Genomic DNA, 72,089 nt, shown 5'->3' with positions numbered 1-72,089 from the left:
CTAACCTGCACATCTTTGGACTGTGGGAGGAAACCGGAGCACCCGGAGGAAACCCACGCACACACGGGGAGGATGTGCAGACTCCGCACAGACAATGACCCAAGCCGGAATCGAACCTGGGACCCTGGAGCTGTGAAGCAATTGTGCTATCCACAATGATATTGAAGATATCGAGGTACAGGGGGGATAGTGTGGGAAATTAGTGCTGAGGTAAATCAAACAATGATCCCATTGAATGGTTGAGCGGGCTCAATCGGCCGAATGGCCGACTGCAGCTCCTATTTGTTATGGTCTCTGTGTCCTGGACAGGAAGCAGTGAGCATGGATCTGTCAATCAGCCTGAATCAGCACCTTCAGGAGAATTGGGAGGGTGAATATTAGATACAGCAGAGTGAGAATGGAGGGAGAGTGCGGGATGGAGATTTACAGCTTTTGGGGAATGAATGGAAAGAATGTTCCAGAGAAACTAGAATTGTCTGTTCTGAATTTCTATCCTGTACTGACTGTCTTTTGTCAATTGTTTTTACAGGATATTAGAAGAGGAGGAATTACAGACAGAAATCTCAAATTAAACGTCTCGAGCTGACTGAGTCACTCGATTCATCAGGGCCTGAATATCATCGGACTTTGAATCGAGAAGGAGAAATGTTTACCTGATCGGTCTATTTCAAAAGATTTTAAACATCAGTGTGACTGGAAAAGCACCGAGACACACACACCCGAGTGAGAGTGTTCCAGAGCACTGACTGTGGAAAGAGCTTTAACAGTTACACAGACTGAAAAAACACACCATTCACAGCGGGGAGAGACCATACATGTGTTCTGTGTATGGACGAGGCTTCAACTAATCGTCCAACCTGGAGAGACACGAGGAGACCCAAAACATGGAGAAACCGTGGAAATGTGGAGACCGTGGGAAGGGATTTAGATTCCCATCAGAGCTGGAAATCCATCGACGCAGTCACACTAGGGAGAGGTCATTCAACTGCTCTCAGTGTGGGATGGGATTCAGACATCCCTCTACCCTGACGTCACACCAGCAAGTTCACACCGGGAAGAAACCGTTCACCTGCTCTCAGTGTGGAAAGGGATTCAGTAATTCTTACAACCGGAAGACACACAGCGATTTCACACTGGGGAGAAGCTATTCGGGGAAGTGTTCAGTGACCATTGATTTGTTGGGTGTTCTGGATCCGTGGAACACATACAGGTCACCAACACTTGAAATAGTGCAACACTATTTTATTGAATCATTAACTGTTTAAACATACTCAGACTGTGGGTAAATACGATACCAGCTTTATCTAAAGACCTTTGCCTTGTCCTAACCAGTTGATGCACTCAGCACATGGTGAATGTCTGTGTTACAGGCTGTGAGCTCTGTCCTCCTAGCTAGCTGCAACTCGAATGAGCGGGAACTCTGATGTCCCCTGTCTTTATAGTGCGTGTGCTCTAACTGGTGATTGGCTGCGGTGTTGTGTGTGTTGATTGGTCCCACTGTGTGTCCATCAGTGTGTGTCTGCACCATGATATACTGGTGTATATTATGACAACCATCACACCTGCAGAGACATCGGTTGTCCACACTGGAGAGAGGCCATCATCTGCTCTCAATGTGGGAAGGGATATTGTGTTTCATCTCACCTGCTGAGACACCAACAAGTTCACAAGTGGTTACAGGGCTTGCATTTTGCTGTTATTGTTTCTGCTTCAATTACACCCAGGATGGCATTTTGTTCATTCTGACACTTGGTGAAGTGGGAGGGTTGGAGGTTTTCTTTCTGCTGGACTGGCCGGTCTCACGGATTTGCCTCCAGTGGGCTGATGTGAATACTTGCTTTCAAATTTCACAAGGATCACAGAGTGAAAGATGTTTGGAAGTTAAAAGATATTTACTTCCCATTTATGGTTTGAACTCCCAAAGCATGTAACGTTGCCTTAAAAATGGGCTCTGTTGGTTGCATGGTTCTTTTGTTTAATTAATCTGCGTGTTTCTCACAGATGTAAATGCGAGGTATGAGGGGCAGTGTGGGAAGGGGTTCAGTTATGTCGGTGGTAGATTGGGAACTTACAATAAAAGGTGTGGTGATGGGCAATCGCTAGCATTTGAGGAATTATTACATATTTACAAAAAGGTAGATTATTTTGCAAAACAAAAATCCAACAGGAAAAGTGACGAAACGGTAGCTAACAAGACAAGTTAAAGATTCCATTAGATCATTGGAGAGGCTCATAAAGTTGCCAAAATAGTAGTAAGCCTGAGGATTGGGAACTTGTTTTAGAATTCAGCAAAGGAGGATCAAGAAACTGATAAAGAGAAAATAGAATATGAGAGCAAACTGGGGAGAAACATAAAAACCGACTGGAAAAGCTCCTATAGGAATGTGAAGGCAGGAGAGTTTATAACAGGGAATAAGGAAATGGCAGAGAAACTAAACAATGTGTCTTTCTTCATGGAGGAAGATACAGAAATCATCCCAAAACCACTAGAGAACCGAGGGACCAGTGAGCACGAGGGAATGAAAGAGATTAGTATCAGTGAAAAAGTAGCACTGGAGAAATTAATGTGGTTGAAAGTTAATAAATCCCCAAAAGCTGATGTACTACATCCCAGAGTGTTGAAAGAGGTGGCCACAGAGATAGTGACAGAAAGCGAGGTGGGAATGTGTGTGTCCATGTTGTCCAGCTTGCTCCACCATTCAGTACGATCATGGCTGATCATCCACTTCAATGCATTTTTCCCCACACTATCCCCATATCCCTTTGTGTTATTGGGATTTAGAAATCTGTCAGTCTCTGCTTTAAACACACTCAGTGACTGAGCTCCCACAGCCCTCTGAGGTAGAGAATTCCAAAGATTCACAACTCTCTGAGTAAAGAAATGTCTCCTCCGAGACCGGTCCTAAGTGGCTTCCCCCTTATTTTGAATTTGTGTCCCCTGGTTCCAGACTCCACAACCAGGGGAAACATCTCACCTGCACCTAGCCTGTCTATTCCTTTAAGTATGTTGTAGGAGGGCAGCACGATGACGCAGTGGTTTAGCACTGCTCTCTCACGGCGCCGAGGTCCCAGGTTCGATCCCGGCTCTGGGTCACTGTCCATGTGGAGTTTGCACATTCTCCCCGTGTTTCCGTGGGTTTCGCCCCCACAACCCAAAGATGTGCAGGGTAGGTGGATTGGCCACACTAAATTGCCCCATAATTGGAAAAAATGAATTGGGTACTCTAAATTTAAAAAACAGAAAAAAGAACTATGTTGTAAGTTTCAATGAGATCATCTTTTGTATTCAAAATTCTAGAGAACACAGGCCCAGTTTCCCCAATCTCCTCTTCATAGGACAGTCCTGCCATCCCCGGTTCAAGTCTGGTGAACCTTCATTGCCCTCGCTCTGTGGCAATAATATCTTCCCTATGGTAAGGGGAATAAAACTGCACACAGTACTCCGGCTGTGGTCTAACCAAGGTTCCATACTATTGAAGCAAATCTTCACTACTCCTGTACTCAAATCCTCTTGTGATAAAGGCCAACATCCCATCAGCCTTCCTAATAACTTGCTGCACCTGTATGTTAGCCTTCGGTGACTTATTGATGAGGACACCCAGGTCCCTTTGTACATCTACACTTTCTAATCTCTGACCATTTCAGAAATACTCTGCTCATCGGTTCCTCCTTCAAAGTAATAATCTTACATTTTTCCACATTATATTCCACCTGCCATGTCCTTGCCCACACTCTAGTCTGTCCAAATCCTCCTGTAGCCATTTTACATCTTCCTCACAACACACATACCCACCCAGCTTTGTGTCATCAGTGAACTTGGAAATATTCCATTTGGTCCCCACATCCAAATCATTGTATAAACTGTGAACAGCTGGGGTCCAAGTACTGAACCTTGCAGTAACCCACTCGTCCCAACCTGCCAACGTGAGAATGACCCATTTATTCCTCCTCTCTGTATTCTGCTGTTAGCCAATCCTCAATCCATGCCAGTATATTACCTCCCATCCCGTGTGTTTTCATTTTGCTGACTAACCTCCTGTGGGGTGTTTATCATAAACCTTCTGAAAATCCAAGTGTGCCACATCCACAGACTCCCCTTTATCAATTCTGTTAATAACATCCTCAAAAACTCAAAAAGGTTCGTCAAACATGATTCCCTATTCCTAAATCCATGTTAATTATTCTTATCCAGGTGTCCATTTATCACATCCTTTATAACAGATTCTAGTATTTTCCCAATACTGATGTCAGGCTAACAGGTCTGTCGTTCACCATTTTCTCTCTCCCTCCCTTCCTGAACAGTGGGGTGACATTTGTTACCTTCCAATCTGCAGAAGCCATTCCAGAATCTATAGAATTGTGAAAGATGATCACCAATGAATCCGCCAATGTATCTCTATAGCAACCTCTCCCAACACTCTGGTATGTAGAATGCCAGGATTTGGGAACTTGCCAACCTTCAGCCCCATTAATTTCTCCAATACAGCCTCTCTTACTGGTACTAATGTCCATCTGTTCCTCATTTTCTCTAGTCCCTTGGATCTCTAATTCTGGGAGATTTCTTGTATCTTCCTCAGTGAAGACAGACACAAAGTGATCATTTAGATTCTCTGCCATTTCTCTATTCCACATTATAAATTCTCCTGTCTCTCCCTGTAATGGACCCACTTTTGTCTCAGCCAAATGTTTCCTTTTTATGTACCTATAGAACCTTTCACAGTCCATTTTTATGGATTTTGCTAGTTTACATTCACATTCTATTCTCCTTTTTAAAAAAAAACAGTGTCCTGGTCCTCCTTTGCTGTCTTTTAAAATCCTCCCAATCCTCAGATTTACAACTATTTCTGGTAACTTGATGGGCCTTTTCTTTCGACCTCAGGTATTCAAGGAAAAGGTAACAGAGAAACTGAAGAGAAACCATTTGGGTACTGAACATTGTGAACATCTTTTTACTCTGCTTGCTATTTATCCTCAAGTAATTTTCTGTTCGTTTTTTTAACCATGTTGTTTCATTAATAAACAATTAACAGTAAAAATATTTGATTTTGCTGGATTTTTCATGATTGGATTGATGCACTTTAGGGAAAGTGGGTGAGAGGGGTTGACAGGCTCTTTAACAGAAAGTGAGTCCCTCTGAGGTAATTGGCAAAGGAGCCAGAGGGGGAGATGAGATTTGATTTTTCTTTGGACACACAGATGTTTGAAAATGGGGTTCAGGAAGTAAATTGGTTTTTTAAAAATAAATTTAGAGTACCCAATTATTTTTTTCCCAATTCAGAGGCAACTTTAGTGTGGCCAATCCACCCAACCTGCAAATCTTTGGGTTGTGGGGGTGAAATCCATGCAGACACGGGGAGAATGTGCAAACTCCACACGGACAGTGACCCAGGGCCAGGATTGATCCTGGATCCCCAGCGCAGTAGGCAGCAGAGGTAACTACTGTGCCACCGTGCTGCCTACTGTAAATTGTGATTGAGTACTTTATCAACGTTCTTTGAGGAAGTAACATGGGATGTCAATGAAGGGGAACCTGTAGATGTGGTTCATTTCAAATTCCATTAGGTAGTTCCCAAGGTGCCACATCAAAGGTTTTTACACAATAAGAGCTCATGGTGTCGAGGACAACAGTTCAGCAGGGATAGAGGATTGGTTAGCTCACAGGAAGCCGAGAGTAGGTATAAATGGGTAATTTCTGGGTTGGTAAGATGTGACAAGTGGAATGTCACAAGGATTAGTGCTGGGCCCTCAACTATTTACAATCTATATGAATGAGTTGGATAATGGGATTGAATGTATGGCAGCTAAATTTGCTGATGACACAAAGATAGTTCGGAAAGTAATTTGTGAAGTGGACTTGAGAATGCAAAGGTGAAGTGAGTGGGAACAAATTGACAGATGGGATCATAACTTGGGAAAATGTGAACCTGTCCACTTTAGCAGGAAGGATTAAATAAAATATTATTTAAATGGAGAGCGATTACAGAACTCTTGAGGTACAGAGGGATGTGGGTGTCCTGGTACTGTAGCCATCTGGGATGGCCAGGTCCCGATTACAAAATGGACAATTGCACAGAATGCAGGGAAAATTGGACAATACCGAAAAAGGAAGCAGGTGCAAGGTCTGTGTTGAATCGAGCTGTGGCTCTCAGACAGGACCGGTACTGCAGAACCATCTACATACTAATGAGCCATCCCCGGGAACAAAAGGCAACAGTTGGGTAAACAATGCTAAGACAGACATCCCGGCGCCAGAGGAGACTAAAACAAAGCAGACCAATGGCCACCTAGGACTCGGCCAGCAACCAGGGAACTCACCCCTCTATTGGAGGAAAATCGATAAGGACAATTGGGAAACAGCCCAATTAATTGGGGCCAAGTTCAAGGCCCTCCCAAAAGCGCGCGAAGCCCTTTTGGGTATAAAAGGATTCCCCAAGAGAGATTCTCCGTTGGCTGATGCGGAAATCGTGAAATGCGATTGAGTGGAGAATAGGTTCCGACTCTAAAATAGCGGTGGGCGCTGATTCAACGCCAAATCGCAATTCTCCGTCACCTCAACAGTGGCGTCAATGCAGTCTGGAACACACGTATGGTAAACAGCATTTGCATGTCATTAACGGGCCCGATCCGGTATTCTGTGGGGCATCCGCGATGGTTTGCCTCCGATGGGCCGAGTTCCCGACGACCCGTTTCACTCGTGCTTTTACAAATAGTGAAACCGGAGTGGCGGCTGCTGAGGGAGAGAGAGGGGGTACGGAAAGTGTCCAACATCGCCATAGTTTGCTGACATTTGTGCTGCTGGCTGGGGGGGGGGGCTTCTGCCATGGCCGGGGGAATAGTGGGGGGTGGCCAGGAGGTGGGCTGTGGGGTCGGAGTGGACGGGCACAGAACACCATTGCCAATCACGGACCCGACGAATCCCGCTCTGTTTCTCATTGGAACCGATTGTGTGCCACATGGCACTGATGCTAGCCCCTCCACAGTCGTTGAATCGACCCAGGTTCAGCACCAGTTTTGCTGTCGGAAAGTCCACAAATTCTACGCCGGTGTCAACACTTAGTAGTCTCAGAAACGGAGGCTCCTGCGCTCTTTTGTCTTCGGCACTTGGCTGCCCAATAATCAGTCACCATGGTTGCAAATGTAAGCATGATTACTGTTTATTTTTAACAAGAGCAATAATGAAATATGCAGCAAATACAACTGGTTAACTGTAAGTCAATTCCTAATTTCCCACTTTAACCCGCCCCCAGCCTCTATACACACACACAAGACAGAGAAACACAGAGGGGTGGAAAGGGATAAAATCATAAGTGAAAGAAATTCTTTTTTTCAGATGATGGTTTTTCGCACACTTTTCTTCACAGCAAGCTTGCAGATTAAAGTCTTTAGTTTACAGCCTGTAGTGATCTTCTCTGTAGATTAATTTGTTCAGGTTCTCTGGAGTTTAGAAATGCAGTACTCACACTTTTCTGGAGAGGCACCTCATCTCTGTTCAAACTTTTCTTTCAGTTTGTGGTTTGTATTTGGGTCTCCATGGTTTCAGGAATACAGCACCCACAGGCTATCTGGGAAGAGAGATAGCACTCACAGCTGCCTTCTGGAGAGAGAGTTAGTCAGTTCTGCCTCTTGTGCTGCTAGAATCAATCTGAAAGCTTGGGACTCTGAAAAACATCCCAGTGGGATAGGATCCAATCACCGCCTGTTACCTCGGAGCACAGCCTTTTGAGACAATTCATTGGCCACCAGCGAATCAATCAAACCGAGTCCCAACCCCAATTCTCACACTGGTGCCTAAAGATCTGCAGCTCCAGTTTAAACCGGCACAGATGCCTGGATTCTTCTGCTTGAATTAAAGATACAGGCTGCTTGCCTTAAAGTGACATGTCCATTAATCATCCATGGACCAAAAACGTAACGGCAGAAATAAAAGAAAGGGAATAAGGGAATGAAAAGGAAGGGCCCTTCCAGCCGGTACAGCAAGTGATTAGGAAGGTGAATGGAATATTGTTGTTTATTGCAAAGGGACTGGAATATAAAAGTCGGGATGTTTTGCTGCAGTTGTACAGGGCCTTGTTGAGACCATATAATAATTCTAATTATAAACATTATAATCTTTATTAGTGTCACAAGTAGGCTTACATCAACACTGCAATGAAGTTACTGTGAAAATCCCCTAGTCACCACATTCCGGTACCTGTTCGGGTCACAGAGGGAGAATTCAGAATGTTTAATTCACCTAACAAGCACATCTTTCGGGACATGTGGGAGGAAACCGGAGCGCCCGGAGAAAACCCATGCAGAGACAGGGAGAACGTGCAGACTCCACATGGTCAGTGACCCAAGCCAGTATCGAACCTGGGACCCTGGAGCTGTGAAGCAACAGTGCTAACCACTGTCCATGTACAATTTGAGTCTCCTTATTTCAGAAATGAGATAATTGCATTATAAGCAGTTCAGAAAAGATTGGCTTCACGGATTCTGGAATGAGGGGGTTATCCCCTGAAGGAAGGTTTGACAGGTTGGGCCTGTGTCCATTGCAGTTGAGAAGAATGAGAGATGATCTCAACAGATCTGTAAAAGATGCTCCAACTCTCTCTTCACGCCGATCAACTTGTGGACAGTTCTTACTCAGTATTATTCCTCCCAAGTCCTTCATTGTCCCATTATCACTTTAATTTCACTCCCACTTTGACCATGTCCAGTGTGTTTAATTCTATCCGGATTGTTTTAAAGTCAGTTTCACTCTGGAGTGTGTGTCAATATCTTGATGATGTCACAATGGTGTCTCAATCCCCCGGCCACATTAACCATTTCATCTCCTGCTGTGTCTCCAGTAGCTGTGTGTGTTTGGGACCCGGTCTTCAGTCCATTTCACCATGAATGAACAGTAGCCCTCACCCGCTCACAAATGTCCTCATCTGCTAATAATCCCACAGCGCTGCCCAACAATCACCCCCCCCCCCCCCCCCCCCCCCCCCCCCCCCACCACCACCGATCCACCTGCAAGTCCACCCAATGCGGCGCGTGGTCCGTGACCACAATCGCAGGATACTCCGAGCCGACCACCCTCGCCAACAAAGTCCTGTCCATCACAAGGTAGTCGATCCTGGAGTACACCCTATGTACATGGGAGAAGAATGAAAATTCCTTCGCCCTCGGCCTTCCAAACCTGCATACGCTCCATAAACCCTTACAATTCCCTCGCCATCGCCAATACCCTCCCCGACCGCAGACTCGGCCGATTCAATTTCGGCTCAAAAAATCCCCCCCCATTATCAGCCGGTGCGAGTCCAGGTCCGGGATCTTCCCCAGCCCCCACCTCATGAATTCACCATCGTCCTAATTTGGGGCATAAATATTCACCAGGACCACTGGCATTCCCTCCAATTTCCCACTCACCATTATGAACCTTCCCCCTGAATCTGCTACTACATTCCCCAGCTCAAATGCTACCTGCGTATTTATTAGGACCGGCACCCCCTGCGTCTTCATATCTAACCCTGAGTGGAAGATCTGACCTACCCACCCTTTCCTTAGCCTGGTCTGAACCCCGATCTTCAGGTGTGTTTCCTGAGTAAAAAAAGGTTCTTCTCCGACTCCCCCCTGCCACAGAGAAACAGGAAAGTAACAACAAGTACCTCAAATGCGTGAACACACAGGACCTCTTAACCGGCCCGTTCAGCCCTCTCACATTCCATGTGATCAGCAGGGTCGAGGGACAATCCCTATCCCCCCACCGATCAACCATCTTGGCCCAGCCCCTGGCCGCGTCACGCAAGCCTCCAGGCCCGCCCTATCATACTTCAACAGCCCCACCCGTCAGCAATACCCCCCCCGAACACAACAACAATCCCAACCCCCAATAACACACCAATCACACGCTCACCCTCCACTGCGCTCCCGTGAACTAGCTCGGCCAGCTAGCCTGGCAGCCCCCGCCCATGGTGCCTAACATCCTACCCCCCGCAGATTCCCTTCTGCCCCCCCCCCTCACACTCTCATCAGATAACCCAGAGTTAAAAAAAGGTTCTCCTCCGACTCCCCCCTGCCCACAGAGAAACAGGAAAGTAACAACAATAACAGTAAACAAAAAGAAAACCCCAAACACACTAGCAAGAGGGGCAGAGAGAACCGACCTCCCCAAACCCCTCCTCCAAAGCTCAATGTCCTCCTTCTCCTGCTAGTCCATTGTCTCTCATAAACTCCATCGCCTCCTCCAGTGTACCAAAATAATACTCGCGACCATTGTGGGACACCCAGAGACGGGCCCGGTACAACATCCCAAACACCACCCCCTTCTTAAAGAGGGTAGACTTAACTCGATTGAAACCCGCTCTCCTCTTGGCCAGTTCCGCACCCAGGTCCTGGTATACCCGGAGCTCGTTACCCTCCCAGGTACATCTCATCTGCCTGGCCCACCTCAAGATCCTTTCCTTATCCAGGAATCGGGGAAACCTCACCACCATCGCCCTCAGCGGCTCGTTCGTCTGCAGCTTCCTCATCAGCGCCTGATGCGCCCGATCCACCTCCGGGAGCCGGTCGAAGACCCCCTCCCCCAGCAGCTTCTCCAGCATTTTGGCTCCATAAGAGCCAGCGTCCGCTCCCTCGGTGCCCTCTGGCAACCCCACAATCCTCAAATTCTGTCTCCGGGAGCGGTTCTCCAGATCCTCCACTTTCCCCTTGACCCCCTTCTGGGTATACCTTAACTTCCCGATTTCAACCGCGAACGAAGAAAGCTGCTCCTCATGTTCCCCCGCCGTCTCCTCCAACATCTGGATCGCCCAACATTGGGTCTCCAACCGCCGCTCTACACAATCGATCCCTGCTTCAACGGGTCTGCCATCTTCGCCAGGTCCTCCAGAGCTTCCCTTCTCTGCTGGCTGAACCTTTCATTCAAAAAGTCCACCTGCTGCTCCATCGGCCATTGAGATGATAGGGCCGGCCCCTTGCTCCCCGCCATCTTTCCCTGTGTCGCAGGAAGAGTTTCTTGCTCTAGCAGCTCCTTTCTTCCAGACCCACTTCTGGTCCACGAATCCATTTGCCGGGGGTAGTATGGTCTTCCTCCACCACTCCTGCACCTTTTTCCGTTAAAACATCTGCCCGTTAATCGAGGAGAAAGCCCAACAGAACCGCCTCAACCATTCACACCATGGCTGCCACCGGAAGTCCGAACAAAGGAAGTTAAGGATTGTATAAGAGTGAAAGAAAAGGCCCATATAGTTCCCAGAAATAGTAGTAAACCTGAGGATTGAGAGGGTTTTATAATTCAGCAAAGGAGGACCAAGACACTGGTAAAGAAAGGGAGAATAGAATATGAATGTCAACCAGCAAAATCCATAAAAATGGACTGTAAAAGCTTCTATAGGTAGGTAAAAAGGAAATATTTGGCTAAGACAAACGTGGGTCCATTACAGGGAGAGACAGGAGAATTTATAATGTGGAATAGAGAAAAGGCAGGGAATCTAAATGATCACTTTGTGTTGGTCTTCACTGAGGAAGATACAAGAAATCTCCCAGAATTAGAGACCCAAGGGACTCGGGAGAATGAGAGGCTCTTTTGGAGAAATTAATGGGGCTGAAGGTTGACAAGTCCCCCGGACCTGATATTTTATATCCCAGAAGAGGAAGAGGTTGCTATAGAGATAGCGGATACGTTGGTGATCATCTTCCACAATTCTATAGATTCTGGAATGGCTCCTGCAGATTGAAGGCAGCAAATGTAAAGATGTAAAGATGAGACATGAAGGTTCAGTAAGGACGCTCGAGAGTTACAAGTTAGCTAGGAAGGACCTAGAGAGCTAAGAATAGCCAGGAGGGGACATGAGAAGTCTTTGGCAGGTAGGATCAAGGATAACCAGCTTTCTTTTTTTTTTAAATAATATTTTATTGAAAATTTTTGGTCAACCAACACAGTACATTGTGCATCCTTTACACAACATTGTAACAATACAGATAATAATGACCTTTTTAAATTTAAACAAAAACAACAACAAATAAATAAATATTAAATAACAAAAAATAAAAACTAGCCCTAATTGGCAACTGCCTTGTCTCAGGCCACACCCCCCCCCCCCATCCCCCCCCATCCCTCCCCCCCCCCCCCCCCCCAAGTCCTGGGCCGCTGCTGCTGCCTTCTTTGTTCTCCCCCATCTATCTTTCCGCAAGATATTCGACGAACGGTTGCCACCGCCTAGTAAACCCTTGAGCCGACCCCCTTAGGACGAACTTAATCCGCTCTAACTTTATGAACCCCGCCATATCATTTATCCAGGTCTCCACCCCCGGGGGCTTGGCTTCTTTCCACATTAGCAGTATTCTGCGCCGGGCTACTAGGGACGCAAAGGCCAAAACATCGGCCTCTTTCGCCTCCTGCACTCCCGGCTCTTGTGCAACCCCAAATATAGCCAACCCCCAGCTTGGTTCGACCCGGACTCCTACTACTTTCGAAAGCACCTTTGTCACCCCCATCCAAAACCCCTGTAGTGCCGGGCATGACCAAAAATATGGGTATGATTCGCTGGGCTTCTCGAGCACCTCGCACACCTATCCTCCACCCCAAAAAATGCACTGAGCCGTGTTCCAGTCATATGTGCCCTGTGTAATACCTTAAACTGAATCAGGCTTAGCCTAGCGCACGAGGACGACGAGTTTACCCTGTTTAGGGCATCTGCCCACATCCCCTCCTCAATCTCCTCCCCTAGCTCTTCTTCCCATTTCCCTTTTAGTTCGTCCATCATAGTCTCCCCTTCGTCTCTCAATTCCCTATATATATCCGACACCTTACCGTCCCCCACCCATTTCTTTGAGATGACTCTGTCCTGCACCTCTTGTGTCGGGAGCTGCGGGAGTTCCCTCACCTGTTGCCTCGCAAAAGCCCTCAATTGCATGTACCTGAATGCATTCCCTTGGGGCAACCCATATTTCTCGGTCAGCGCTCCCAGACTCGCAAACTTCCCATCCACAAATAGATCTTTCAATTGCGTTATACCTGCTCTTTGCCACATTCCATATCCCCCATCCATTCCCCCCGGGGCAAACCTATGGTTGTTTCTTATCGGGGACCCCCCCAGTGCTCCGGTCTTTCCCCTATGTCGTCTCCACTGTCCCCAAATCTTCAGTGTAGCTACCACCACCGGACTCGTGGTATAGTTCCTTGGTGAGAACGGCAATGGGGCTGTTACCATAGCCTGCAGGCTGGTCCCCCTACAGGACGCCCTCTCTAATCTCTTCCACGCCGCTCCTTCCTCCTCTCCCATCCACTTACTCACCATTGAAATATTAGCGGCCCAATAATACTCACTTAGGCTCGGTAGTGCCAGCCCCCCCCTATCCCTACTACGCTGTAAGAATCCCTTCCTCACTCTCGGAGTCTTCCCGGCCCAAACAAAACCCATGATACTCTTTTCTATCCTTTTGAAAAAAGCCTTCGTGATCACCACCGGGAGACACTGAAACACAAAGAGGAATCTCGGGAGGACCACCATCTTAACCGCCTGCACCCTCCCTGCCATTGACAATGCTACCATATCCCATCTCTTGAAATCTTCCTCCATCTGTTCCACCAACCGCGTCAAATTTAGCCTGTGCAATGTGCCCCAATTCTTAGCTATCTGGATCCCCAGGTAACGAAAGTCTCTTGTTACCTTCCTCAACGGTAGGTCTTCTATTTCTCTACTCTGCTCCCCTGGATGCACCACAAACAGCTCACTCTTCCCCATGTTCAATTTATACCCTGAAAAATCCCCAAACTCCCCAAGTATCCGCATTATTTCTGGCATCCCCTCCGCTGGATCCGCCACATATAGTAGCAGATCATCCGCATATAAAGATACCCGGTGTTCTTCTCCTCCCCTAAGTATTCCCCTCCATCCCTTGGAACCTCTCAGCGCTATCGCCAGGGGCTCAATCGCCAGTGCAAACAGTAATGGGGACAGAGGACATCCCTGCCTTGTCCCTCTATGGAGCCGAAAATATGCCGATCCCCGTCCATTCGTGACCACACTCGCCACTGGGGCCCTATACAACAGCTGCACCCATCTAACATACCCCTCTCCGAACCCAAATCTCCTCAACACCTCCCACAGATAATCCCACTCCACTCTATCAAATGCTTTCTCGGCATCCATCGCCACTAATATCTCCGTTTCACCCTCTGGTGGGGCCATCATCATTACCCCTAACAACCTCCGTATGTTCGTGTTCAGCTGTCTCCCCTTCACAAACCCAGTTTGGTCCTCATGAACCACCCCCGGGACACATTCCTGTATTCTCATTGCCATTACCTTGGCCAAGACCTTGGCATCTACATTGAGGAGGGAGATTGGTCTGTAGGACCCGCATTGTAGCGGATCCTTTTCCTTCTTTAAAAGAAGCGATATCGTTGCTTCTGACATAGTCGGGGGCAGTTGTCCCCTTTCCTTTGCCTCGTTGAAGGTCCTCGTCAGTAGCGGGGCGAGCAAGTCCAAATATTTTCTGTAAAATTCAACTGGGAATCCGTCCGGTCCCGGGGCCTTTCCCGTCTGCATGTTCCTAATTCCTTTCACCACTTCCTCTACCGTGATCTGTGCTCCCAATCCCATCCTATCCTGCTCTTCCACCTTGGGAATTTCCAGCCGATCCAAAAACTCCATCATTCTCTCCCTCCCATCCGGGGGTTGAGCTTCATACAATTTTTTATAAAATGTCTTAAACACTTCATTCACTCTCTCCGCTCCCCGCTCCGTCTCTCCATCTTCGTCTCTCACCCCCCCTATTTCCCTCGCTGCTCCCCTTTTCCTCAATTGGTGTGCCAGCAATCTGCTCGCCTTCTCTCCATATTCATACTGTACACCCTGCGCCTTCCTCCATTGTGCCTCTGCAGTGCCTGTGGTCAGCAAGTCAAATTCCACATGCAGCCTTTGCCTTTCCCTATACAGTCCCTCCTCCGGTGCTTCCGCATACTGTCTGTCCACCCTCAAAAGTTCTTGCAACAACCGCTCCCGTTCCTTACTCTCCTGCTTCCCTTTATGTGTCCTTATTGATATCAGCTCCCCCCTAACCACCGCCTTCAACGCCTCCCAGACCACTCCCACCTGAACCTCCCCATTGTCATTGAGTTCCAAGTACTTTTCAATGCATCCCCTCACCCTTAAGCACACCCCCTCATCCGCCATTAGTCCCATGTCCATTCTCCAGGGTGGACGCCCTCTTGTTTCCTCCCCTATCTCCAAGTCTACCCAGTGTGGGGCATGATCTGAAATGGCTATAGCCGTATATTCCGTTCCCCTCACCCTCGGGATCAATGCCCTACCCAACACAAAAAAGTCTATGCGTGAATAGACTTTATGGACATAGGAGAAAAACGAGAACTCCTTACTCCTAGGTCTACTGAATCTCCACGGGTCCACCCCTCCCATCTGCTCCATAAAATCCTTGAGCACCTTGGCTGCTGCCGGCCTCCTACCAGTCCTGGACTTCGACCTATCCAGCCTTGGTTCCAACACCGTGTTAAAGTCTCCCCCCATTATCAGCTTTCCGGTCTCTAGGTCTGGGATGCGTCCTAGCATTCGCCTCATAAAATTGGCATCGTCCCAATTCGGGGCATACACGTTTACCAACACCACCATCTCTCCCTGTAATTTGCCACTCACCATCACGTATCTGCCCCCGTTATCCGCCACTATAGTCTTTGCCTCGAACATTACCCGCTTCCCCACTAATATAGCCACCCCCCTGTTTTTCGCATCCAGCCCCGAATGGAACACCTGCCCTACCCATCCTTTGCGCAACCTAACCTGATCTATCAGTTTCAGGTGCGTTTCCTGTAACATGACCACATCTGCTTTAAGTTTCTTAAGGTGTGCGAGTACTCGTGCCCTCTTTATCGGCCCGTTAAGCCCCCTCACGCTCCACGTGATCAGCCGAGTTGGGGGGCTTCCCACCACCCCCCCTTGCCGGTTAGCCATCATCTTTTTCCAGCTTCTCGCCCAGTTCCCACGCGGCTGTATTTCTCCCAGACGGTGCCCCCCCGCCCATCCTTTCCCGTACCCACTCCCCCCTTTCCCCAGCAGCAGCAACCCAGTAATTCCCCCCTCCCCCCCCCCCCCCCCCGCTAGACCCCCCGCTAGCGTAATTATTCCCCCCATGTTGCTCCCAGAAGTCAGCAAACTCTGGCTGACCTCGGCTTCCCCCCGTGATCACGGCTCGCCCCGTGCGGCGCCCCCTCCTTCCTGCTTCTCTATTCCCGCCATAATTATCATAGCGCGGGAACCAAGCCCGCGCCTCTCCCTCGGCCCCGCCTCCCATGGCCAACGCCCCATCTCCTCTCCCTCCCCACCTCCCCCCATCACCACCTGTGGGAGAAAGAAAAGTTACCATACCGCAGGATTAATCATACAATCCCTCTTCGCCCCCCCCCCCCCCCCCCACTCGTCGCACCACTTTGTCCAAACGTTCATTTTCGTAGTCCAATCATTCCAATTTTTCTTCCACAATAAAAGTCCACGCTTCATCCGCCGTCTCAAAGTAGTGGTGCCTCCCTTGATATGTGACCCACAGTCTTGCCGGTTGCAGCATTCCAAACTTTATCTTTTTTTTGTGAAGTACCGCTTTGGCCCGATTAAAGCTCGCCCTCCTTCTCGCCACCTCCGCACTCCAATCTTGATAGACGCGGATCACCGCGTTCTCCCATTTACTACACCGAGTTTTCTTCGCCCATCTAAGGACCATTTCTCTATCCTTAAAACGGAGAAATCTCACCACTATGGCTCTGGGAGCTTCTCCTGTTCTCGATCCTCGCACCATAACTCGGTATGCTCCCTCCACCTCCAACGGACCCGTCGGGGCCTCCACTCCCATTAACGAGTGCAGCATCGTGCTCACATATGCCCCGACGTCCGCCCCCTCCACACCTTCAGGAAGGCCAAGAATCCTCAAGTTGTTCCTCCTTGCGTTATTTTCCAGTGCCTCCAACCTCTCCACAGATCGTTTCTGGTGTACCTCCTGTATCTCCGACTTCACCGCCAGGCCCTGTATGTCGTTTTCATTCTCTGCTGCTTTCGCCTTCACGACCCGAAGCTCCTGCTCCTGGGTCTTTTGTTCCTCTTTCAGCCCTTCAATCGCCTGTAATATCGGGGCCAACAACTCTTTCTTCATTTCCTTTTTTATCTCCTCCACGCAGCGTTTCAAAAACTCTTGTTGTTCAGGGCCCCATATGAAACTGCCACCTTCCGACGCCATCTTGGTTTCTGCTTGCCTTCCTTGCCGTTGTTCCAAAGGATCCGCTGCAATCCGGCCACTTTCCTCTCCTTTTTCCATCCGTGTCCAGGGGGAACACCCTTCTGGTTTACCGCACGGTGTTTTCAGCCGTTAAAATTGCCGTTGGGGCTCCTATCAAGAGCCCAAAAGTCCGTTTCACAGGGAGCTGCCGAAACGTGCGACTCAGCTGGTCATCGCCGCACCCGGAAGTCGATAACCAGCTTTCTATAGATATGTCAGGAATAAAAGAATGACTAGGGTAAGAGTAGGGGCAGTCAAGGACAGTAGTGGGAAGTTGTGCGTGCGAGGAGATAGGAGAGGTGCTAAATGAATATTTTTCGTCAGTATTCACACAGGAAAAAGACAATGTTGTCGAGGAGAATACTGAGATTCCGGCTGCTAGACTAGAAGGGCTTGAGGTTCATAAGGAGGAGGTGTTAACAATTCTGGAAAGGGTGAAAATAGATAAGTCCCCTGGGCCGGATGGGATTTATCCTAGGATTCTCTGGGAAGCTAGGGAGGAGATTGCTGAGCCTTTGGCTTTGATCTTTAAGTCATCTTTGTCAACAGGAATAGTGCAAGAAGACTGGAGGATAGCAAATGTCCCCTTGTTCAAGAAGGGGAGTAGAGACAACCCCGGTAACTATAGACCAGTGAGCCTTACTTCTATTGTGGGCAAAATCTTGGAAAGGTTTATAAGAGATAGGGTGTATAATCATCTGGAAAGGAATAATTTGATTAGACATAGTCAACACGGTTTCGTGAAGGGTAGGTCGTGCCTCACAAACCTTATTGAGTTCTTTGAGAAGGTGACCAAACAGGTGGATAAGGGTAAAGCAGTTGATGTGGCGTATATGGATTTCAGTAAAGCGTTTGATAAGGTTCCCCACGGTAGGGTACTGCAGAAAATATGGAAGCATGGGATTCAGGGAGATTTAGCAGTTTGGATCAGAAATTGGCTAGCTGGAAGAAGACAAAAGGTGGTGGTTGATGGGAAGTGTTTAGACTGGAGTCCAGGAACTAGTGGTGTACCACAAGGATCTGTTTTGGGGCCACTGCTGTTTGTCATTTTTATAAATGACCTGGAGGGCGTAGAAGGGTGGGTGAGTAAATTTGCAGATGACACTAAAGTCGGTGGAGTTGTGGACAGTGCGGAAGGATGTTACAAGTTACAGAGGGACATCGATAAGCTGCAGTACTGGGCTGAGAGGTGGCAAATGGAGTTTAATGCAGAAAAGTGTGAGGTGATTCATTTTGGAAGGAATAACAGGAAGACAGAGTACTGGGCTAATGGTAAGATTCTTGGCAGTGTGGATGAGCAGAGAGATCTCGGTGTCCATGTACATAGATCCCTGAAAGTTGCCACTCAGGTTGAGAGGGTTGTTAAGAAGGCGTATGGTGTGTTAGCTTTTATTAGTAGAGGGATTGAGTTTCGGAGCCATGAGGTCATGATGCAGCTGTACAAAACTCTGGTGCGGCCGCATTTGGAGTATTGCGTGTAATTCTGGTCGCCGCATTATAGGAAGGATGTGGAAGCATTGGAAAGGGTGCAGAGGAGATTTACCAGAATGTTGCCTGGTATGGAGGGAAGATCTTATGAGGAAAGGCTGAGGGACTTGAGGCTGTTTTCGTTAGCGAGAAAAAGGTTAAGAGGTGACTTAATTGAGGCATACAAGATGATCAGAGGATTGGATAGGGTGGACAGTGAGAGCCTTTTTCCTCGGATGGTGATGTCTAGCACGAGGGGACATAGCTTTAAATTGAGGGGTGACAGATATAAGACAGATGTCAGAGGTAGGTTCTTTACTCAGAGAGTAGTAAGGGTGTGGAATGCCCTGCCTGCAACAGTAGTGGACTCGCCAACACTAAGGGTATTCAAATGGTCATTGGATAGACATATGGACGATAAGGGAATCGTGTAGATGGGCTTTAGAGTGGTTTCACAGGTCGGCGCAACATCGAGGGTCGAAGGGCCTGTACTGCGCTGTAATGTTATATGTTCCATGTTCTAAATGTCACCCCACTTTTCAGGAAGGGAGGGAGAGAGAAAATGGTGAACTACAGACCTGTTAGCCTGACATCAGTGTTGGGAAAATACCAGAATCTATTATGAAGGATGTGATAAATGGACACCTGGATGATAATAGTCAACATGGATTTAGGAATAGGAAACAATGTTTGACGAACATTTTGGAGTTTATGAGGATGTTATTAACAGAATTGATAAAGGGGAGTCTGTGGATGTGGCACCCTTGGATTTTCAGAAGGTTTATGATAAACACCCCACAGGAGGTTACTCAGCAAAATGAAATCACATGGGATAGGAGGTAATATACTGGCATGGATTGAGGATTGGCTAACAGGCAGAAAACAGAGAGGAGGAATAAATGGGTCATTCTCACCTTAGCAGTTGGGACTAGTGGGGTATCACAAGGTTCAGTACTTGGATCCCAGCTATTCATAGTTTATACAATGATTTGGATGTGGGGACCAAATGCAATATTTCCAAGTTCACAGGTGGGACATATGGACGACATATGACAAAGCTGGGTGGGAATGTGTTGTGAGGAAGATGAAAAACGGCTACAGGAGGATTTGGACAGACTTAGTGAGTGAGCAAGGACATGGCAGATGGAATATAATGTGGAAAGATGTGAGGTTATCACTTTGGTAGGAGGAACCGATGAGCAGAGTATTTCTGAACTGGTCAGAGATTAGAAAGTGTAGATGTATAAAGGGACCTGGGTGTCCTGGTCAATAAGTCACTGAAGGTTAACATACAGGCGCAGCAAGTTATTAGGGAGGTTGATGAGATGCTGGCCTTTATCACAAGAGGATTTGAGCACAGGAGTAGTGAAGACTTGCTTCAATTGTATAAAACCTTGGTTAGACCACAGCTGGAGCACTGTGTGCAGTTTTACTCCCCTTACCTTAGGAAAGGTATTATTGACACAGAGGGAGGGCAATGAAGGTTCACCAGACTTGTTCCGGGGATGGCAGGACTGTCCTATAAAGAGCTATTGGGGAACATGGGCCTGTATTCTCTAGATTATCGAATAATGAGGGGTGACCTCAGTGAAATCTACAAAATCCATAAAGGAATGGACAGGGTGGGTGCAGGTGAGATGTTTCCCCTGGTTGGAGAGTCTAGAACCAGGGGACATAATTTCAAAATAAGGGGGAAGCCACTTAGGACTGGTCTCGGAGGAGACATTTCTTTACTCAGAGGGTTGTGAATCTTTGGAATTCTCTACCCCAGAGGGCTGTGGGAGCTCAATCATTGAGTGTGTTTAAAGCAGAGACTGACAGATTTCTAAATCCCAATAACACAAAGGGATATGGGGATAGTGTGGGGGAAAAGGCATTGAAGTGGATGATCAGCCATGATCGTATTGAATGGTGGAGCAGGCTCGACGGGCTGAATGGCCAACTCCTGTCCTATGTCCAATGATACAAAGAACAAAGAACAAAGAAATGTACAGCACAGGAACAGGCCCTTCAGCCCTCCAAGCCCGTGCCGACTATGCTGCCCGACTAAACTACAATCTTCTACACTTCCTGGATCTGTATCCGTATGCAAAGATAGGTCGGACAGTAAATTGTGAAGAGGACAAAAGGAGGTCACAAAGGCATATAAATATGTTAAGTGAGTGGGAAAAGATCTGCCAAATGGAGTATAATGACTTATTATCTTAAATGGTGAGAGATTGCAGAGCTCCGAGACTCAGAGGGATGTGGGTGTCCAAGAGCATGAATCACAAAAGGCGAGTATACAGGAACAGCAAGTAATTAGGAAAGCTAATAGAATTATTGTTTATTGTGAGAGGAATTGAATACAAAAGTAGGGAGGTTATGCTTCAGTTGTACAGGACATTGGTGAGACCACATCTGGAGCACTGTGCAGTATTGCTCTCATTTTCTTTCTCATTAAGAAAAACTTTCGAGTGCTCAATTCATTTTTTCCAATTAGGGGCAATTTAACGTGGCCAATCCACCTACCCTGCACAACTTTTGGGTTGTGGGGGCGAAACCCACACAAACACGGGGAGAATGTGCAAACTCCACATGGACAGTGACCCGGAGTCGGGATCGAACCAGGGACCTCAGCGCCGTGAGGCTGCAGTGCTAACCAATGCACCACCGTGTTGCCCACAATATTGCTCTCATTTAAGGAATGATGTCAATGTGTTGGAAGCAGTTCAGAGAAGGTTTACTGGACTCATACCTTGAATTGGAGGCTGGTCTTATGAGGAATGATTGGACAGGCTGGGTTTGTGGTTCTTGTGTTGCCCTGTTACGTATTTTCTTTTATTTCATTTTCTTTTCATGTACTTAATGATGTGTTGAGCTGCTTGCAGAAAAATACTTTTCATTGTGCCTTGGTACACGTGACAATTAACAACTTGTGTCCGATGGAGTTTAGGTGACTTGACTGAACCGTATAAGATCCTGAGGGACCTTGACAGGGTGGATGTGGAAACGATGTTTCCTCTTGTGGGAGAATCTAGAAATTGGAATCACTTTAAAAGTAATAACTTGCCCATTTAAGGCAGAGGAGAACTTTTTTCTCTCCGAGGGTCGTGATTCTTTGGAACTCTTTTCGTCAAAGAGCAGTGAAAACAGAGTCTTTGAATATTTTGAAGGCAGAGCTGGATAGATTCTTAATAAGCAAGGGGGTGAAAGGTTATTGGGGGGGTCAGCGGGAATGTGGTTTTGAGGTTATAATCAGATCAGGCGGGAACTTACTGAATGGTGGAGCAGGCTCGAGGGGCCGAGTGGCCTACTCCTGCTCCTAATTCGTATGTTATCACATCCTTTATAATAGATTGTAGCATTTTCCCTCCTACTGATGTCAGGTTAATGGGTCAACACTCTGGGATGTGGCACATCAGCTTTTGGGGATTTATTAACTTTCAACCACATTAATTTCTCCAGTGCTGCTTTTTCACTAATACTAATCTCTTTCAGTTCCTCGTGCTCACTAGTCCCTTGGTTCTCTCGTGTTTTGGGGACAATTTCTGTATCTTCCTCCGTGAAGACAAACACATTGTTTAGTTTCTCTGCCATTTCCTTATTCCACATTATAAACTCTCCTGTCTCTGCCTGGAATGGACCCACATTGGTCTTTGCTAATCTTTTCCTTTTCACATTCCTAATATAGAATTAGAATCATAGAACCCCTGCAGCAGAAGGAGGCCATTTGACCCATCGAGTCTGCACTGGCCCTCTGAAAGAGCACCCTACCTAGGCCCACACCCCTACCCATCCCCATAACCCCATCTGACCTACACATCTTTGGTCACTAAAGGGCAATTTATCATAGCCAGTCCACCTAACTTGCACATCTTTGGAGTGTGGGAGGAAACCGGAGCACCCAGTGGAAACCCACACAGACACGGGGAGAACGTGGAAACTCCACACAGCCAGTCACCCAAGGCCAGGCCATAGGAGCTTTCATAGAATTTGCAGTGCAGAAGGAGGCCATTCAGCCCATCAAGCCTGCACCGGCTCTTGGAAAGAGCACCCTGCCCAAGGTCAACACCTCCACCCTATCCCCACAACCCAGTAACCCAACCCAACACTAAGGGCAATTTTGGACACTAAGGGCAATTTATCATGGCCAATCCACCTACCCTGCACATCTTTGGGCTGTGGGAGGAAACCGGAGCACCCGGAGGAAGCCCACGCACACACGGGGAGGACGTGCAGACTCCGCACAGACAGTGACCCAAGCCGGAATCGAACCTGGGACCCTGGTGCTGTGAATCAATTGTGCTAACCACAATGCTGCCCAGTTGGTTTTCATTTTTCTCGTCAATTTGTTCTCTTATTCTATTTTCTCTTCTCCGTCTTTTGGTCCTCCTTTGTTGAATTCTAAAACAAGTCCCAATCCTTAGGCTTACTACTATTTTGGCCACTTTATGAGCCTCTTTCTTTGATCTAATGCAATTTGTAACTTTTCTTGTTAGCCACGGTTGCATCACTTTTCCAGTTGGATTTCTGTTCCTCAAAATAATCTATATTTGTTGTATTTATATGAAATGAAAGTTGCCAAAGTCTAAGAGGACCATAGGCTGCTCTCCCATTTCAGAGACAGAGAGCTGACTGGTGGTGATTTAACCTGAGGGTCTCCACACCTCAGGCGAGGGGCAATGTTGGCATAGCGGGGCCTTTGCATATAGCCTCAGCCAGTACGGGACTTGAAACCCCGATACTGGCGTCGGTCCGCATCACGAACCAGCCATCTAGCCAACTGACTCACTTTTAAATATGTAATCATTCATTAAATATTGGCTATTGCCTGTCTCCCATCAGTTTCCCAGTCCACCTCAACCTGCTCCTTGTAACCTGACAGTTGTCATCTGAGGGAAACATCCAAATAAATGAAACAAAAGAACCATGTAACCACAATAGTCCATCTTCATGGCAAAGTGGTCCCAAACAGAAACAAATTATCTTCTGACTTCCGCATGCCCTGATTCCCATTACCTCTTGCTCATAGATAAGGCACTCAGTCCGCTTGAATAGGTGTATAAAGCACTCTTTATTTCTATAAGAATTCATTTGGTACATTTGCACAATATTAAATCGACAAACTTTCCGTGAGTACAATGGAAGTTCCTTGAGGCACTGAGGAGTGAAATCAAAAAAACCTCAAGATAAAAGTGACTCCAGATTTACAAATTAAAAGTCATTTCAACAAAAGGCCTTTTTAAAAGTAATTTTCAAGAATGCTTTTAAGGATCTCGGATGACTAAAATTCTTCTTTTCTAATCAGTCATACGGATCACATTGTTAAGAGAATCCTTATCTGGGTTTAGCCCCTTACTTAGTTTCATTGGTTCTAATTCTCAGCTGAGGCCTTCTGATTTATTCAAACATCTGTCACTTAGAACATGATTTGTTATCCAGGCATTGGTCATTACTTAAAATTCACCAATGTCCATCAAATTAATTAAATGTCTACGTGCATCTACCCTGTATGCCATTTCTACACATAAGGCGCTTGCACGAACCTTGCTTTTGATACATTTTTTAACAATGATCTATTCATTACTTTTGGCTTATGAAAGTGTTTTTAGAAACAATATTAGCCTTGACCAGCAATTCTCATATTTCTATCTGAAACCATGACTTTGGCTTTGTGGATATTCCATTTTCTGTCTAAGTACTGAATTAAAAAATTATACTGCATCAATTCTTAAAGGTCCCAAATAAATCAATGAAGCAATTAGTAAATCAATAAATCTGTAATCTATCACTCTATCAACCATTTAAAATTTTAAACCGGTATTCACAACAGGGCCCAAAGAGCATCAGCCCACTGGGGACAAAGTCGTGAGACCGGCCAGTCCAGCAGAAAGAAACCTTCCAACTCTCCCACTTCACCAAGTGTCAGAATGAACAGAATGCAGTCCTAGATGTAATTGAGAGCAGAAACAACAACAGAATCCAATTCCTGTAATTAATTGTGAACTTGTTGGTGTCTCAGCAGGTGCCATGAGTCCCGAAATCCCTTCCCACATTGAGAGCAGATGAACGGCCTTTCCTCAGTGTGAACTCGCTGGTGTCCCCACAGGGTGGATGAATGACTGAATCCCTTCCCACACTGAGAGCAGATGAATGGCCTCTCCCCAGTGTGAACTTGCTGGTGTCTCCTCAGGTGGGATGGATCACTGAATTCCTTATCACACTGAGAGCAGATGAATGGCCTCTCCCCAGTGTGAACTCGCTGGTGTACCTGCAGGTGTGATAACTGAATGAATCCCTTCCCACACTGAGAACAGATGAATGGTTTCTCCCCAGTGTGAACTCGCTGGTGTACCCGCAGGTGTGATGACTGAATGAATCCCTTCCCACACTGAGAGCAGATGAATGGCCTCTCCCCAGTGTGAACTCGCTGGTGTGACTCCAGGTGGGATAACTGAATGAATCCCCTCCCACAATGAGAGCAGGTGAATGGCTTCTCCCCACTGTGAACTCGCTGGTGTTTCTGCTGGTTGGATGAATCACTGAATCCCTTCCCACACTGAGAGCAGGTGAATGGCCTTTCCCCAGTGTGAACTCGCCAATGAGCTTCCAGCTCTGAAGGGGCTTTGTACCCCTTCCCACAGTCCCCACATTTCCACGGTTTCTCCATGCTTTAGGTCTTCGTGAGTCTCTCCAGGTTGGACCTTGACCACACTGAACACGTGTACGGTCTCTCCCTGCTGTGAATAGCGTGATGTTATTTATTCAGGCTGGGAACTGGTTAAAGCTCTTTCCACAGTCAGTGGACTGGAACACTCTCACTTGGGTGTGTGTGTGTCTCGGTCCTTTTCCAGTCAAACTAGTGTTTAAAATCATTTGAAGCCGACAGACCAAATAAATATTTCTCCTTCCAGATTCAAAAGCTAATATTCAGGTCCCAAGGAATCGAGAGACTCGATCAGATCGAGATATGACGTTTGATAATTCTGTCTCTAATACCTCCTCTTCTAATATCCTGTAAAAACAATTTTTAAAACACATCACAATCAGTAGGATAGAAATTCTAGTTTCTATGGAACATTCTTTCCTCTTTCATTCCCCACAAGCTGTAAATCTCCATCCCTCCATTCTCACTCTGCTGTATCTAATATTCACCCTCCCAATTCTCCTGAAGGTGCTGATTCAGGCTAATTGACAGATCCGAGTTGCACACACTGCGGCACATCAGGGAAGGGGAAAATTACCTGGACGCTTTGTTTCAGGAGGCAGTCACACCCGGTAGAATAAGTACTGATAATTTGGACAGTGGTCAGGGACAGAGTGGTGTGACTGCAAGGGAGGCAGGTAGGGGGATCCTGAGTTTAGGAGTTGAGGAGCCTCAGCCCTTGACCTTGTCCAACAGGTATGAGGTACTTGCTCCCTGTGTGGATGAGGAAGAGGGCTGTAGGGAGGATGCGTTGAATGACCACTGCACCGTGGTACAGGAAGCCATTCAAGAGGGGGGAGCAAAAAGACAAGTGGTAGTTGTAGGGGATTCTATAATTAGGGGGATTGATGGCATCCTTTGTAAGTCAGATCGAGAGTCCCGCATGGTATGTTGCCTGCCCGGTGCCAGGGTGAGGGACATCTCTGGTCGGCTTGAAAGGATTTTGGAGAGGGAGAGGGAGGATCCAGTTGTTGTGGTCCACGTTGGGACTAACAACATAGGTAAGACTAGGAAAGAGGACCTGTTTGGGGATTATCAAACACTAGGGACTAAATTAAAGAACAGGTCCTCCAGGGTTATAATCTCTGGATTACTACCCGAGCACCGTGCCAATTGGCATAGGGTTGAGAAAATTAGGGAAGTTAAATTAGGGAAGGGCTAAAGGAGTGGTGCGGGAAAGAGGGATTCCATTTCATGGGGCATTGGCATCAGTACTGGGGCAGGAGGGACCTGTACCATTGGGACGGTCTTCACCTGAACCATTCTGGGACCAGTGTTCTAGCGAATAGGATAAATAGGTTGGTCACAAGGACTTTAAACTAGCAAGTTGGGGGGGAAGGGAAGTGTAAAGCTATGGACAGTATAATGGTTAATGGAGATCAAGGCAGCAGGTTACGTGACAGGTAATTATGTAGAGATATGGGTTCAAAGACGAGGAAAATTAGGAGAAAGGGTAGGAGGAAAAATAAATTGCGAAAAGTTACTGATCAAGGTGTTAGGATTCATAACAAAGACATAATAAACAGCATAAGTGTACTTTACCTGAATGCTCGTAGTATACGAAATAAGGTAAATGAGTTGATGGCGCAAATCATCGTTAATGACTATGATTTAGTGGCCATTACTGAAACATGGTTAAAAGATGGTCACGACTGGGAGTTAAATATCCAAGGGTATCAGACTATACGAAAGGATAGAATGGACGGTCAGGGCGGTGGTGTAGCTTTGTTGTTTAAGGATGGCATCCGTGCAATAGTAAGGGATGATATTGGTGCTATGGAGGACAAGGTTGAATCAATTTGGGTGGAAATCAGGAATAGTAAGGCGAAAAGGTCACTGATAGGAGTAGTCTATAGGCCACCAAATAGTAACAGGATGGTAGGGCAGGCAATAAGCAAAGAAATAACGGATGCATGTAGAAATGGTACAGCGGTTATCATGGGAGATTTTAATCTGCATATCGATTGGTTTAACCAGGTTGGTAAAGGCAGCCTTGAGGAGGAGTTTATAGAATGTGCCCGGGATAATTTCCTGGAACAGTATGTAATGGAACCTACAAGGGAACAAGCGGTCCTAGATCTGGTCCTGTGTAATGAGGCAGGATTGATTAATGACCTCATAGTTCGGGATCCTCTTGGAAGGAGCGACCACAATATGGTGGAATTTAAAATACAGTTGGAGGATGACAAGGTAAAATCAAACACTCGTGTTTTGTGCTTAAACAAAGGCGATTACAATGGGATGAGAGAAGAACTAGCTAAGGTAGACTGGGAGCAAAGACTTCATGGTGAAGCAGTTGAGGAACAGTGGAGAACCTTCCGAGCGATCTTTCACAGTGTTCAGGAAAGGTTCATACCGACAAAAAAGAAAGACGGTAGAAAGGGGAAAAATCGACCATGGATATCGAAGGAGGTGAGGGAGAGTATCAAATTGAAGGAAAAAACAGACAAAGTGGCAAAAATTAGTGGGAGACTAGAGGACTGGGAAGTCTTTAGGGGACAACAGAAAGCTACTAAAAAAGCCATAAAGAAGAGTAAGGTAGACTATGAAAGTAAACTGGCTCAGAACATAAAAGCAGGCAGTAAAAGCTTCTACAAATATAGAAGACAAAAAAGAGTGGCTAAGGTAAATATTGGTCCTTTGGAAGATGAGAAGGGAGATTTAATAATAGGAGACGGGGAAATGGCTGAGGAGTTGAACAGGTTTTTTGGGTCAGTCTTCACAGTGGAAGACACAAATAACATGCCAGTGACTGATGGAAATAAAGATATGATAGGTGAGGACCTTGACATGATTGTAATCACTAAGGAGGCAGTATTGGGCAAGCTAATGGGGCTAAAGGTAGACAAGTCTCCTGGCCCTGATGGGATGCATCCCAGAGTGTTAAGAGAGATGGCTAGGGAAATCGTAAACGCACTAGTGATAATTTATCAAAATTCACTAGACTCTGGGGTGGTCCCAGAGGATTGGAAAGTAGCAAACGTGACACCACTGTTTAAAAAAGGTCGGCAGAAAGCGGGTAATTATAGGCCGGTAAGCTTAACTTTGGTTGTAGGGAAAATGCTGGAATCTATCAATAAGGAGGAAATAGCGGGGCACCTGGAGGGAAATTGTCCCATTGGGCAGACGCAGCATGGGTTCACAAAGGGTAGGTCGTGTCTGACTAATTTGGTAGAATTTTTTGAGGCCGTTACCAGTGCAGTAGATAACGGGGAGCCAGTGGATTTCCAGAAAGCTTTTGACAAGGTGCCACACAAAAGGTTGCTGCATAAACTAAAGATGCATGGCATTGAGGGTAAAGTGGTAGCATGGGTAGAGGATTGGTTAACTAACAGAAAGCAGAGAGTGGGGATAAATGGGTGTTTCGCTGGTTGGCAACCTGTAACTAGTGGGGTCCCTCAAGGATCAGTGTTGGGCCCGCAGTTGTTCACAATTTACATAGACGATTTGGAGTTGGGGACCAAGTGCAATGTGTCAAAGTTTGCAGACGACACTAAGGTGAGTGGTAAAGCAAAAAGTGCAGAGGATACCGGAAGTCTGCAGAAGGATTTGGATAGGTTAGGTGAATGGGCTAGGGTCTGGCAGATGGAATTCAATGTTGCCAAGTGTGAGGCTATCCATTTTGGGAGGAATAAAAGCAGAATGGATTATTATTTAAACGGTAAGATGTTAAAACATGCTGCTGTGCAGAGGGACCTGGGTGTGCTGGTGCACGAGTTGCAAAACGTTGGTGTGCAGGTGCAACAGGTGATTAAGAAGGCTAATCGAGTTTTGTCTTTCATTGCTAGAGGGATGGAGTTCAAGACTAGGAAGGTTATGCTGCAATTGTATAGGGTGTTGGTGAGGCCGCATCTGGAGTATTGTGTTCAGTTTTGGTCTCCTTACCTGAGAAAGGACATATTGGCACTGGAGGGAGTGCAGAGGAGATTCACTAGGTTGATCCCAGAGTTGAGGGGATTAGATAATGACGAGAGGTTGAGTAGACTGGGACTGTACTCATTGGAGTTTAGAAGGATGCAGGGGGATCGTATTGAAACATATAAAATTATGAAGGGAATAGATAGGATAGATGCGGGCAGGTTGTATCCACTGGTCGGGGAAAGCAGAACTAGGGGGCATAGCCTCAAAATAAGGGGAAGTAGATTTAGGACGGAGTGTAGGAGGAACTTCTTCACCCAAAGGCTTGTGAATCTCTGTAATTCCTTGCCCAGTGAAGCAGTTGAGGCTCCTTCTTTAAATGTTTTTAAGAAAATGCTAGATACCTTTCTAAAGAATAAAGGGATTCGGGGATATGGTGTACGGGCCGGAGAGTGGAGCTGAGTCCACAAAGATCTGCCATGATCTCATTAAATGGCGGAGCAGGCTCGAGGGGCCAGATGGCCTACTCCTGTTCCTAGTTCTTATGTTCTTATCCCTGCTCACTGCCCTGGGCACAGAGATCATAACAAAGAGGAGCTGCAGTCGGCCATTCAACCCATTGAGTCTGCTCGGTTAATTAATTAGATAATTGGCCGATCTCCCTCAGCACCGTTTTCCCACACAGCCCCCATATCCTTCGATATCTTCAATATCTAGAAACCTAGCAATCTCTTCTTGAATATACTTGATGACTGAAGTTAAACAGTTCTCTGGGTTAGAAAATTCCAAAGGTTCACCACACTCTTGAGTGAAGAAAGCCTTCCTCATCATGGCTTCAACTCCATTTTCCTGCCTGTTCCCCAGAACTGTCAACTCCTATGTCAATCAGAAATCTGTCTAACTCATCCTTGAAATCATTCACTGACCGCAGGCTCCACTGGTCCCTGTGGAAGAGAAATCCACAGGTTAAATTTAAAAATGTACAGATTAGATGGATTGGCCATGCTAAAATTACCTCTGCCTCTTAAGTGTCCAGAGACATGTAGATTACTTAGTTACTGGGTTGAGGGGATGGGGTGCTCTTTTGTAGTGTTGGTGCAGACTTGATGGTCTCTGTCTGCACTGTAGGGATTTGACAGATTAACACCTCGGAGTAAAGAGATGACTGGAAATATATAATGTAGCTACAGTACAAAATTACACAACTGGAAATAATAATAAACATACTTTATTATAGAACCATAAATAATATCTAATGTGCACCATATAACACTAGACATATCTCAGTCTGATATCAATCCACTGTCCCCTTAAATGTCAGCCATCTCCTGGGGAAACCAGCCCTTTAATTGTGAACATTAGGAAAGAGACCATCCTTTTAGCCAAATAAATGTGTCAAGCTGAGGGAGCAAAGGATGTCAATGTCTTTCAGAGAGAGAGAGACCTGGGCCAAGCTTTGCAGAGTCTGCACCCTCCCTGGATTCACTTCCTTTCCCTTCAGTTGCTGCAAGTGACCAATTGAAGGTGAGAATGAGAAAAGAAATGGAAAGGGGGAGAAAAGATAGTGTTTTACTCACAGATGTTGGAGACAGGAGGAGGTTTCATTCTGTGTGAAGCTCAAAACTCACCCAAAGCCCGCGCGCTGAATGGCTGGAGCAACGGAGTCCTTCCGGTCTTCTGACTTTTCCAAATGGTCAATACGTCAGCAGGAAGTCGGGAGGCGGGAGAGGGGGGCCTTCCCAGCACATGCGCAACTTCCCCTCTCCTTTGGACATGCGCAGTCCCTGGGGTTGGGGAGATCACCGAGCGGCTTCTCGCTCTGGCCGGAGCCGTCAGCCAGTTGCCTGGAAACCTTCTCTCAAGGTGCAGGGGGAGGGGGAATAATGGGCGGGGCGGGGCGGGGCTCCCGTGTCCGCGAGCCGGATCTGCGCCCTGGAAGCCTTCAGAAAGGTCACCCTGGGGCTGTGTGCTTCCCATTGGCTGATTCAGGCAGGGCCCCTTTGTGACGTCACAGCGGAAGTTGGACAATGAGTTTCAGATTAAAACTTCCTTGTGCAATATCTGGGGGCAAAATCATTTCCATTGGGTTTGGCAGGTTCTGACTTGGTGAGTTGGAACAATCCAGGCTTGGGGTGGCAAGTTACAATCGCACCACACAAATGCCAATCATGACCAACTCTGACAAGAGAGGATCTATCCACCCCCCCCCCCCCCCCAATGACATTCAGTAACATTACCATTGCTGAATCCCCCACAATCAATATCCTGGGGGTTACCATGGATCAGAAACTGAACTGGACTAGCCACATTAATACTGTGGCTACCAGGGCAGGTCAAAGTCTAGGAACCTGACACCCCCCCCCCCCCTCCCCCACACAAAACCTGTCCACAAGGGACAAGTCAGGAGTGTAATGGAACACGCTCCACTTGCCTGGATGAGTGCAGCTTCAACAATACTCAAGAAGCTCGGCACCAGGACAAAGCAATCCACTAGATTGCTCCCGTTCCACAAACATTCAAACCCTCCATCACCGGCGAACAGTGGCAGCGATGTATACCATCTACAGGATGCACTGCAGTAACTCGCCAAGGTTCTTTAGCACCTTCCAACTTCATGACCACTACCATCTAGAAGGACAAGAGCAGCAGATACCTGGGAACCCCAGGGGTGGCGCAGTGGTTAGCACTGCACCGTCACGGCGCCGATGTCCCAGATTCGATCCCGGTTCTGGGTCACTGTCCGTGTGGAGTTTGCACATTCTCCCTGTATTTCCGTGGGTTTCGCCCCCACAACCCAAAGATGTGCAGGGTAGGTGGACTGGCCACGCTAAATTGCCCCTTAAAAATTAATTGGGTACTCTAAATTTATAAATTAAAAGATACCTGGAAACCGCACCACCTGGAGGTTCCCCTCCAAGTCACCCACCATCCTGACTTGCAAATATATCGCCGCTCCTTCACTTGTTGCTGGGGCAACATCCTGGAACTCTCTCCCTAACAGCATAGTGGGTGTATGTATACATCAAGGAGTGCAGCGGTTCAAGAAGGCAACTCACCTCCGTCTGAAGGATGGCTAAGGAGGCAATAAATGCTGGTCTAACCAGCGATGCCCACATCCCGTAAATGAATGTTTAAAAATAGACAAGTTACGATGCAGAAAGAGCCCATTGAGCCTGTCCTGTCTGCAATGCATCTTATAGATGGTCCACTACTGTGTCGGTGAATGTTTGTGGATGGGGTGCCAATCAAATAGACTTCTTTGTCCCTGACGGTGTAGAGCATTTTTAGTATTTGAGTTGCATTCATTGAGGCAATAACATCAAGGGTGCAGAGGCTGGAAAATGTGAGTCAGGTGTCTCTTGAAGATATTGGCATCCTTTGCACCCTCAGTTTGGCACATTTATTTCCAGTCTTAGAGTCATTACGACACAGAAGTCACTCACTTAGCAACATGCCAACTCCAGTCAGTTCCATCCCTCCACTATATCCCTGTTGTCCTGCAAGTTTATAGAACACAAAGTGCAGAATGAGGCCATTTGGCCCATTGAGTCTGCACGGACCCACTTAAGCCCTCACTTCCACCGTATCCTGTAACCCAATAACCCCTCCTAACCTTTTTGGACACTAAGAGAAATTTAGCATGGCCAGTTCACCTAACCTGCACGTCTTTGGATTGTGGGAGGAAACCGGAGCACCCGGAGGAAACCCACGGAGACACGGGGAGAACGTGCAGACTCGACACAGACAGTGACCCAGTGGGGAATCAAACCCGGGACCCTGGTGCTGTGAAGCCACAGTGCAAGCCACTGTGCTACCGTGCTGCTCTATAAGTGCCCATCCAATTCCATTTTGAAATTATTGATCTTTCCACTTCCGCTACCCTCTTCGGCAGCAAAGTGCCATCTGTCCCTGCGTCCAGGACAGGAAGCAGTGAGCAGGGATCTGTCAATCAGCCTGAATCAGCACCTTCAGGAGAATTGGGAGGGTGACTATTAGATACAGCAGAGTGAGAATGGAGGGAGAGGGTGGGGGATGGAGATTTACAGTTTTTGGGGAATGAGAGAGGAAAAAATGTTCCAGAAAAACTAGAATTGTCTGTTCTGAATTTCTGTCCTGTTTTGAAAGTGATAACTTTTGTAAACTCATTTTATCGGATATCAGGAGGGGAGGATTTACAGGCAGAAATCTGAAACAAACGATCAGGTCAAGATTTGTCAGAGCAACTCGACCACTGAAATCTGAAGATTATTGGCCTTTCAATCTTGAAGGTGAAATGTTTGTGTGTTTAATCTGTATCAGAAGATTTTAAACATCAGTGTGACTGAGACACACAAATACAGATTGAGTGAGAGGTTTCAGTGCACTGACTGTGGAAATAGCTTCAACTGATTACACAACCGGTTCACACCATTTACAGCAGGCAGAGACTGTACACCTCTTCAGTGTCCACGAGGATTCAACTGATCATTGAACCTGGAGAGACACAAAGAGAACTCACCATGGAGAAGCCATGGAAATGTGGGGACTGTGGGAAGGGGTTCAAAGCCCCGTCAGCTGGAAATTCATCGACGCAGTCACACGGGAGAGGCCGTTCACCTGCCCTGAGTGTGGGAAGGGATTCAGTCATTTGTTCGCCCCGCAGAGCCACCAGCGACTTCACACTGGGGAGAGGCCGTTCACTTGTTCTGAATGTGGGAGGGGATTCAGGCATTCATCAGCCCAGTTGATACACCAAGTACTTCATACCGGGGAGCGACCATTCAGCTGCTCCGTGTGTGGGAAGCGATTCACTCAGTCATCCCACCTGCACACCCACCAACTGGTTCACACTGGGGAGAGGCCGTTCACCTGCTCTCAATGTGGGAAAGGATTCAGTGATTCCTCCCATCATCATCCGGTTTCCTCCCATCATCCAAAGATTATGCAGATTAGGTGTATTGGCTATGCTAAATTGCCCTTAGTGTCCAAAAAGGTTAGGTTGGGTTTGGGGGATAAAGGGGATAGGGTGGAGGTGTGGGGCTTAAGTAGGGTGCTCTTTCCAAGGGCTGGTGCAGACTCTGACTGAATGGCCTCCTTCTGCAATGTAAATTCTATGATATTGAGGGGGGGGCGGAGAAATCATTAGCAGAGTCACCTGCACAAATAGAGCTGGCCAGTGTGGAACCAGCTAGAGAGAAGAGAGCAGTGGTGGAGTACTGCTGCTGTTGTATATATGTAATTGTAAATAAAGTTATTTCTTTTGAGTCTACAAACCGGGTTCTTTGTGGCCCTCACAAAAAAACGGACAGCTCTGTCTGGAAGTAAAATAACAAGAAAACAAGATGCAGACTGGCACTTGGCAAAAAAACAAATCAAAATGGAGGAGATCAAAATGGAGGAGAGAGGTCTGAAGTTGTTGAACTCAATGTTGAGTCCAGAAGGCTGTAAAGTGCCTCATGGGAAGATAAGGGGCTGTTCATCCAGCTTGTGTTGGGCTTCTCCGGAACATTGCAGCAGGCCGAGGACAGAAATGTGAGCCTGAGAGCAAGGTGGCGAATTCTAATGGCAGCAGGCGGAAGGTCAGGGTCACGCTTGTGGACTGAGCGGAGGTGTTCCACAAAGAGGGCAGGGAACAGGCTACAGATGAATTAAAGAGAAACCATTTGTGTCCAGAACACTGTGAACATCCTTTTACTCTGGTTGTCTTTGATCCTCAAGTCATTTTCTGTTTTGTTTTTTTAACATCTTCTGTTTCATTAATAAACATTTATCAGTAAGAATATTTGATTTTTCTGAATTTGGTGAGCGCCATGTAGAATCCAGCACGAGTTTGTAGAATCAAACAGAAGGGAACTTAATTTACAACAATATGTACAAAGTACCAGTAGCTCTCTACTGGTTCCCTCTGTAGCCGGTACCACACTGGCCAGCTCTATTTATACAGCTGCACTGTTAAGGATTGCACCCCCCCCTCCCTCATTGGGGGAAGCTCGTGGGCGCGATTCTCTGAAATGGAGACAGAGTGTTTGCGCCGTCGTGAACGCCATCGAGGTTCACAACGGCTCAAAACGGCCCCTATCCCGACCGATTCAGGGCCCGAAAATGGGCCAGGAGCGGCGCCGCGTCATTTACGCGCGCCAGGCCTTGGTGCATGCGTGGTTGCCGTCCTCCCCGGGTCCGCCCCGCAAGAAGATGTCCGACGGAGCTTGCGGGGCTGCGAAGAAAGGAGGTCCTCCTTCAGAGAGGCCAGCCCGACGACCGGTGGGCACCGATAGCGGGCCAGACCCCATTTGAGGCCCCCCCGCAGGCCGCCCCCCCCCCCCCCCCCCCAGCGTTCCCGCGCTGTTCCCGCCGGCAGCGACCAGGTGTGGACGGCGCCGGGGGGGAACACGCCGTTTGGGCAGGCCGCTCGGCCCATCCGGCACTGAGAATCGCGGGGGTACCGGTGAATCGCCATTTTTGGCTGTCTCGGGCGGTTCACTGGACCGCGGTGCGCAAAGCGCGATTGTGCCATTCTGGCCGCTTCCGTGAATCGCGGGAGGGCATCGGACCGGCATCGCGGGAAAATTTGGCGGCCCAGGCAATTCTCTGAAACGCCGCTGGAGCAGAGAATCGCGCCCCATATACTCCAAGAAACATGGGGTAACCGGCCTTGCCTTTTTTTGCTGCCTTGTGAAGTCCGTGAGCCACACATGTGCAGCACTCCCTTTTCAGTTTCTTGACAATGTTGTTGTTAAAGTTCTGTTTGCAGAGACTTCCGGTTGCAGCTATGCGGAGCTAAGCCGCATGATTCGGCAGCTCCCGCTATTACGGACTTTCGGGCTCGTTAGAGGAGCCCCAACGGAATTTTTTTCGAAGACAACCCATGGGGAAGGGAAGAGAGAGGTCCCCCTCCAACTCTTATGGACCGGACCAGAAGTGAAACGGCCAGAAAAGTGGCATTGGAGCAGCGGGAGACGCGAGGGAAGAAAACAAAATGGCGACGGCCGGGGACAAAGTGGAGTGCGGGCCGGAGCTGCAGGAGTTCATCAAGCACTGCTTCGAGGAGCTGCGGAAGGAGATGCTGGCGCCTATGCTGTCGGCAATTGAAGGACTAGGGATGACCCAGAAGGCCCACGAGGTAAAGGTCCAGAAAAGAGTCAGTGAGAATGAGGACGAGCTCTTGGGACTGACGGTGAGAGTGGAGCAGCACGAGGCGCTACACAAGAAGTGGGCGGGAAGACTCGAAGACCTGGAGAACAGGTCGAGGAGAAAGAATCTGCAGATCCTGGGTCTCCCTGAGGGAGTGGAGGGGGCCGATGCCGGGGCATACGTGAGTACGATGCTCGGGGCGATGATGGGCGCAGAGGCCCCTTCGAGGTCGCTGGAGCTGGACAGGGCACACCGGGTGCTGGCGAGGAGCCCCAAGGCAAATGAGCCGCCAAGGGTGATGGTGGTGAGATTTCACCGGTTCACGGACAGAGAGAGGGTCCTGAGATGGGCCAAGAAGGAGCGGAGCAGTAAGTGGGACAATGCAGAGATCCGAATATACCCGGACTGGAGCACGGAGGTTGCAAAGCAGAGAGCGGGTTTCAACCGGGCCAAAGCGGTGTTGCACCAGAAAGGAGTGAAATTCGGAATGCTGCAGCCAGCGCGACTGTGGGTCACATACAAGGGCCAACACTATTATTTTGAAACGCCTGAAGAGGCGTGGACCTTCATACAAACCGAAAAGTTGGACTCTAACTGAGGGTTTGTGAGGGTGGGGGGGATGTTTGAGGTTTGATGTGTGATGGTTGTTGTATATAGGGGGTCAATCACGTGCAGGAAATGTTACATGGGCTGGGGGAGAGAGACAAGGCTGCGACAGGAGCTGCGCCAGAGGGGGCGGGGCGGGCTTTGGAAAGCGCGGGGGTTTTCCCGCGCGCAGGAAGAAAGGTGGGAAGGGGAACGAAGGAACGTATATTGATTGGGAGACTCCCACACGGGGAGGTCAATGGGACGGCGGGGGAAGCCGGGGTCAGCAGGAGTCAGCTGACTTACGGGAGTGATATGGGGGGAGCAAAAAAGCTAGACAGGGGTCTGGTGGGGGGGAGGGGAGGGGGGGAAGGGTTGCTGCTGCACTGGCCGAAAGGGAATGGGACATAGAAGAGGTGGTCGGGGCGGGGGTCCCCCGGCTGGGGGACTGGAGGGAGGCGCGGACACGGGACTGGCCTAGAAAAGGAGATGGCTAGTCGGCGGGGGGGGGGGGGGGGGGGGGGGGGGGGCGGTGAGAGCCCCTCCAATCCTGATAACGTGGAACATGAGGGGCCTGAATGGGCCGGTGAAGAGGGCCCGAGTGTTGGCGCACTTAAAGGGACTGAAGGCAGACGTGGCCATGCTCCAAGAGACACATCTGAAGGTGGCGGACCAGGTCAGGTTAAGAAAGGGATGGGTAGGACAAGTATTCCACTCGGGACTGGATGCGAAGAATAGAGGGGTGGCAATATTGGTGGGGAAGCGGGTGTCATTTGAGGCCAAGACTATCGTAGTGGATAATGGAGGGCGATATGTGATGGTGAGCGGTAGGCTGCAAGGGACGTGGGTGGTGTTGGTAAATGTATACGCCCCGAACTGGGATGATGCTGGATTCATGAAGCGCATGTTGGGGCGCATTCCGGACCTGGAGGTCAGAGGCCTGATAATGGGAGGGGACTTCAATACAGTGTTGGACCCAGCACTGGACCGCTCCAGATCAAGGACTGGAAAGAGGCCGGCGGCGGCCAAGGTACTTAGGGGGTTTATCGATCAGATGGGGGGAGTGGACCCATGGAGGTTTGCAAGGCCGCAGGCCAGGGAATTTTCTTTTTTCTCCCATGTGCACAAAGCCTACTCCCGGATAGATTTTTTTGTTCTGGGCAGGGCGCTCATCCCGAGGGTGGAGGGGACGGAATATTCGGCCATAGCCGTTTCGGATCACGCCCCGCACTGGGTGGAACTGGAGATGGGAGAGGAGAGGGACCAACGCCCGCTGTGGCGGCTGGATGTGGGACTGCTGGCAGATGAGGTGGTGTGTGGGAAGGTGAGGGGGTGCATCGAAAGGTACTTGGAGGCCAACGACAACGGGGAGGTGCGGGTGGGGGTGGTATGGGAGGCGCTGAAGGCGGTGATCAGGGGAGAGTTAATCTCCATCAGGGCTCATAGGGAGAAGACAGAGGGCATAGAAAGGGAGAGGTTAGTGGGGGAGATTTTGAGAGTGGACAGGAGATACGTAGAGGCCCCGGAGGAGAGATTACTTGGGGAAAGACGACGGCTCCAGACGGAGTTTGACCTGTTCACCACAGGGAAGGCGGAGGCACAGTGGAAGAAGGCGCAGGGGGCGACCTACGAGTATGGGGAAAAGGCTAGTCGGATGCTGGCACACCAGCTCCATAAGAGGATGGCAGCGAGGGAAATAGGGGGAGTCAAAGATGGAAGGGGAGCCACGGTTCGGAGTGCAACGAAAATAAACGAGGTATTTAAGGCCTTCTATGAAGAGCTGTACAGATCCCAGCCCCCAGCGGGGGAAGAGGGGATGAGACGATTCCTAGACCAACTGAGATTCCCGAGGGTGGAGGAGCAAGAGGTGGCTGGTTTGGGGGCACCAATTGGGTTGGAGGAGCTGAGCAAGGGTTTGGGGAGTATGCAGGCGGGGAAGGCCCCGGGACCGGACGGGTTCCCGGTGGAGTTCTACAAGAAGTACGTAGACCTGTTGGCCCCCGCTACTAGTGAGGACCTTTAATGAGGCAAGAGAGGAGGGGACCCTGCCCCCGACAATGTTGGAAGCGACAATTTCTTTGATCCTAAAGCAAGACAAGGACCCACTGCAATGTGGATCGTACAGGCCGATCTCGCTCCTCAATGTGGATGCTAAGTTGCTGGCAAAAGTGCTGGCCACGAGGATCGAGGACTGTGTCCCGGGGGTGATCCACGAGGACCAGACGGGATTCGTAAAGGGCAGGCAATTAAACACTAATGTGCGGCGGTTCTTAAACGTGATAATGATGCCATCGGAGGAGGGAGAGGCGGAGATAGTGGCAGCTATGGACGCGGAGAAGGCCTTTGACCGAGTAGAGTGGGAGTACCTCTGGGAGGTGCTGCGTAGGTTTGGGTTCGGGGGAGGGTTTATCAGTTGGGTTAAGCTCCTTTACAGAGCCCCGGTGGCGAGTGTAGTGACAAACCGACGGAGGTCGGAGTACTTTCGGCTGTACCGAGCGACGAGGCAGGGGTGCCCCCTGTCCCCCCTGTTGTTCGCATTGGCGATCGAACCCTTGGCCATGTCACTGAGGGAGTCCAATAAATGGAGGGGGGTGGTTCGAGGGGGAGAAGAGCATCGGATGTCGCTTTATGCGGATGACCTGCTGCTGTACGTGGCGGACCCAATGGAGGGGATGGTGGACGTTATGCAGACTCTAAGGGAGTTTGGGGAGTTCTCGGGCTATAAGCTCAATGTAGGGAAGAGTGAGCTCTTTGTATTACAGGCAGGGGACCAAGAAAGAGGGATAGGGGACCTACCGCTGAGGAGGGCGGAGGGGAGCTTTCGGTATCTGGGGATCCAGATAGCCAGGAGTTGGGGGACTCTACATAAACTGAATCTGACGAGGTTGGTGGAGCAAATGGAGGAGGATTTCAAAAGATGGGACATGTTACCGCTCTCACTGGCGGGTAGAGTGCAGTCGTTCAAAATGGTGGTCCTTCCGAGGTTTCTGTTTGTGTTTCAGTGCCTTCCCATCGTGATCACCAAGGGCTTTTTTAAGAGAGTAGGTAGGAGTATTATTGGATTTGTGTGGGTGAATAAGACCCCGAGAGTAAGGAGAGGGTTCCTGGAGCGCAGTAGGGGACCGAGGAGGGTTGGCGCTGCCAACCCTTGCTGGGCAGCAAATGTGGCGATGATCCGCAAGTGGGTGATGGAGGGAGAGGGGTCGGCATGGAAGAGGATGGAGATGGTGTCCTGTAAAGGAACGAGCCTGGGGGCGCTGGTGACGGCACCGCTGCCACTCTCGCCGACAAGGTACACCACGAGCCCGGTGGTGGCGGCAACGCTAAGGATCTGGGGCCAGTGGAGACGGCACAGGGGTGCAATGGGAGCCTCGGTGTGGTCCCCGATCAGGGGTAACCACCGGTTTGTCCCGGGGAAGATGGACAGGGGATTTCAGAGCTGGCATCGGGGGGGGATTAGAAGAATGGGGGGACCTGTTCATTGACAGGACGTTTGCGAGCCTAGGGGCACTGGAGGAGAAGTTCGAGATACTCCCGGGAAATGTCTTTAGATATATGCAGGTGAGGGCGTTCGTGAGGCGACAGGTGAGGGAATTCCCGTTGCTCCCGGCACAAGAAATTCAGGACAGGGGTGATCTCGGGTGTATGGGTCGGGGAGGGCAAGGTGTCGGCAATACACCAGGAGATGAAAGAAGAGGGGGAAGCGCTGGTAGAGGAGCTGAAGGGTAAATGGGAGGACGAGCTGGGGGATGAGATTGAGGAAGGTCTGTGGGCTGATGCCCTAGGTAGGGTTAATTCCTCCTCCTCATGTGCCAGGCTCAGCCTGTTACAATTTAAGGTGGTTCACAGAGCGCACTTGACGGGGGCGAGGTTGAGTAGGTTCTTTGGGGTGGAGGACAGATGTGGAAGGTGCTCAGGGAGCCCGGCGAACCATGTCCATATGTTTTGGTCATGCCCGGCACTGGAGGGGTTCTGGAGAGGAGTGGCGGGGAGCAATATCTCAGAACCAGAGGGGGGAGATGAGATTTAATTTTATTTTTGACACAGCGAGTTGTTCTGATCTGCCACAAAACAGATTCACTAGTATCTTTCCAAAGGATAAATACTTGAAAGTGAAGAATTTGCAGGGATGTACAAGTAGAGCAGTTGGATGAATCAGAGACCTTTCAAAGAGATAGCAGGGGTGTGATGGGCTGAATGGACTCCTCCTGCGGTTTGTGAATCTGGGCCTCCTGCTTTCGTTATTTGTTTATGTTAACATGCGAGCTAATGTCTGGGGTTTGGTGGGAGGGTGGGATCGTTGTTATTGATCTGGGGATTGACATTGCATTCGTTACTGATTATTGTTTATTGTTGGGTGTAGATTTGGGAGAAAATGTTCAGCCCCCCGAGCCTTCTCCGCCATGCAATACGAGCATGGCTGATCTCCTCGCAGCCTCATCTCCACTTTCCTGTCCGCAGTCCGTAACACTTCATCCCATTACTAATTACAAATCCATCTGTCCCCTCAAATTTGTTCAGTGTTCACTGCACGCTGAGGTAGAGAATTCCACAAATTCACGATCTTTGAGTGAAGTAATTCCTCCTCATTTCTAATTAAAATCTGCCCCCCATTAGCCTAAAATGATGTCCTCTTGTTCTCGAATGTCCAATAAGGAGAAACACCCGCTCTACGTCTACCCTGTCAATGCCCTTTAGCATCTTATATACATAAATCAATGAGATCCCCTCTCATTCTTCTGACCTTAATGTGGAGATGCCGGCGTTGGACTGGGGTGAGCACAGTAAGAAGTCTTACAACACCAGGTTAAAGTCCAACAGGTTTGTTTCAAATCACTAGCTTTCGGAGCACAGCTCCTTCCTCAGGTGAGTGAAGAGGTGGGTTCCGTGGCGGGATGAGGGGCTGGTGTTGCTCTTATTAGCCTTACTTTTATTAGCTCTAATTCTGTCACCTTTGCCCACGAGTCGCCAGGTATCTTTCTGATACCGCCACGTGGTTCAAGTCCAAGTAATGATTAATAATGCAGCACACCGCTTAGTAAAAGTTAAATCAACGATCATTTATTATGTACAGCAATAAATACTTATACAATAATCCTACTTCTAGACTATTACCTACCACTAAAAGCCAATACTTAACTTTGGAGATGGCCCACCAGGTCAGGGAAATGAATGGTCTATCGAATTGGGTCTGGCCTGCGGGATTCAAAAAGGCTGGTACGAGTCGATAGTCTGGAGCACCTATCTGGTAGCGATCGCTGGAGTAACACTTACAGTTGTCTTTGTCAAAGGATATCGAAGGTTGCGAGCAGGAGAAGAAGGGAGAGAAGGGTCGATCTGAACTTGGCCCCTTACTCTTATAGTTCCCAGGGGCTTACCGCCTCTCGGGGCGGACCTTGACCCTGGTCCCAAGTGATTGGACTTGGTCCCAATCACTGGGTTCGATATGCTCCAATAATGGGGTGATTCCTTGATCGGGGGGTGGTCGTTCACCTTTCTTTGTCTCGGCCACTGCTGGCGCCGAGAGGTCTGGATCGGCTTTCAATTGCTAATTTGTTGCAATTGTTCCCGGGGATAGCCCATTAAACTGCAGATGTCTGGGTTGATGTGCTGCTAATGGTCGCAGGTATCGATCTGGGCCGACTTCCCCAGAGCCGAATACGCTGTTCTGTCTGCAGTTGTCCGTTTGTGTCCTGTTGGCTGATTTTCCCATCAGCCTTTTCAGTTCGCCATTTTACATCGGGGTTTAGCCAGATTAATCGGGAATCAGCCATTTTAGGTGGCTACACTGGAGGAGCTGGCCAAAGGGATGGGAAGCATTCAGGCGGGGAAGGCACCGGGGCCGGACGGTTTCCCGGTCGAATTCTACAAAAAATATGTGGACCTGTTGGGCCCGTTGCTGGTTAGAACCTTCAATGAGGCAAGCGAGGGGGGGCTTCGCCCCTGACGATGTCCCGGGCACTGATCTCCTTGATCCTGAAGCGGGACAAGGATCCCCTGCAGTGTGGGTCTTACAGGCCGATTTTGTTGTTAAATGTAGATGCCAAGGTGCTGGCGAAGGTCTTAGCCACGAGGATTGAGGATTGTATGCCGCAGATCATCCATGAAGACCAGACGGGGTTTGTGAAGGGGAGGCAGTTGAACGCGAATGTGCGGAGGCTCCTGAACGTTATTATGATGCCTGCGAGGGAGGGGGAGGCGGAGATAGTGGTGGCAATGGACGCTCAGAAGGCCTTCGATAGGGTAGAGTGGGGGTACCTGTGGGAGGTGCTGAAGAGGTTCGGGTTTGGGGAGGGGTTTGTCAGGTGGGTTAGGCTGTTGTACGAGGTCCCGATGTCGAGTGTGGCCACGAACAAGAGGAGGTCTGAGTACTTTCGATTGCATCGAGGGCCGAGGTAGGGGTGTCCCCTGTCCCCCCTGCTCTTCACACTGACGATTGAACCTCTGGCTATGGCACTGAGGGAGTCGAGGAACTGGAGGGGGTTGGTGGGTGGTGGGGAGGAGCATAGGGTGTCGCTCTATGCGGACGACTTGCTGCTATATGTGGCGGAACCGGTGGGGGGAATGCCGGAGGTAATGAGGATCCTCAGGGAGTTCGGGGATTTCTCAGGGTATAAGCTCAACATGGGGAAGAGTGAGTTGTTCGTGGTTCACCCAGGGGACCAGGAGAGGGGGATTGGCGAGCTCCCACTAAAAAGGGCAGAGAGGAGCTTCAGGTATTTGGGGGTCCAGGTGGCCAGGAGCTGGGGGGCCCTGCATAGACTTAATTTCACAAGGCTGGTGGAGCAAATGGAGAAGGAGTTTAAGAGGTGGGACGCGTTGCCGCCGTACCCGTTGCCTGGCGGGTAGGATGCAGTCAGTTAAGATGACGTTGCTCCCAAGGTTTTTGTTCCTGTTCCAGTGCCTCCCCATTCTTATCCCGAAGGCCTTCTTTAGGCGGGTCAACAGGAGCATAACGGGGTTTGTGTGGGCGCGAGGGACTCCGAGGGTGAGAATGGTGTTCCTGGAGCGGAGTTTGGATGTGGAGGGGCTGGCACTGCCCAACCTCTGTGGGTACTACTGGGCCGCCAATGCGGCGGTGGTGCGCAAGTGGGTGATGGAGGGGGAGGGGCTGCATGGAAGAGGCTGGTGGCACAGGGCAGGGATAAGAAGGTTGGGGACCTGTTTGTGGATGGGAAGTTTGCGAGCCTGGGTGAGCTGGAGGAGAAGTATGGGCTCCCCCTGGGGAATACCTTTAGGTATCTACAGGTAAGGGCGTTTGGCAGGCGGCAAGTGGTGGAATTCCCGCTGCTGCTGCCAGGCATGGTACAGGACAGGGTGCTCTCGGGGGGGGGGGGGGGGGGGGGGATTGGAGAGGGGAAGATCTCGGCAACTTACCAGGTGATGCAGGAGGAGGAGGAGGCCTCGGTGGTGGCGTTGAAAGGTAAATGGGAGGAGGGGTCGGGGGAGGAGATCAAGGAGGGGACGTGGGCAGATGCCCTTGGGAGGGTGAACTCTTCCTCTTCGTGCGCGAGGCTCAGCCTCATACAGTTTAAGGTGCTGCACAGGGCACACATGACCGGGACAAGGATGAGCTGGTTTTTTGGGGGTGAGGACAGGTGTGTTAGGTTCTCAGGGAGCCCAGCAAATCATACCCATATGTTCTGGGTATGCCCTGTGCTGGAGGAATTTTGGAAGGGCGTAGCGAGGACGGTGTCGAGGGTGGTAGGATCCAGGGTCAAACCGGGCTGGGGGCTCGCAATATTTGGGGTGGCAGAGGAGCCGGGAGTGCAGGAGGCGAAAGAGGCCGGTATTCTGGCCTTTGCGTCCCTGGTAGCCCGGCGAAGGATTCTTCTTCAGTGGAAAGATACGAGGCCCACAAGCGTGGAAGCCTGGATCAGCGATATGGCGGGGTTTATTAAATTGGAGAGGGTGGAATTTGCCTTAAGGGGATCGGTGCAAGGGTTTTTCAGGCGGTGGCAACCGTTCTTGGACTTCCTGGCAGAGCGGTAGACAATGGTCAGCAGCAGCAACCCGGGAGGGAGGTGGGGGGGTTCTATTTTATTTTTGTTTGTCTACACTGGGGGATCTGAGGGGGTGTATATATTTGCTATGTTTGCTATGTGTTAATTCGGGGTGTTAATTTATTATTTATGTATAGGGGGAGGGGGGCATGGGGTTGTTTTGTTTTGTATTTAATTCTATTGGGTTCCTTTTTCAGTTTGTTGTTTGTGAAAACTTCAATAAAAATTATTTTTTTTTAAAAAGAAGAGGTGGGTTCCACAAACCCATCTCTACACAAAGTCAATGATGCAAGATGGTACTTTGAATGTGAGTCTTTGCAGGTAATTAAGTCTTTACAGGTCCAGACAGTGCAAGGTATGTTCACAGGTTAAAGAGGTGTGAATTTTCTCAAACCAGAACAGTTGGTAGGATTTCTCAAGCCCAGGCCAGATGGTGGGGGGATGAATGTACTGCGACGTGAATCCCAGGTCCCGGTTGAGGCCGTACTCATGCGTGCGGAAATTGGCTATCAGTTTTTGCTCGGCGATTCTGCATCGTTGTGCGTCCTGAAGGCCGCCTTGGAGAACGCTTACCCGGAGATCAGAGGCTGAATGTACTTGACTGCTGAAGTTCCCCGACTGGTAGGAAACATTTCTGCCTGGCGATTGTTTTCCTGTAACCTCCAGAGAGTATGGGTCTAAACTGCTCATTCTCTCTTCATAAGACAAGTTCTTCATCCTTGGAATCAATCTAGTGAACCTTCCCTGAACTGCCTCAAATGTATTTAGATCCGGGGCGGCATGTGGCCCAGTAGTTCGCACTGGGACTGCGGCGCTGTGGACCCGGGTTCGAACCCTGGGTCACTGTCCGTGTGGAGTTTGCACATTCTCCCCGTGTCTGCGTGGGTTTCACCCTCACAACCCAAAGATGTGCAGGGTAGGTGGATTGGCCACGCTAAATTGCCCTTTAATTGGAAAAATGAATTGGGTACTCTAAATTTTTTTTTTTTAAAAGAAGACTGCCATAAAGCAGTACCACAGAGGAGCAAGGTAGCCTGCCTCAATGACTACTGACCAGTGGCCCTGATGTCTGTTATCATGAAATGCTTCGAGCGGCTAGTCATGAGACGGATCAACGCCAGCCTCCAAGACGGTCTTGATCCGCTGCAGTTCGCCTATCCCCGGAACTGGGCCAAAGCAGATGCTATCTCCCTGGCTCTGCAATCAAGACTCGAAGACCTTGACAACAAGGACACCTACGTGAGACTGCTGTTCCTAGACTACAGCTCCGCCTTCAACACCATCAACCCGACAAGACTAATAACCAAACTCTGCAATCTTGGACTTGACCCCTCCCTGTGCAGCTGGATCCTTGACTTCCTCACCAACAGACCGTAATCTGTCAGGATAGGCAACAGCACATCCTCCATGTTCTGGGCCAGGGTTTAGAGAACCCCAAAGTGTATCATGGAGTTCACCTGACCCACAACTTTAAATAGATTGTGGTTATGGGGAGCATACGGGCCCACTCTGCAGGTGTGATGCAAACAGAGCTTTACAGTACTTTTAAATTAAAACAATGTTTATTTGTGAAACCAGTTAACACTTTATAAACCCACAGTAAACATCTTAATAACTACCAACACCAGTAAATCTCCCCAAAAATACAATACTCGATAGATAACCCTTAATAAATCCCCAAACAACATCTGGAAGAAAAAAGACCCTTTTTAAACACAGAGATCAGGTTTAAATTCTCTAGCGAGAGCAGTCACCTCTTTGAAATCACCCAAATGAACACACTTTAGCTTGTAGAGAGGTCCATGCGCATCTGCTAGCTTTCACGGCAGCTCTTCTCTCTGAAAACAAAACTAAAAACCTCACTCTGTAGCAGCCTGCTGAAAAATGAAAGTAAAGCAGAGACAGCCCAGCTCCACCCACTCTCTGACATCACTGCAGCTCTCTAATAAACACCCATTTCTTAAAGTTACACTCACATGACATCCACAATAGTCCCGGCCCCGCAAGGATGTGTGCTCAGTCCTCTACTGTGCTCCCTATATACACACAACTGTGTGGCAAGATTTAACTCCAACTCAATCTATGTTTGCGGATGATACGGCTGTGGTGGGTCGAATCTCAAACAACGACGAATCAGACTCCAAAAGGGAGATAGATCACTTGGTTGCATGGTGTACCGAAAATAACCTCTCTCTAAATGTTGGAAAGACCAAGGAACTGATCATTGACTTCAGGAAGCGCAGCACGACACCCCCCCCCCCCCCCCCCCCCCCCCCGGTCTGCATCAATGGCTCAGAAGTGGAGATGGTCGATAGCTTTAAATTCCTGGAGGTCACCATCACCAACAATCTGTCCTGGTCCACTCACATTGATGCAACAGTCAAGAAAGCCCAACAACGTCTCTACTTCCTACGGAAGCTAAAGAAATTCAGCATGTCTGCATCGACTCTCACAAACGTCTACAGGTGTGCCATAGAGAGCATCCTATCCGGCTGCATCACAGCTTGGTATGGCAACCGCTTGGTCCAAGATCGCAAGAAACTGCAGAGTGTGGTGAACTCAGCCCAACGCATCACACAAGCTTGCCATCCTCCCATTGATTCTGTCTGCACCTCCCGCTGCCTCAGGAAGGCAGACAGCATTATCAGAGACCCCTCCCACTCAGACTTTGCCTTCTTCCAGACACTTCCATCAGGCAGAAGGTACAGAAGTCTGAAGACCCGCACATCCAGACATAGGAACAGCTTCCTCCCCATTGCCACTGGACTCCTCAACGACTCCCCCTCGGACTGATCTGTTCCCTATACGGACACTATTCACGACGCCCTATGCTGTTCTTGCTCATGTATTTGCTTTGTTTAGCCCTTGTTCCGCACTGTAACCAATCACTGTTTGTCGATGTACCATTTGTCAATGTACTCTGTCGATTATTCTTTTTTGTCCACTATGTACGTACTGTGTACATTCCCTTGGCCTCAGAAAAATACTTTTCACTGTACTTTGGTACATGTGACAATAAATCCAATCTAAATCAAAGTACAATGGCGCTATTGTGCTTTTTTGGTCATAGCGTCAACGTGGGTGGCCGAGGACAAATTGTTGGTGTACACACACCTAGGAATCTTAGCACTGTTGCTTCACAGCTCCAGGGTCCCAGGTTCGATTCCTGCTTGGGTCACTGATGTGCAGAGACTGCACGTTCTCCCCGTGTCTGCGTTGGTTTCCTCCGAGTGCTCCGGTTTCCTCCCACAAGTCCCGAAAGTCGTGCTTGTTAGGTGAATTGGACATTCTGAATTGTCCTTCCATGTAACCGAACAGGTGCCGTAGTGTGGCGACAAGGGGATTTTTACAGTAACTTCATTGCAGTGTTAACGTAAGCCTACTTGTGACACTAATAAAGATTATTATTCCCTCTACCTCAGCAAACCTGTAGATGAAGTTGGAGCCAAAATTTGCCACACAGTCGTGTGTGTATAGGGATTAGGGGGCTAAGTACGCAGCCTTGCGGGGCCCTGGTATTGAGGACTATCACGGAAGAGGTGTTGTTGTTTATTCTTACTGATTGTGGTCTATGGGTCGGAAAGTCGAGGATCCAGTTACAGAGGGAGGAGCCAAGCCCTAAGTTTTGGAGCTTTGATATGAGCTTGGCTGGTATTATGGTGTTGAAGGCAGAGCTGTAGTCAGTGAATAGGAGTCTGACTTAGGAGTCCTTGTTGTCGTGATGCTCCAGGGATGAATGTAGGGCCAGGGAGATGGCATCTGTTGTCGACCGGTTGTGACGGTATGTGAATTGCATTGGGTCTAGGCACTCTGGGAGCATGGAGTTGATGTGCCTCATAGCCAACCTCTCTAAGCACTTCATAATGATCGATGTCAAGGCCACTGAACGATAGTCATTGAGGCACTTTTCTGGTTCTTCTTTGGCACCGGTATGATGTTGGACTTCTTGAAGCAAGCGGGGGCCTCGGAACGGAATAGGGATAGGTTGATGTCTGTGCACACATCTGCCAGCTTGTCCACGCAGGATCTGAGTGCATGACCATGGAATCAAGACCCGTCGCTTTTCAAGGGTTCACTTTCAAGAAGGCCGATCTGACTTTAGAAGCTGTGACAGTGGGTATGGGTGTGTCCCGATGCTGCTGGGGCAGTCGATAGCGGTTTGATGGTTTTCTGCTCAGAACAAGCGTAGAATGCTTTGAGTTTGTCGGGGACGGGTGCGTTGCTGCCAGAGATTCTACGCGGCTTCGCTTTGTAGCCCGTTATGTTGTTTAAGCCTTGCCACAACCAACAAGAATCCGTGTTGTTAGTCTGTGACTCTTAGCTTGGTCTGATATTTTCTCTTGGCATCCCTGGTGCTTTTGCGGAAGTCGTACCTGGGTTTCTTGTATAGGTCAGGGTCACCTGTCTTGAATGCCTCAGATCTGGCCTTCAGTAGGGTGTCAATCCCCCGATTAGCCATGGTTTCCTGTTGGGGAACATAAGCACTATCTTCTTTGACAGGCCGTCTTCTCCGCATTTGCTGATAAAGTCAGCAAATGTCACCTGCAAATTTAGCTATAGTACCTTCCATCCCTGCATTAAAGTTATTTATATCGGTGGTAAATAGTTGGGCCCTGAGGACTGAGCCCTGTGGCAAACCATTAGTTACAGCTTGTCAACTGGAAAAATACCCATTTTCCCCACTCTCTGCTTTATGTTGGTTCGCCAATCCTCTATCCAAGCTAATATACAACTCTTAACCCTGTTGGATCTTACTTTCACAGAATACTACAGTGCAGAAGAGGCCCTTCAGCCCATCAAGTCTGCACTGACGCATGCCCACCCTAATCCCATTTGCCAGCACTTGGCCCATAGACTTGAATGTTAAGGCTGCCAAGTACTCATCCAGGTACTTTTCAAAGGATGTGAGGCATTCCGCCTCTACCACCCTCCCAGGCAGCGCATCCCAGACCGTCACCACTCTCTGGGTTAAACGTTTTTCCTCAAATCCCCCCTAAACCTCCCACCCCCACTTTGAACCTGTGTCCGCCCCGTAACTGACCCTTCAACTAAGGGGAACAGCTGCTCCCTATCCCCCCTGTCCATGCCCCTCATAATCTTGCACACCTCGATCAGGTCACCCCTCAAGTCTTCTCTGCTCCCGACAAAACAACACAAGCCTATCCAACCTCTCTTCAAAAGTACCATTGGCTGTAAAGCATTTTGGGCCTTTCAATGGTTGTGCGAGGCGCTATGGAAATGTACATTTTTAAATTGAAGATTCATGTATCTGATCTTGTTATCTGGAATTTAATTAATTTCAGCCACCCCCAACTTACCATTTAATAAATTCATTTTGGTTTGGACAAGTTTTTAACCAATTAAGGCAAAGGCAGAATTCTCTGGATAGTAAATTTAAAAATAAGTTTATTAAATTTAAAAACATTGACTTTTACAACTTCATGCGGCTCATTAGTCTGTAGAAGTGTAACAGAGCGTAATGTCTCCACATTTGACAGTAATTCTTGTGGAATTCAGCCTCGGGAGTCTGGCTCCTTATTTGACAGTAATTTCCTTGGAACCCGGCCTCGGGAATCTTCAGTACTTGGCCAGCAAGGAAGACCTTCGGTACCTCTACTTTTATCCCCAGAGTGACCATTACCTCACGTCAGAGTTGGGCCTGTTGTAACATGGCAATTGGTCAATTTGGTCACTGAATTACTTTAATTGGATCCCCAATTACTGACTCCACCTTCTCTCATTATCTTAGACAGGAATACAACAGAACTGTTTCATACTATCCTTTATCCGATCTATACAATCGCTTATTCACACAATTTCAAATGTTGAGGCTAATCAGAGCTTGACGATCTCGCCAGTACCTTCATTGCACGTTCTTTACATGCACAGGAATTAAGCTTTTACATTTTGAGCACAAATAAAACTCAATCTTTTACTTTCACTACTGATTCATTAATTGTGGCTCAATTAAGGGTCATTACTTATTTAATCTATTACTGACTGGTAGCAGATTAATACAGTCATCTAATTAATACATTTTACTTAGTGTAAAGGTACATTGGTTCAAAATGCCAACTTTTGGAAGGTAATAGTTTTCTTTCTTACTAACTTTAATCTTTATCAGGTTGAACGGTTGGGGCAGCACGGTAGCATTGTGGATAGCACAATTGCTTCACAGCTCCAGGGTCCCAGGTTCGATTCCGGCTTGGGTCACTGTCTGTGCGGAGTCTGCACGTCCTCCCCGTGTGTGCGTGGGTTTCCTCCGGGTGCTCCGGTTTCCTCCCACAGTCCAAAGATGTGCAGGTTAGGTGGATTGGCCATGATAAATTGCCCTTAGTGTCCAAAATTGCCCTTAGTGTTGGGTGGGGTTACTGGGTTATGGGGATAGGGTGGAGCTGTTAACCTTGGATAGGGTGCTCTTTCCAAGAGCCAGTGCAGACTCGATGGGCCGAATGGCTTCCTTCTGCACTGTAAATTCTATGAAATGAACAGTGAGCTTATTCTTGAGCCAGACTTGGATAGCCTCCTGCTTACCAAAGGTAGAGAATAATTTATTTGTATAAAATATTTCTGCGAGCTTTGGAGTTTCTAGCACCATTTAGGTTTGTACAATCTTAATTTATAAAACAACAATCCAGCCATCACAATATTGTCTGTTACATTGCTGAATAATCAATTGTTTTGTGTCCGTCCTATAACTTTAAAGAAATGTTGCACAATGTGAAATGACTGCAAGCAGTTACATGTTATAGTTTGAAATGGCTTCATTGACCTTGTTACTTATATCTGTGAATATGGTGCAAAAGTGATTAATTTTTTATATTAAATTTCATTTCCCAGTCCGACCTACAGTTTTGTACATTACAACAATGACTACACTTCAAAAGTTCTTGTTTTGGGAGTCTTTGGAACTCTCTTCCTCAAAGGGCAGTGGAAGCAGAGTCTTTGAATATTTTGAAGGCAGAGCTGGATAGATTCTTAATAAGCAAGGAGGTGAAAGGTTATTGGGGGTCAGCGGGAATGTGGTTTTGAGGTTACAATCAGATCAGGCGGGAACTTACTGAATGGTGGAGCAGGCTCGAGGGGCCGAGTGGCCTACTCCTGCTCCTAATTTGTATGTTATCACATCCTTTATAACAGATTGTAGCATTTTCCCTCCTACTGATGTCAGGCTAATGGATCTGTGGCTCCCCGTTTTCTCTCTCCCTCCTTAAATATTGGGGTTACATTTACCACCTTCCAATCTGCAGGAACCATTCCAGAATCTATAGAATTTTGAAAGATGATCACCAATGTATCCTCTATCTCTACAGCCGCCTCTTTCAACACTCTGGGATGTCGAGCAGCAGCTTTTGGGGATTTATTAACTTTCAACCACATTAATTTCTCCAGAGCTACTTTTTCACTAATACTAATCTCTTTCAGTTCCTCGTGCTCACTGGTCCCTTGGTTCTCTCGTGTTTTTGGGACAATTTCTGTATCTTCCTCCATGAAGACAGACACACGTTGTTTAGTTTCTCTGCCATTTCCTTATTCCCCATTATAAACTCTCCTGTCTCTGCCTGGAATGGACCCACATTGGTCTTTGCTAATCTTTTCCTTTTCACATTCCTATATTGGATTTGGATTTGTTTATTGTCACATGTACCGAGGTACAGTGAAAAGTATTTTTCTGCGAGCAGCTCAAAAAGATAATTTAGTACATGAAAATAAAATAAAATAAAAAGAAAATACATAATAGGGCAACACAAGGTCCACAATGTGAATACATGGACACCGGCATCAGGTGAAGCATATAGGAGTGTAGTATTAAGCCGGTCAGTCCATAAGAGGGTCGTTTAGGAGTCTGTTAACAGCGGGGAAGAATCTGTTTTTGAATCTGTTTGTGCGTGTTCTCAGACTTTTGTATCTCCTGCCCGATGGAAGAAGTTGGAAGAGTGAGTAAGCTCTCACTTGGTGAGGGATCTTGGATTATGCTGCCCGCTTTCCCCAGGCAGCAGGAGGTGTAGATGGAGTCAATGGATGGGAGGCAGGTTTGTGTGATGGACTGGGCTGTGTCCACGACTCTCTGAAGTTTCTTGCGGAGCTTTTCCAGTCAGTTGTATGCTTGCTCTCGTGCCCTATTTTCTCTTTAAGTTTCTTAGTCCGCATTTTTTGAATTCTAAAGCAAGTTCCCAATCCTCAGGCTTACTACTATTTTGGCCATTTTATGAGCCTCTTCCTTTGATCTAATGGAATCTTTAACTTTTCTTGTTAGCGACAGTTGCATCACTTTTCCTGTTGGATTTTTTCCTCAAAGGAATCTATACTTCATGTAAGTATGTAATAAGTCCTCATTCTAGCCATTACCTATCTATAGTCATACGTTTTATTGTAATATCATTTCCCAGTCCACCTCAGTCAACTTGCCCTTCATATTTTGACAGTTTCCTTTTGTGAGAAACACCCAGATTAATTAAACAAAAGAACCATTTCATCACCTGGGCCCATCTTACTGGCAACAGGGCATGATTTGGAGGTTCCAAACAGAAATTTGAACTAAATATATTTTAACTTCCAAACATGCTTTCACTCCGGGATCCCTGTGAAATCTGAAGCCAGGTGTTCGCAACAAGGCACAAAGATCTTCAGCCACTGGAGGCAAAGTCGTGAGATAGGCCAGTCCAGCAGAAAGAAACCCTGCAACCCTCCCCATCGACAAACTCTCAGAATGACTAAAATGCAGACCTGGGTGTAATTGTGAGCAGAAACAAGAACACCAGAATCCAACCCCTGTAATCAACTGTGAACTTTTTGGTATCTTTGTAGGTGCAAGGAAACACAGGATCCCTTCCCACACTGAGAGCAGGTGAACGGCCTCTCCCCAGTGTGAATTCTCTGATGTCCCTCCAGTGTGAATGAATCCCTGAGTCCCTTCCCACACGGATAGCAGGTGAACGGTTCTCCCCACTGTGGACATGCTGGTGTTTCCGAAGGCTGGCTGGATCAGCGAATCCCTTCCCACATTTGGAACAGCTGAACGGCCTCTCCTCAGTGTGAATAAGCTGGTGTATCAGCAGACTGGATGAATCCCTTCCCACACTCGAGAGCAGGTGAATGGCTTCACCGCTGTGTGAACTTGCTGGTGTGTCTGCAGGGTGGACAAATCACTGAATCCCTTCCCACGCCGAAAGCAGGTGAACAGCTTTTCCCCGACGTGAATTCGCTGATGTTTCAACAGGTGCCTGAGTGAATCCCTTCCCATATCGACAGCAGGCAAAGGGTCTCTCCCCAGAATGAATTTGTTGGTGTTTCTGGAGGTTGTCCACTCGAGTGAATCCCTTCTCACATTGAGAGCAGGTGAATGGTCTCTGTCCCGTGTGAGTTCGCTGGTGTATCTGCAGGTGGGACGACATTGTGAATCCCTTCCCACACTGGGAACAGGTGAGTGGCCTCTCCCCAGTGTGAACGCGCTGGTCTGTCTGCAGAGTGAATGAACGGTCAAATCTCTTTCCACACTGAGAGCAGGTAAGAGGCCTAATCCAGTGTGACTGCGTCGATGAGCTTTCAGATCTGATGGGGATCTATATCCCTTCCCACAGTCCCCACATTTCCACGGTTTCTCCATGGTGAGGGTGTCCTTGTGTGTGTCTCTCCAGGTTAGACTATCAGTTGGAACCTTGCCCACACACTGATCACAGGTATGGTTTCTCCCTGCTGGGAATAGTGCTATTTGTTTCAGGCTGTGTAACTGGTTGAAGCTCTTTCCACAGTCAGTGCCCTGGAACACTCTCACTCTGGTGTGTGTGTCTCGATGCTTTTCCAGTCATACTGATATTTAAAATCTCTTGAAGCCAACTATTCGGACACACATTTCTCCTAGGCTCAAAAGCCAATGAAATTCTGGTGCCGATTCTTGAATGACTATCAGATCTTGATGTGACAGTTGAGATTTCAGTAATTCTTCCTCTTCTAATATCCTGTAAAATTAATCTACAAAAATCATCACTGTCAGTACAGGATAGAAATTCAGAACAGACAATTCTCATAGAATTTACAGAACAGAATGAGGCCATTTGGCCCATCGAGTCTGCACCGGCCCTTGGAAAGAGCACCCGACCCAAGGTCAACACCTCCACCCTATCCCCATAACCCAGTAACCCCACCCAACACTAAGGGCAATTTTGGACACTGTGGGCAATTTAGCATGGCCAATCCACCTAACCCGCACATCTTTGGACTGTGGGAGGAAACCGGAGCACCCGGAGGAAACCCACGGACACACAGGGAGGATGTGCAGACTCCGCACAGACAGTGATCAAACCGGGAATCGAACCTGGGACCCTGGAGCTGTGAAGCAATTGCTATCCACAATGCTACCGTGCTGCCCTCTATTTTCTATTTTCTATGGAACATTCTAGTTTCTATGGAACATTCTTTCCCCTCTCATTCCCCAAAAGCTGTAAATATCCATCCCACACACTCTCCCTCCATTCTCACTCTGCTGTATCTAATATTCACCCTCCCCATTCTGCTGAAGGTGCTGATTCAGGCTGATTGACAGATCCATGCTCACTGCTTCCTGTCTGGACACTCAGACCATAACAAATAGGAGCTGCATTCGGCCATTCGGCCCATCAAGCCTGCACAAACATTCAATGAAATCATTTGCCGATTTACCTCAGCACCATTTTCCAATGCTATCCCCTATATCCTTTAATATCTTCAATGTCATCGCTTCTCGGCCTTTTGGCTAAAATGAGCGTGAGGTCAGGTGTAATGTCTGGATCTGGTATGTCTCTTTTGTGAGGACCATGAATTGGATTCAACTTGAATTGTTTTTTTGCAGCAGGCAAGAAGCTGGATTAGGGGTTTGTCCCTGTCCACACTTTGAGCTCTGGCTTTAAAACTCTGATAAAGTAATAAAATATCTTCAATGTCTAGAAAAGTATTAATCTTTCTCTTCAAAATACCTGCTGACTGAGATTCCACACTCCTCTGCAGTAGGGAATTCTAAAGCTTCACCACATCCTCGAGTGAAGAAACCTCTTCTCCTCTTCGCTCTTTCTCCATTTTCCAACGTATTGCCCATAAAAATTGACTCCATCGTCAATCAGAAATCTGTCCAACCCATCCTTCAATACAGTCAATGACCCCCAGCCTCCACTGATCCTGATGGAAGAGAAATCCAGATACTAACAACCCTCTGAGGGAAGAGATGACTGGAAATATATAACATAGCTACAGCACAATATTACACAACTAGAAATAATAATAAATGTACTTTATTACAGAACCATAAATAACAGATCTAATCTGTATCATATAACAGCACTCGACATATTTCTGTCTGATATTAATTTATTGTCCCCTTAAATGTCTGCCATCGGCACAGTGGTTAGCACTGCTTCCTCACAGCGCAAGGGATCCAGGTTCAATTGCGACCTGGGGTAACTGTGTGGAGTTTGCAGTTTCTCCCCATGTCTACATGGGATTCCTCCTGTGCTCTGGTTTCCTCCCAGAGTCCAAAGATGTGCAGGTTAGGTGGATTGACCATGCTAAATTGCCTTGGTGTCCAGGGATGTGTACATCAGGTTAACGGGTTAGTGATAGAGCAGGGACGTGGGCTTGGGTGTTGCTCTTTCAGTGTTTCATAGAATCATAGAATTTACAGTGCAGAAAGAGCCCATTCAGCCCATCGAGTTTGCATCGGCCCTTATAAAGAGCACCCTACTGAAGCCCACGTATCTACCCTATCCCCATAATCCAGTAACCCCCACTTCACCTTTCTTGGACACTAAGGGCAATTTAGCATGGCCAATCCACCTAAACTGCACATCTTTGGACTTGTGAGAGGAAACCGGAGCACCCGGTGGAAATCCACGCAGACATGGGGAGAACGTGCAGACAGTGACCCAGCCGGGAATCGAACCTGGGACCCTGGAGCTGTGAAGCAACTGTGCAAACCACGATGCTACTGTGCTGCCCGATGCAGGTTCGATGGGCCGAATGGTCTTCTGCAGTGCAGGGATTCTATAATCTATAAAAATTCTAATCTCCTGGGGAAACCAACCCTTTAATTGTGAACATTGGGAAAGAGACCATCCTTTTATCCAGACAAATAAATGTGTCAAGCTGAGGGAGCAAAGGATGTCAATGTCTTTAAGAGAGAGACCTGGGCCAAGCTTTGCAGAGTCTGCACCCTCCCTGGATTCACTTCCTTTCACTTCAGTTGCTGCAAGTCACCAATTGAAGGTGAGAATGAGAAAAGAAATGGAAAGGGGGAGAAAGGAAAGTGTTTTACTCCCAGATGTTGGAGACAGGAGGAGATTTCTGTCTGTGTGAAGCTCAATTAGCATTCTGCAAAGCCCGCGCGCTGATTGGCTGAAGGTCCAGGGCCCTGCCGGTCCCCAACTCTCCCCATTGATCAACCCTTCATCATGACGGTTTACGGGGTAAACACTCTCCCGCACATGCGCAGTCCCGGGGAAGGGGGAGGTCACTGAGCGGCTTCTCGCTCTGGCCGGAGACGTCAGCCAGTTGTCTGGAGGATGGGGGGGGGCAACACTAGGTGGGGGCAGGGCCAGCGCATTGGAAGCCAGTGACGCCCCCACGTAGCAAAATGATTGCTATTGGCTGATTCTGGCAGCGCGCCATTGTGACGTCTCGTCCCCAGCCCACATCACAAATCCAGCTGAAAGCGGCTGGCGGTGAAAGCCCCGCCCACTGCCAGAGTGGGCTTGCGATTGGCCTCCTCATTGTCTACATGAGGGAGATTGACCAATGAGGTCCTCCATTAAATCAGAGTCTGGGGTTTGTGTCAATGGCTGAACGCAACTTCCTCCACTGTCTGCTTAGCAAATCTGCTGCTCCTCTCTGAATGAAGACCGAGTTTCACACAGACGAAAACTTTCTCCTCTGTAAGTAAAACACTTTATTTTTCTCCCACTTTCCATTTCTTTCCTCATTCTGACCTTGAATTGTTGACATGTTTAAAACCCAGGCCCAGATGAGATGTTTCCCAGGCTGTTGTGGGAGGCAAGGGAGGAGATTGCAGAGGCTCTGACAATAATTTTCAAATTTCACAGCAGTGGTGCCAGGGGACTGGGGTCAGCTAATGTGAGGCCATTATTCATCAAGGTAAGTCGGGAAAAGCCATGAAATCACAGGACAATAAGTCCAACTTCAGTGGTCAGGTAACTACTGGAATAAATTCTGAGGGACAGAATTAATCTCCAATTGGGGAGGCAAGAATTACTCCAGGATAGTCAGCATGGTTTTGTCAGGGGGAGATCATGTCTCACAAATTTGAATTAATTTTTAAGGAGGTGACTTGGTGTGTAGGTGAAGGTTGTGCAGTTGATGTAGTCTAAATGGATTCTAGTAAGGCTTTTGACAAGGTTTCACGTGGGCGATTGGTCAAGAAGGTAAGAGCCAATGGGATTCAGGGCAATTTGGCAAATTAGATCCAAAATTGAGTTAGTGACAGAAGGTGATGGTTGAAGGTTGTCCTTGTCCATTGGTGTTCCGATGGGATCAGTGCTGGGTCCCTTGCTATTTGTAGTGTACATTCATGATCTGGACGTGAATGTAGGAGGTATGATAAGTTCGTAGATGACACAATTTGGTGGTGTGGTTATATACAGATGAGGAAATCCTTAGATTACAGGACTATATTGACAGGCTGGTTAGATGGGCAGAACAGTGGCAAATATAATTAAATCCTGAAAAGTGTGAGGAAATGCATTTTGGAAGGGCTAACAAGGCAATGAGATATACAATGAATGGTATGGCCCCAGGAAGAACCGAAGACCAGAGAGACCTTGGGGTGCATCTCCATAGATCACTGAAGGTAGATAAGAGATATCACATAGATTACATATTACATAAAATTTTCGGTGCAGAAGGAGGCCATTCGGCCCATCGAGTCTGCACCGGCTCTTGGAAAGAGCACTCTACCTCAGCCCACACCTCCATCCTATCTCTGTACCCCAGTAACCCCACCTAACCCTTTTGGTCACTAAGAGCAATTTAGCATAGCAAATCTACCTAACGTACACATCTTTGGACTGTGGGAGGAAACCGGATCACCCGGAGGAAACCGACGCAGACACGGGGAGAACATGCAGACTCTGCATAGACAGTGACCCAAGCCGGGAATCTAACCTGGGATATTGGATACTACTATTATCTAAGGTATTAAATTAAGAGCAGGGAGGTTATGATGGAGCTGCATAAAACACTCGTTAAACTACAGCTAGAGTACTGTCAGCAGTCTGGTTGCCACACTAGAGGAAGAGTGTGATTGCACTCGAAAGGTTGCAGAGGAGATTAACCAGCATGTTGCCTGGGTGTTACAGCTATGAAGAGAGGCTAGTTAGGAGTTGTTTTCCTGAGAGCAAAGGGGGCTGAGGGGTATGTGATTGAGGTATACAAAGTTATGAAGGACATAACTAGACAAGATAGGAAGAAACCCATTAGTAGACGGGTCAGTAACCAGAGGGAATAAAGTTAACGTGACGAGCAGGGGATTTGAGGAAAAACATTTTCACCAGAGGGTGGTGGGAATCTGGAACTCGCTGCCTGAAAGTCTGGTAGAGGCGGGAACCCTCACAACATTGAAGAAGCATTTAGATGAGCATTTGAAACGCCAAAGCTTACAATGTTGTTGACCAAGTACTGGAAAATCGGATTAGAATAGATAGGTGCTTGGTGGCCGGCACAGGCATGATGGGCTGAAGTGCCTCTTGCTCTGCTGTAAAAAAAAACTCTGATTCAATGAGGACAGAGATATTTCCAGTATTGTTATATGGTACAGATTAGAAATATTATTCATGGTTCTGTAATGACACCTTTTTTTATTATTTCCAGACTTGTAATATCAGGTGTGCATGTTGGGTGGATTGGCCGTGCTAAATTGCCCTTTTGGTGTCCAAAGGTTGGGTGGGGTTGCAGGGATAGGTTGGGGGATTGGGCCTAGGTAGGGTGGTCTTTCAAAGGGTTGGTGTAGACTTGATTACTGCACAAAAGGAGTGCAATGAGCAACTTCAGTGGACGCCGACTCTGTGGAGTAATTCTGTCAGTTTCGGGTTGGTTCCATTCTGTAACCTGTTGTGGGCCAGGGTTTAGAGAACCCCAAAGTGTATCATGGAGTTCACCTGACCCACAACTTTTACTAGATTGTGGTATGGGGAGCACACGGCCCACTCTTCAGGTGTGGTACAGCAGAAATGGAAACGTATTTTTTAAGGCAAAACAATGTTTATTCCAAGAATTCAAGTTAACCTTTTTAAAACATACAGTGAACATCTTAGCAACCATCAATTCAAATACAACACCAAAAGAATACAACACTAAGTAACCCTTTAAGCTTTCCTTTTAACATCCATAAGACTTAAAACACTTTTTACCAGAAGCACATTAGGTTTACACTCACTACTGAGAACATTTATAATTTTGAATTCACCAAATGATCAAGAGATACTCTTTTCATGGCAGAGAGATCAACAGTACACCTGCTCTGTCTGGCTTCAGCTCCAACACTGAAAACAAAACTAAAACACACCCTGCAGCAAATAGCCGAAAACAAAAGTAAAAAGCTGACAGACAGCCCAGCTCCACCCACTCTATGACATCACTGCAGTAGTAAACACCCATTTCTTAAAGCTACCCTTACTTCTGTTGTGGACAAAATCTTGGAAAGGTTTATAAGAGATAGGATGTATAATCATCTGGAAAGGAATAATTTGATTAGAGATAGTCAACACGGTTTTGTGAAGGGTAGGTCGTGCCTCACAAACCTTATTGAGTTCTTTGAGAAGGTGACCAAACAGGTGGATGAGGGTAAAGCAGTTGATGTGGTGTATATGGATTTCAGTAAAGCGTTTGATAAGGTTCCCCACAGTAGGCTACTGCAGAAAATACGGAGGCATGGGGTTCAGGGTGATTTAGCAGTTTGGATCAGAAATTGGCTAGCTGGAAGAAGACAAAGGGTGGTGGTTGATGGGAAATGTTCAGACTGGAGTTCAGTTACTAGTGGTGTACCACAAGGATCTGTTTTGGGGCCACTGCTGTTTGTCATTTTTATACATGACCTGGAGGAGGGCGTAGAAGGATGGGTGAGTAAATTTGCAGATGACACTAAAGTTGGTGGAGTTGTGGACCATGCGGAAGGATGTTACAAGTTACAGAGGGACATAGATAAGCTGCAGCGCTGGGCTGAGAGGTGGCAAATGGAGTTTAATGCAGAAAAGTGTGAGGTGATTTATTTTGGAAGGAATAACAGGAAGACAGAGTACTGGGCTAATGGTAAGATTCTTGGCAGTGTGGATGAGCAGAGAGATCTCGGTGTCCATGTACATAGATCCCTGAAAGTTGCCACCCAGGTTGAGAGGGTTGTTAAGAAGGCGTATGGTGTGTTAGCTTTTATTGGTAGAGGGATTGAGTTTAGGAGCCATGAGGTCATGTTGCAGCTGTACAAAACTCTGGTGCGGCTGCATTTGGAGTATTGCGTGCAATTCTGGTCGCCGCATTATAGGAAGAATGTGGAAGCATTGGAAAGGGTGCAGAGGAGATTTACCAGAATGTTACCTGGTATGGAGGGAAGATCTTATGAGGAAAGGCTGAGGGACTTGAGGCTGTTTTCGTTAGAGAGAAGAAGGTTAAGAGGTGACTTAATTGAGCATACAAAATGATCCGAGGATTGGATAGGGTGGACAGTTAGAGCCTTTTTCCTCGGATGGTGATGTCTAGCACGAGGGGATATAGCTTTAAATTGAGAGGAGATAGATATAAGACAGATGTCAGAGGTAGGTTCTTTACTCGGAGAGTAGTAAGGGCGTGGAATGCCCTGCCTGCAACAGTAGTGGACTCGCCAACACTAAGGGCATTCAAATGGTCATTGGATCGACCAATGGACGATAAGGGAATAGTGTAGATGGGCTTTAGAGTGGTTTCACAGGTCGGCGCAACATCGAGGGCTGAAGTGCGCTGTAATGTTCTATGTTCTACTCTCACCACAGATATTTATATACACACCCATTTATAAACACCCATTTCTTAAAGGTACTCTCACATGACAAACCCTGCAGCATCCATCCAATTTTATTTAGAAATTATTGATCATCATTGCTTGACTGCCCTCCATAGGCATCAATTTCACAATCAATGACAAACCAACAGAAACAATGCTATCCATTGAACACATTTTTAGTCCAGTAATACAGACAAATATCTGTCTGCTAACCTGCATGAAGATTTTCAGGTCTCGGAGTCCAGGACTGGAAGCAGTGAGCCGGGATCTGTCAATCAGTCTGAATCAGCACCTTCAGGAGAATTGGGAGGGTGAATATTAGATACAGCAGAGTGAGAATGGAGGGAGAGTGTGTGGGATGGAGATTTACAGCTTTTGGGGAATGAGAGGAAAGAATGTTCCAGAGAAGCTAGAATTGTCTGTTCTGAATTATTATCCTGTACTAAGTGATTACTTTTCTAAGTTATTTTTCCAGGCTATTTGAAGGTGAGGATTTCCAGACAGAAATCTCAAACCAAATGTCATAGCAAGATCTTAGAGTCACTCGATTCATCGGGACCTGAATATCATCGGACTTTGAATCTCGAAGGAGAAATGTTTGTCTGTTCTGTCGGCTTTAAAAGATTTTAAACATCAGTGTGACTGGAAAAGCACCGAGACACACACACCCGAGTGAGAGTGTTCCAGAGCACTGACTGTGGAAAGAGCTTTAACCAGTTACACAGCCTGAAAAAAAAATCACACCATTCACAGCGGGGAGAGACCGTACACGTGTTCTGTGTGTGGACGAGGCTTCAACTGATCATCGAACCTGGAGAGACACAAGGACATCAGCACCATGGAGAAACCGTGGAAATGTGGGGACTGTGGGAAAGCATTCAAATCTCCATCTGCACTGGATATTCATCAGCGCATTCACACTGGAGAGAAACCATTCAGCTGTTCTGTGTGTGGGAAGGGATTCACTCAGTCATCGACCCTACTGAGACACAATGTCACTCACACCAATGAGAGGCCCTTTAAGTTTCGTAAGTCATCCAAGCTGTGTTTACACCAGCGAGTCCATATCAGAGAGAGGCCGTTCATCTGCTCAGTGTGTGGGAAGGGATTCAGTCAGTCATCCAGCCTGCTGAGACACAACGTCACTCACACCAATGAGAGACCCTTTAAATGCTCTGACTGTGGGAGCGGCTTCAAACGTGCTGCAGATTTGATGATTCATCAGCGCGCTCACACTGAGGAGAGACCATACAGCTGCTCTCACTGCTCAAAGAGGTTTCGGAAGTCATCCAACCTGCGGACACACCAGCGAGTTCACACCGGGGAGAGACCGTTCACCTGCACGGAATGTGGGATGGGATTCAGTCATTCTTCAAGCCTGTGGAAGCACAAGCGAGTTCACACCGGGGAGAAGCCGTTTACCTGCTCCATGTGTGATAAGGGATTCAGTCAGTTATCCCACCTGCAGAAACACCAGCGAGTTCACACTGGGGAGAGGCCGTATACCTGTTCTGAGTGTGGGAAAGGATTCACTCAGTCGTCCCACCTGCAGAGACACCAGCGAGTTCACAAGTGATGACAGGGGTTGGATTTTGCTGTTATTGCTGCTGTTAATCACATCCAGGACTGAACCATGTTCATTCTGACACTTGGTGAAGTGGGAGGGTCGGACAGTTTCTTTCTGCTGGACTGGCCAATCTCACAACTTTGCTTCCAGTGGGCTGATGCTCTTTGAGCCTGGGAGAGCACATTTCCACTGAAATGATCCACAAAAGCTGATGAAGGACATTTATTTTATCTTGGCTAATAAATAACATTTTCACCCTGTAAGGACCCTTCCTGGTGATTTCTTTGTTTCCTATTTCTTTACTTTTGTGGTTAACATTTTGACCCATGGATATTTAATGGACATAAACCTTTTAAGTTGGGCAGAGGAAGTGAGGACCTCAAAATAGTTCACTGCGCTTTTGAAGATTTACCTTTTTAACAGAAGAACTCAGACTTTCTGGCACTTGGGAGGGATTCGGTTTTGAGTGGTTGGCTAATGGATTGGCCAAAGACCGTATTCTGCCTGGCAACAGACAGTGATTGGCTTCAGTCCGTCGGGAGATTTTTAGAGGACACAGGAATCGGAACCCTCCTGGACGTTAAGCGAAGAAGCTGTGAGTCTCTGTCTCGACTCTCTCTCTTGCTCTGTCTCGTCTCCCTGTCTGTCTGTTCCTCTCTCCAAAAAGTTTCTTTCCTGCGGTTTCTAAATCTGCAGATGTTTTGAGCTCCGGATGAATCTACCGTGAAAACAATTACCGATGGAAAGCAAAAACCTCCAACTGAAGGCCGAGATTAAAGGATGTACTGGAAAACATCCATCTGAAACAGACTTTTCTCCTTCTCACTTTTTGTATTTTTTTTCCACCCCTCTTTCCCCTCTGTGTTTGTCTATCTTGTGTGGGTGGAGGGTGCGGTGAGTTAAAGAGGGAGGTTTAGGAATTAGATAATAGCTAACCAGTTTTATTTGCTGCCTATTTACTCATAGTCATTGTTATTAATAAAAAATAATTGTGTTTAAATTTACAAACAAGGTGACTGCAATTATTGGACAGGGAAAGACTAAAGACCTTGGGTGATTTCTGCGAATTAATTTGTTCATTTCAATTATGTTGCGACTCCGGGTCAAGTGGGGCTGGAATTGACCGTGCACTAGCCCAGGGTGTGATAATAGCCCAGTACAGGCAGATCTAAAATAAATACAGAAAGACCTGGAAAAACACAGCAGGTTTGACAGCATCTGTGGAGAGAGAAACAGAGTTAATGTTTCACGTCCAATGAAACTCTACTTCAGAACTAAAGAGAGGGAGAAATGTGATGGGTTTGATGCTGGTGAGAAAGGGGGAGGGTCAGGTAGAACAAAAGGGAAAGTCAGGGATTGCTTAGAAGGTGGGTGAGATTAAATGTCAAAAATGTCCTGGAATAAAAGGCAAACGGAGAGGTAATGGTTGTAGTAAAGAAACAAAGTATTGGTCCAGAGTAAGTGTTAATGGCAGAATAAAGGACAGCTCTATCTGGAACAAAAAAACATGAAAATAAGATGCAGACTGGCACTTGGCAAAAAAACAAATAAAAATGGAGGAGAGAGTTCAGGGTGTGAAGTTGTTGAACTCTGAGTGACCGATATAACAATCGGTTGGAGGCCCATTTCCCAGTCAGTCCTCCAGCACCTTCCTGTCTCTATTAGTGCGACGCCCATGGCAATTTCCCAACTGGGCCACAGGCCCCGCTGTTCTCAGATAAATTCAGCCCTCGGCTCCATCGCCATCCCCAACTTCAGTACTTGGCCAGCAGGGAAGACCTTCAGAACCACTGCTTTTATCCCCGAAGTGACCATTACCTCACGTCAGAGTTGGGCCTGTAGTAACATGACATTTGGTCACTGGATTAATTTAATATCGCTGCCTCACAGCGCCAGGGACCCGGGTTCGATTCAAGCCTTTGATGACTGTCCGTGTGGAGTTTAAACATTCTCCGCATCTCTGCTTGCTCCGGTTTCCTCCCATTGTCCAAAGATCTGCAGGTTATGTGGATTGCCTCTTAAGTGTCCAAAGATGTGCTGGTAGGTGGGGTTAAGGGGTTACGGCAAGGGTGTTGGCCTTGGTGGTGTGCTCCTGCGGAGGGTCAGTGCAGACTTGATGGGCCGAATGGCCTCCTTCTGCACAATTGGGATTTTATTCTCATTAAGGACACCACCTTCTCTCATAGAACATACAGTGCAGAAGGAGGCCATTCGGCCCATCGAGTCTGCACTGACCCACTTAAGCCCTCACTTCCACCCTATTCCCCTAACCCAATAACCCCTCCTAACCTTTTATGGTCACTAAGAGCAATTTAGCATGGCCAATCCACCTAACCTGCACATCTTTGGACTGTGGGAGGAAACCGGAGCACCTGGAGGAAACCCACGCACACACGGGGAGGATGTGCAGACTCCGCACAGACAGTGACCCAAGCTGGGAATCGAACCTGGGACCCTGGTGCTGTGAAGCCACTGTGCTAACCACTTGTGCTACCGTGCTGCCTTGTTAGCTGAGAAAGGAATACAATGGAACTCTTTCAGACTATCTCTCAATCCCTTATTCAGACGGTTTCAAATGTTGAGGCGAAACAGAGTTTGAAGGTCTCTCTTGCCAGTACATTTATCTTCATTGTGCTTTCTTTACATGCACAGCAAATAAACTTTTACATTTTTACAGAAAATAAATCTGTCTTTTATAACTACTGACATTATTTATTCGTTAACTATAGCTCAATTAAGGCTCACTACTTATTCAATGATCTGTTACTGACTGGTAACTAATTAACATAGTAACCTTTAATTGATATATTTATTTAACACAAGATCAACTGGTTCAAAAAGACAGTTTGGTAGAAGACAAAAGTTGTTGTTTTCTTACTAATCTTTATCAGATTGAGCAGTGAGTTTTATTTTTGAGTCAAATTCCGGCATCATATGATATCCTGTAGCTTTTTTAAATTCTGGAATGATCTCTTAGTTTAAACAATTGCTACTAATTCAGTTTCTGGAAACATTTAGGTAATACAATATTTTTTTTTAAATGAAGGTCATGTTACAAGTTACACGACTTCCTTGACCTTGTTACTTATAATAGTGAATACAGATGAAAGATGAAAGTAATTGATTTTTAAAAACTTGATGTTATCACTGAGACATACCTACAGTTTCAAACATTATAATCGTGATTGCATTTCAAAAGTACTTCATTTCCTGCAAAATGCTTCAGGAGATCTTGTGATCATGAAAGGTGCTATAGAAATTGGATTGGTTTAGTGTCACATGGACCGAGGTACAGTGAAAAGTATTGTTCTGTGTGCAGCTCAAACAGATCATTCCTTACATGAAAAGAAAATACATAATAGGGCAAACATAAAATACACAATGTAAGTACATAGACACAGTCATTGGGTGAAGATGTGTGAAGAGATCAGATCCGTCCATAAGAGGGCCGTTTAGGAGTCTGGTAACAGCGGAGAAGGAGCTGTTTTTGAATCTGTTAGTGTGTGTTCTCAGACTTTTGTACCTCCTGTCCGATGGAAGAGTGAGTAAGCCGTGTGGGAGGGGTCTTTGATTATGCTGCCCGCTTTCCCAAGGGCTGTGTTCACGACTCTCTGTGGTTTCTCCCGGTCTTGGGCCGAGCGGTTGCCATACCAGGCTGTGATGCAGCCAGATAGGATGCTTTCTAAGGTTCATCTGTAAAAGTTGGTAAGAGTAAGGGCAGCATGGTGGAGCACTGGTTAGCACTGCTGCCTCATGGGCGCTGAGGTCCCAGGTTAGATCCTGGCTCTGGGTCACTGTGTGGAGTTTGCACATTCTCCTCGTGTTTGCGTGGGTTTTGCCCCACAACCCAAAGATGTGCAGGGTAGATAGATTGGCCATTCTAAATTGCCCCTTAATTGGAAAAAATGAATTGGGCACATGAATTTATTTTTAAATGTGGACATGCCTAATTTCCTGAGGATGGATAAGCACCGTTGTGCTTTCTTGGTGATAGCGCCGACGTGGGTGGACGAGAACAGATTTTTGTAGATGTGCACACCTAGGAATTTGAAGCTGTTAATCATCTCCACCTCCACATTGATGCTGACACGGGTGTGTACACTGCTTTGCTTCCTGAAGTCAATGACCAGCTCTTTAGTTTTACTGACATTGAGGGGGAGATTGTCGTTGTTACACCACTCCACCACTAGGTTCTCTATCTCCCTCCTGTATTCTGACTCATCGTTGTTCGAGATCCGACCCACTACGTTTATGTCATCAGCAAACTTGTAGATGCTGTTGGAGCCAAAATTTGCCACGCAGTCGTGTGTGTGTATAGGGAATATAGTGGGGGCTAAGTACACAGCCTTGTGGAGTCCCGGTATTGAGGACTATTGTGGAGGAGGTGTTGTTGTTTATCCTTACTGATTGTGATCTATGGGTCAGAAAGTCAAGGATCCAGTTGCAGAGAGAGGAGTCAAGTCTCAGGTTTTGGAGCTTTGATATGAGTTTGCTGTTGAAGGCGGAGCTGTAGTCCATAAATAGGATTCTGATGTAGGAGTCTTTGTTGTCAAGATGCTCCAGGGATGAGTGTAGGGCCAGGGAGATAGCATCTGCTGTGGACCCATTGTGACGGTATGCTAATTGCAGTGAATCTAGGCATTCTGGGAGAATGGAGTTGATGTGCCTCATGACTAACCTCTCGAAGCACTTCATTACAATGGATGTCAACACCACTTGACAGTAGTCATTGAGGCGCGTTGCCTGGTTCTTCTTTGGCCCGATACGATGGTGGTCTTCTTGAAGCAGGTGGGGACCTCTGAGCGGAGTAGGGACAGGTTAAAGATGTCCGCGAACACCTCTGCCAGTTGGTCCGCGCAGGCTCTGAGTGCACGACCAGGGATCCCGTCCGGACCTGTCTCCTTCCAAGGGTTCACTTTCAGGAAAAAACGATCTGACTTCGGAAGCTGCGATGGTGGGTATGGGTGCGTTCAGGGCTGCTGGGGCACTCGCCAGCGGATTGTTGGTTTCCTGCTCGAACCGAGCATAGAAAGCATTGAGTTCATCGGGGAGGGGTGCGCTGCCACCGGAGATTCTGCTCAGCTTCACTTTGTAGCCCGTTATGTTGGTTAAGCCTTGCCACAAACAATGAGAGTCTGTGACTCTCTAGCTTGGTTTGATATCGTCTCTTGGCATCCCTGGTGACTTTGCAGAGGTCGTACCTGGATTTCTTGTCTCGATCAGGGTTGCCTGACTTGAACACCTCAGACCTGTCCTTCAGTAGGGCATCAATCTCCTTTTTTTTGGAAATACTCTCCAAATTTGGATATATCACACTCGGTCTTAATTTGATGTAATAACCATGTCTTTCACTCCATTTCCAAATCCCCTGTGAAAATCCAAATACAGTAAATCGTGAAAGTATTTGTTTTAAAACAGGACGAGTTGTTGTGATTCGGGATTCACTTCCTGACAAAAGGTGCAGGAAGTAAATTCAACTGTAACTTTCAAAAGGGAACTGAATGAAAAATGAAATGAAAATCGCTTATTGTCACAAGTAGGCTTCAAATGAAGTTACTGTGAAAAGCCCCTAGTCGCCACATTCTGGCGCCTGTTCGGGGAGGCTGGAACGGGAACTGGGACAGGTGTTGTAGGAAAATAAACGTGTACGGTGGTGGGACTAATTAGATAATTCATTCAAAGAGTCAGTATGGGAATGATGGGCAGAATGGCCTCCTTCTATGCTCGCTGAGCCTCATTTGCATTTGAAGAAAGTGGGAAATACCTGGAAGCCACTTCCTACGATGCGGGTGGAAGCAGAGATGATGGAATGTTTCCCAAAGGAAATTGGATGGGCACTTGAGGGAAATAAATCGATGGGGATAGAACAGGGCAGTGGTTTGATCTGCAGGGAGCTGGCATGGGCTTAATGGGCCAAATGGCCTCATTGCCAACCCTAATCCCTGTTTGATCTAAAGAAAGAAATTTTAGCTGCTCCAGTCGCTCCAACTCGCTGAAGTCCCTCATCCCTGGTGCCATTCTCTTAAATCTCATAAATGAGGGGCTGGTTTAGCTAAACAGCTGGCTTGTAATGCAGAACAAGACCAGCAGCGTGGGTTCAATTCCCGTTCCAGCCTCCCCGAACAGGCGCCAGAATGTGGCAACTAGGGGCTTTTCACAGTAACTTCATTGATGCCTACAATAAGCGATTATTATTAAATCTCCTTGGCACCCTCTCTGAGAACTTCACATCTTTCCTAAAGTGTGGGGCCCATATATAGGGTTCCAGTCGAGAGGGATAGAATTGAAAAGCAGGGAGGTTATGCCAACTTGTTTAGAACCAGGGTTAGACTGCACTGGGAGCACTGTCAACATTTGTCATCTCCATTTAGAAAAATAGAGGCACTGGAGAAGTTGCAACAAAGATTCACAAGAATAATACCTGAACTGAGAGCATTTAACCCTCAGGAAAGGCTGGGGCTGCTTTTCTCCAGAAAAGAGAAGACTGAAGGGTGATGGGATGGAAGTCTTTTAAGATGAGGAAGTGGTTCAATAATCCAATAGGGATTTGATGAGAAACCTCTTTACCCAGCGAGTGGCGAGAATGTGGAACTCACTACCACAGCGAGTGGTTGAGGTGAACAGCATGAATACATTGAAGGGGAAGCTGGATACAGACATGAGGGAGAAAGGAATAGAAGGATATGCTGATGGGGGGAGATGAAGAGGGGTGGGAGGAGGCTCATGTGGAGCATTAATACTGATAGAGACCAATTGAGCCGACTGGCATAGCCCTGTGCTGTAGACTCAATGGAACAGAGACAAATGTATTTAGTTTAGATCTGGCTGTAGTGGGGGAAAGACACTATTTACTGTCCAGGATAAAATAAATGTCCTTCATCAGCTTTTGTGGATCATTTCAGTGGGAATGTGCTCTCCCAGGCTCAAAGAGCATCAGCCCACTGGGAGCAAAGTCGTGAGACCGGCCAGTCCAGCAGAAAGAAACCCTCCCACTTCACCAAGTGTCAGAATGAACATGGTTCAGTCCTGGATGTGATTAACAGCAGAATCCAATCCCTGTGATCACTTGTGAACTTGCTGGTGTGTCAGCAGGTTCACTAACTGAGTGAATCCCTTCCCACACTCAGTAGATGAACGGTCTTTGTGAACCCGCTGGTGGTCCCTCAGGGTGGATACTTCACTGAAACACTTCCCACATTGTGAGCAAATGTACAGCCTCTCCCCGGTGTAAACTCACTTGTGAGCCACCAGGTTGGATGATTTAGTGAGTCCCTTGCCACACTCCGAACAGGTGAATTGGTTTCTCCCCAGCGTGAACAGGCTGGTGCTCCTGCAGGTTGTTTACCTGAGTGAATCTATTTCCTCACAGAGTGCAGGTGAATGGCCTCTCACCAGTGTGAACTCGCTGATCCCTCAGCAGCTTGGAGCGATTAATAAATCCATTGCCAACGTGAGAGCAGGTGAATGGCCGATCCCCAGTGTGAACTTGCTGATGTCTCGGCAGGTTGGATGATTCAGTGAATCCCTTCCCACACAGAGCAGGTGATACTCCCCACTGTGGATGTATTAATGCATTTCCAAAGCAGGAGAGAACCCGAATCCCTTCCCACAGTCCTCACATTGCCACGGATTCTCCATGATGCGGTTGTCCCTGTGACCCTCCAGGTTGGACAATCAGTTGAAGCCTCGTCCACACACACACAACACGTGTACGGTCTCTCCCCGCTATGAATGGTGTGATGTTTTTTCAGGCTGTGTAACTGGTTAAAGCTCTTTCCACAGTCAGTGCTCTGGAACACTCTCACTCGGGTGTGTGTGTCTCGGTGCTTTTCCAATCAACACTGATACTTCAGAATTCAGACGGGGAGAGAACCAAACAACATTTCTCCTTCTACATACAAAGCCTGGCACTCCAGGCCCGATGAATTGAGTGATGATGTCAGATCCTGATGTTCGGTTTGAGATTTACACCTGCAAATCTTGCAGGTGTAAAAGGGCTGGTTTAGCACAGTGGGCTAAACAGCTGGCTTGTAATGCAGATCAAGAAGCTGCGCGGGTTCAATTCCCGTACCAGCCTCCCCGAACAGGTGCTGGAATGTGGCGACTAGGGGCTTTTCACAGTAACTTCATTGAAGCCTACTTGTGACAATGAGCGATTATTATTATTAATATCTTCCCCTCCTGCAAAATGATTTTACAAAATTTATCAGTCAGTATAAGATAGAAATTCAGAACAGGCAGTTCGAGTTTCTCTTGAACATTCTTTTCTCTCATTCCCCAAAAGCTGTAAATCTCCGTCCCACACACTCTCCCTCCATTCTCAGTCTGCTGTATCTAATGGCAGCACGGTAGCACAGTGGTTCGCAATATGGCTTCACAATGCCAGGGTTCGATTCCGGGCTTGATTCACTGTCTGTGTGGAGTCTGCACGTTCTTCCTGTGTCTGCGTGGGTTTCCTCCGGGTGCTCCAGTTTCCTCCCACAAGTCCCAAAAGACATACTATTAGGTAATTTGGACATTCTGAATTCTCCCTCTGTGACCTGAACA

The 72,089-nt window shown here is 47.7% G+C and overlaps 1 protein-coding gene and 1 long non-coding RNA gene across 2 annotated transcripts; one reads left to right on the top strand and one right to left on the bottom strand.

The window, feature by feature from the left end:
• Positions 1 to 23,757: 23,757 nt before the first annotated feature.
• LOC140419863 (uncharacterized) lies at positions 23,758 to 30,701 on the bottom strand. The gene is made up of 2 exons (XR_011946051.1): positions 30,282 to 30,701; positions 23,758 to 25,717 (listed from the first exon to the last, which is right to left on the bottom strand). It is a non-coding gene; the product is annotated as an uncharacterized lncRNA (long non-coding RNA).
• A 2,619-nt stretch (positions 30,702 to 33,320) lies between these two features.
• LOC140417942 (uncharacterized) lies at positions 33,321 to 64,553 on the top strand. The gene is made up of 3 exons (XM_072501375.1): positions 33,321 to 34,200; positions 62,451 to 62,461; positions 62,787 to 64,553. The coding sequence occupies exons 1-3, from the start codon at positions 33,777 to 33,779 to the stop codon at positions 63,549 to 63,551; spliced, it is 1,200 nt and encodes a 399-aa protein (XP_072357476.1). The 5' UTR covers positions 33,321 to 33,776; the 3' UTR covers positions 63,552 to 64,553.
• The last annotated feature ends 7,536 nt before the right edge of the window (positions 64,554 to 72,089 follow it).

The sequence above is a fragment of the Scyliorhinus torazame genome, chromosome 5 (assembly GCF_047496885.1).
Source record: "Scyliorhinus torazame isolate Kashiwa2021f chromosome 5, sScyTor2.1, whole genome shotgun sequence".
Taxonomy (NCBI): domain Eukaryota; kingdom Metazoa; phylum Chordata; class Chondrichthyes; order Carcharhiniformes; family Scyliorhinidae; genus Scyliorhinus; species Scyliorhinus torazame.
The sequence above is the reverse complement of the archived record's forward strand: the minus strand, read 5'-3'. Positions and strand labels throughout refer to the sequence as shown.

Bases quoted from the DNA above. Each gene is read 5' to 3' on its own strand.
- LOC140417942 (XM_072501375.1), top strand. From the start codon at position 33,777: ATGGAAATGTGGGGACTGTGGGAAGGGGTTCAAAGCCCCGTCAGCTGG.